This window comes from Leucoraja erinacea, chromosome 14 (assembly GCF_028641065.1).
Source record: "Leucoraja erinacea ecotype New England chromosome 14, Leri_hhj_1, whole genome shotgun sequence".
Taxonomy (NCBI): domain Eukaryota; kingdom Metazoa; phylum Chordata; class Chondrichthyes; order Rajiformes; family Rajidae; genus Leucoraja; species Leucoraja erinaceus.
In genome coordinates, this window is record NC_073390.1 from 54,542,572 (window position 1) to 54,594,304 (window position 51,733).

The following is a 51,733-nucleotide window of genomic DNA, read 5'->3' on the forward strand; positions in this document are numbered from 1 at the left end:
CTACAGCCAATATACACTGAACACACTCTTATAAAAAAAAATAATAATAATAATTAAACATTGCAAAAACCACCATGAAAGTTTATTATTTTCCTCTTGTCAATTGCATATTAAACCGAAGAATCTTGTGCTACTGATTCTAGAAATAGTTACTGCAGAATTAGATTATTTAAAGATCCCTTTAATATTGGTATCTTTGACGCCTCAACTTCAGGATAGATGTAATGCAAGTTTTGTCAGCGTGGGAGGAGTTAATAATCTACCCCTTGTCTGCAACGGCAGTAATATTGCTTATATGTTACACCTGGATACTTAAGTCTGCTTTCTGTGTTTCTGTATACGGTTTAGCCACCTCCATTCACACATGCATAGAGTTTTTAAGGATATATGTACAGCCGCCACTGTATCTGGAAACGGCTTCTGTTTTAATAAGAATGTCTATAGCATTGTTTTTTTAGTTGATGGCGACATACAGTAACTCAATGGAAAGCATTTACTTTATTGGCTGTTCTGCAAGTATGCCATTGTACTAAAAATTGGAAGCCATGCATTACTGAGTAATAAATTGCTTTGCAATCCATAATCACAATTGGGTTGTATATGAAAGCATGAGTTCACTTTAGGAAGATGCCAAATATATGAACAACTTAAGATAGCATGAGTCTAGTTAAAATCTTCATAAGCTGATACAGGTTAGCCATATGTATATTCAAATGATGCTGCAATTATAAATAATATGAAACTGTTGCACTGGAATCTTCAAGTAATTGTGAAATATTGCCCTCCAAAGATATTTCTGCAGGATATGAGCACAATTTTTGAACAACTAGAACTGATTTACAAATAGTAAATCTTTCTACACATGTCCTGTCTCATTAGAAAACATAGTTTAACATCAGAACGTCTGGCCCCAAGGATACAAATAAATTTTGATTAAACATCCAATGTGTCAGTGTTTTGATTTTCAAGTTTAAACCAGAATTATATAGAGGAAAATGCAATTGAGTCATTTTGAATGTTGTCAACAGTAATGTGTATCTAATATTTGCACTTTTCTCTTTTGAATCTCTTGCAAGTAACCAGTTTCTTTAGGCTGATTTTTAAAATAGTCTCTCTCTATCATTAGATGCTTTGGCCCAATGTGATGCAGCAACTCTCCAGATGACCCAAAAGTGTTCCTATTCAGATGCCAGAGACTGGAATCTAACCAAACCCAAAGTGTGTGCGTTTTTTTGTTAAAGACCAACATAACTGTTTGTTCCCTTGAAATTGGATTGGAAAATGCAAAATGCATGATACCTAATCAGCAAACATATCGTTCTCAGCTCCTCACAGTCTGCAGCATTCAGCTAAAAATGCAAATGTCAAGAGAAGATTTATATTATTAAACTTTACCTGGATATAGTTTATGATTAATACTGGATAAGTATGCTGACAAAAAACCCAATGGCATTTAACAACACCCAGGTGTCATTTCTTGTAGAAGTACCAAAGAAAACTGCTTTGAATCATAGACCTTCATCTAAATCTTTCTTCATTAATCCTACAGCAACCATAAAGTGTAATATCACGGTAAGTTATCTCCAGATGGTCTGTACTTAATTGTAATCATTATACGACTGCAGGTTAGAGACCCTTTTGTATTTGAAGCAAATATTTCTAACTTGCTGTAATAGAATATTTTTGAGGACATTATAGTTAAAGAATTAGATAAATATTCAGAAATCTCACTCACTGGTCTTCAAAAGCATGATTGATTTAAAGGACACTGAATTCTCCAATTTTAGGTAACTATCCTACAACCCCCATCTCCCTCCATTCACTGCACCCGAACTGCATATACTCCCTTTTGTCCCGCTATCCTGCCCCACCCACCCCTCCCCCTGTCCCCGTCCATCTCTATCCTTTCCTCTGGCCGTGCACTCCACACCTCTTCTGTCCTTGCAACCTTTTATCTCCTTTTCCTCTTTGGTCCTTGTCCACCTATCTGCCACGCAAACCTCCCTCGCCAGCATCAACCTATCACTTGGCCGGTCTTGTCCCACCCCCCCACTTCTCTTCCAACTTTCTTCTCACGACAATCAGCCTGAAGAAGGGGCTGGCAAGAACAGTTGCATATCCATGCCTTCCAGAGATTCTGCCTGACCCACTGAGTTCCTCCAGCTCTGTAGGGTCCTGACCTTAAAACATCCCCTTTGCATGTTCACTTTGTCCCGTTTTTTGTAAACCAGCATCGGCAGTTCCTTGTGTCTATCATTGCGTCTGCATATTCTCCCTGGGTATGTACAAGTTCTTTCACATATTCTGAAATTAGTTGGGAGGTTACTGGAAATAAGTTGGTGGTAAGAGACTAAAGATACATTCTCCATCCAACAGATCGATGTCATTTGGCAATCTTTCCCAATACGTGCAATTCCACCAAAAGTTGGGCTATTTACATAGAAAATAGGGTGCAGGAGTAGGCCATTAGGCCCTTTGAGCCTGCACCGCCACTCAATATGATCATGGCTGATCATATTGAATTACAACGTAACTAATCAGACCTATTGCATTTTCATCCAAATTATTTAATGAAAATAAGAAAATAATCCTCCACACTTGTCTCTCCTCATCTTCAGCCATGGCAATTTCCTTGTAAATATCTTTCCTGCAACTGTACATAGCACAAGCGGTGTGATTCAATAGATTTAATGTTACCATTTAGTGGGCCAAGGATGTATTCCTCATGAGCTTATGCAGTATTTTTATTATTTGTTCAAGGGATGTGGGCTTCATAGGCTGAGCCAGCACTTTGAGTTGCACTGAAACCCTAACAGTTGAGAAGCTGGCGATGAACCACCCTCTTGAATTATGTAATTCAACATGGCAGCTGCCATCCTGAATCCTAGCATGTGGATAACTGACCTCCAACAAGAACAATCTCGTGCTTTTGTACAATATATAACTCCAAATGATGAAATGCTTTATTCTTTATGGCTATTATCTTCATTTGTCAGCACAATCTAACAATTGTCCATCAGGGAAATTAAACTCAGGGGGTTTAGCTATTTAGTTATATTAGAGAACCAAAGCTGTAAAATTGTCAGGAGTTGAGTGGTCCTTGCAAAATTCAAACTCAGCATCAAGGAACTAGCAAAAAAATAAGACACATAATCCTGGAGTAACTCGATGAGTCCGGCAGCATTCCTGGTGAACAAGAATAGATTATGTTTCTGGCCGGGACCCTTCTCAAGTCAGGGAACTAGTTATTTGTGAATGTTATCAGATGGCAATATTGATGACACGTTCACTGTTCAAGATTAGAATGAGGGGCCTTATTGCCAGAACAAACTTGTCTTTTTTATTTTAGTGGATGCAACATACCAGGGCATCTTTCCATATTGTTCAACGTGAGATGCAGCCAATTTTAAAGTGCATGTCATTACCACCACAGCCTTTGTCATCTAAAGCCTTTGTTGTATCCTGTGCTGGTGGCCACTGCTTTATATCAAACGAGCTGAAGTCTTAACTTCTGTGGGGATGAAGAACTCAGGCAGAAGGTGAGATGGATCATACACACTGTGGTTCTGGCTGAGGAGAATTAAAAGTGCTTTAGCTTTGTCTTTTGGGCTTGGGGCCCTGAGCCTTGCTTTTGACAATGGTGGCACTGGCACAGCTGGTAGAGCTGTTTCCTCACATGTTTGATCCTGACCTTGGGTGCTCTCTGTGTGGCGTTTGCACGTTCTTCGTGTGACCGCGTGGGCTGCTCTAGATACTCCAGTGTCCTCCCACATCCCAAAGATGTGTGGGTTTGTTGGTTAATTGGCCTCTGTAAATTGCCTCTTGTGTGCAGCTGGTGGATGAGAAACAGAGCTAGTGTGAACAAGTGATCGATGTTTTGTGCGGACCGAAGGTCCTGTTTCCATGTTGTATGTCTGAAAACTAAATATCCTTGGAGCCTCCTCATTCTGTTAGCTGGTGAAGTATCTTCCCCAATACTCACAGCTAGAGGGGGTAGGAGTGTAGAGATTTAGTCTGATAGATTCATAGTGGAATCATTTAACTGGTGCATGTTAATTTTTGCCATTTGTTTTTGCCTAGATTTTATTTGGCCTGTGTTACAGTTTGGCAACTATTCTGCAGAGCATTAATCTTTCTAGCCCTGGTTTCACAGTTACTGTAAAACGGGCGCTGACCCAAAGTGTCACTTATCTATTCCCTCCATAGATGCTGCCTGACACGCTGAGTTGCTCTCAGACGGTCCAGATTCTTGATCCAGCACCTTGTGTTTGAGCTCAGGATTCCAGCAACTGCAGTTCCTCGTATCTTCATTTCACTGTTTCTGATTGCTTTTATTTGAAAGATTAGCTTGGTTCCCATCTCAACAATGCACGAAAAAAACTACTTAGATCTGTGCCAGGGAGTGGCTTTAAAAATAAAAACATTTCTGGGAATTTCGTCAAACAATGGATATGGAGCCAAGGCGTTCCCAGTTTCCAATTCTCAGTACAGAGCCCATATATTTCCTTTTTTTCCCTTCAAAACTGGGAACGCCTTCATTAGTATAGAAAGTGTAGGGGAATATACTTAAAAAGAAGTGACACATAAGGTCCCACTATCTGTTCATTATATGGACTATCACTGGTGGATAATAGAGATGGGCGGCACTGTGGTGCAACAGTAGAATTGCTGCCTCATAGTGCCAGAGACCCGGGCTCGATCTTGATTAAAGGTGCTGTCTATAAGGAGTTGAGGAAGAAGGGTCTCGATCCGATGTGTTGCCTATTTCCTTCGCTCCATAGATGCTGCCTCACCCGCTGAGTTTCTCCAACATTTTTGTCTACCTTTGTCAGCAAGGAATATAATACCTCCACAGGCTTCTGTTTTATAAAAGACTGGTTAGGCCACGGATGGAATATTGTGTACAGTTTGGGTTGCCGTACTAAAATAAAGTCTTGATGGTTCTGGAGAGGGTACAGAGGAGATTCATCAGGATGAAGCTTTTTAGTTTTGAGTAGAGACTGGATAGGCCAGGTTTAATTTATTTGGTGTGGAAAAGTGTTGTGGCAGTCTCAAGGGAAGAATACAAACATATGAGGGTAGGTCTCTATAGTAGAGGCATCTAAAAGTAAAGGGCATAAACTTGTTTTAAAGACACTTTTAGGAAAAATTAACCATAAGATGGTTAAGATTTAGGGTAAAAGATTATGAACAAAAAAATAATAACTTTAGTACACCAACATTATTATATAGTTTTTTTTTTTAAGTGGTGACTTGCCGGGAGAGTGCACATTAAAAAATCATGAGAAGAAAGTGAAACTCCAGATTCTTCCCAGCTGTTATTAAGCAACTGAAACATCCTATCACCAACTAGAGTGCGGTATTTAAGAAGGAACTGCAGATGCTGGAAAATCGAAGGTAGACTAGAGTGTGGTCCTGAGCTACCATCTACCTCATTGGAGACCCTCAGACTATCTTTAATCGGACTTTACTATACTTTATCTTGCACTATACTTTATTCCCTTTTATTTGATTGTAATCGTATAGAGTCTTTTCGGTGACTGGATAGCACGCACCAAAAACGCTTTTCACTGTACCTTGGTACATGTGACAATAAACTAAAGGTCACGGTGTGGAAGACTACCGATTCAATGCTAATATATAGGTTTAGTAGTTAGTCATTGATGGCTAGCATCAACATGGTGGGCTGAACGGCCTTATTTTCAGTGATTCAATGATTTCCTTATGAGGTAGAATGTTGGGCGAGTCCAGAACCAGGGACCACAGTCTTAGAATAAAGGGGAGGTCATTTAAGACTGAGGTGAGAAAAAACTTTTTCACCCAGAGAGTTGTGAATTTGTGGAATTCCCTGCCACAGAGGGCAGTGGAAGCCAAATCACTGGATGGATTTAAGAGAGAGTTCGATAGAGCTCTAGGGGCTAGTGAAGTCAAGGGATATGGGGAGAAGGCAGGCACGGGTTATTGATAGGGGACGATCAGCCATGATCACAATGAATTGTGGTGCTGGCTCGAAGGGCCGAATGGCCTCCTCCTGCACCTATTTTCTATGTTTCTATCTAGAAGGGGAGATATCAGAATAAGTGACCTCAAACCCACCGAAAAGATCGTCACATTTAATCCTGGCCTGTAGCTTTAAGGTTGTTTGTCAGTTTCCCCATGAAGCGAAGGTTGCTTTCACCTGCCTTCCAAAGATACAGCCCCTTCGCTTACTCACCTTAGAAAAACAGCTGAAAGCAAAGATCTTAGAGCAGAGCTGCTCTGTCTTTGGCTGAAAGGCTTTCCCCTTTCCACATAACACTGGCACACAATTCCTGAAACTTCCGGAAACCGAAGGGTCAGATCAGAAGCAGGAAACGCAGATAGCTGGCGACATTTTTGTTCTGTTTCATTTTCAAAGCTGAGCGAGAGAGAGAAGGAAGAGAAGAAGGAGGAAGGGAGGAAGGAGAGTGTTCATTATATTTCCTCAAAATGGTGAAGATCTCGCTCCCCGCGACTTTGGGGCAGAAGCCAGGAAAAGCTGAAGGCGAAGCGGACAAAACCGAAGTCCTTATCCCCGCGGCTGATGTGAGTCAATTTCAATGTTTGTCAATTACATGTTAGGCAGCCTCACCGCTGTAAACATGACCCTATGTCCGCGGTGTAGTGGTTCCAAAGCTCATCGTAAAAGTGGCAACAAACCAGGCGGCAGGGTCTTTAATATACCGGCCGCTAACTGTGGGAAATGTGCAAAACACTGCTTTGGGAAGGGGGTTGAATCTCATCCCGCCCAGTTCTGTCCTCTGGGTTTTCTCTCCATTTCTCTGACAAAAGGATGAATTTTAAGGGTCTACTGAGAAATAGTATCCTGAACTGATCTAATGTTAAGGCGAATACATTGTCTTTGTTATGAAGCTCATTGGCTGATGTTAAAGTCGATGTGCGTATCCTGAATTTCGATTTCTTAAATTCACAAGAATGACCAAACCAATGACGCTGTGGAGGGGATTCCAGCGTTGGGAAATTTCTACTGCTCAGTGGAAGCTTTGGGTTAAAACAAAATACTCTGTGCTATCATGAAAACAATTTTAAATATAAATCAAAATAAACTTTATTCATGGCTTTACGTTTGCAACAGGTTAAAATATATATAAATATTTTTTTTGTTAAAATATATATAAATATATTTTTTGACGCCAATTATTTACAATCCATTAAATCCCCTCCTCCTGGGAGTAGTTAATAGGTTTGTTGTTTCAGGAACTGGATATTTTTTCTTGGGTTAAATTATCTTGGGAAGAAATGACTCCATTGTTTATCATTCAGTAGGAGGTGCTGAAGGCTAAGTTTCAGACAGGAAGCTTTGTTGACAACACACGGGACCAAGGAAGGAGAAGTCACTATTTCAAAAGTCAATGCAGATGGAAAGGCAGTTTCATAAATGAACAGTGTTGTTCGCCCCCAGTGGACCTTAGCCTTTGTTAAATGTTATTTCTTAAATTATTGACTAATTAGACACTTATTCAGTTAACTTAAAAATAACAACAATTCATAATTCTCGTTTTTTTTTTCCTTTTCATCTGATTATAGCAAACTCTCCTCAATGGATAACACAAAGTTAAAAATCCCAACTGAAACAGAAAATATTCTCTACTGATCTAATTTATAAATCTACAATATCTTGCAGTTAACTGCCGTATAAAGCAACAAGCACAAAACATGTCTTGTTGTTTAATTAATGTTTTACAAATCTGTTGTTGGAAATATTAATTGATAATGATTATTGTCGACATAATTTCTGCATTTTATACAATGTTCCCCAAGCTTGATCAATAGTGCAGACCGCAATGTTGCCACTGTCTCAGTTTGGAGGTAGTCCTTTATAGTAGTCCTTCCCCATGTGACAATGCTCTATGTAATGGATCTAGTCGAGGTAGAATTGTATAAGAAATCATGCAAATCCTGACTAGTGTAGTAAGATTGAGGGGGGTAGGTGTGGGGGTGGAAGTGGCGGGCGGGGGGGGGACAGAGGATGGGGGGGGGGGGTAGTTGAGGCCAGTTCAGGAATGGTGGGGGCCCTGAATGGGTGGGGGTCTAGAACCAGGAGTCACAGTCTCATGATATGGGATAAGGACTAAAGATAGACACAAACTGCTGGAGTAACTCAGTGGGACAGGCAGCATCTCTGGATAGAAGGAATGGGGTGAAGTTTCGGGTTGAGACCGTTCTTCAGACTGAGTCGGGGGAGATGGAAACGAGAGATACGGAAGGGTAGATCAAAGTGGGCAAAGATGTAGAATAGATCATTGTTAGCTAGGGAAAGGTGACAACGAGGCAAACAATGTAACATTTAATCAGGTGGACAGTCAGACTGGTCGTAGAACTAGGAAGGGGGAGTGTGGAGAGAGAGAGAGAGGGAATGCAAGGGTTACTTGAAGTTGGAGGATTCAATATTCATACCACTGGGGTGTAAGCTGCCCAAACAAAGATGAGGTGCTGTTGCTCCAATTTGCACTGGGCCTCACCCTGACAGTGGAGGTGGCCCCCGGCAGGACGGTCAGTGTGGGGATGAGTTAAAGTGTTTAGCAACCGGGAGATCAGGTAGGTTTAGGCAGACTGAGCGGAGGGTGATATTCAACGAAATGATTGCCGAGCCTGCGCTTGGCCTCGCCTATGTATAAGAGGCCACACCTGGAACAGCGGATACAGTAGATGAGATTGGACAAGGTTCAAGTGAACCTCTGCCTCGCATGCAAGGACTGTCGGGGTCTTTGAATGAAGATAAGTGAGAAGATCTGTATGTGCTCAGCGGTGGTGAACACATGAAACTTGGTAGCGGCAAAGAGTGTCGGGGATCTCATGAACACTTTGAATAGATTAATGCAGGATTATTCACACTAAAGTATCATGGAGTATATGGGGAGAGAGCTGGGATAAGGCATTGATACAGTGGATCAGCTGTGAATTTATTGAATTACATAGAAACATAGAAATTAGGTGCAGGAGTAGGCCATTCGGCCCTTCGAGCCTGCACCGCCATTCAATATGATCATGGCTGATCATCCAACTCAGTATCCCGTACCTGCCTTCTCTCCATACCCCCTGATCCCCTTAGCCACAAGGGCCACATGCTCAAGGGTTGACTTGACAACTGCTGCATTAAATAAAAGTTTCTGTGATTTTTTGTTACTATTAATCCTTTATTGAAAGTGAATCCTGCAACACGCGATGCATCTCTCCATAACACAAAGTATGATTTGCTAAATTTACAATTTCATCAGAAACATTTGTGCACTGAATATTTTTCTCCTTCAAATTTGACCCTGACTTAAGATTGTATCATCTTTAGTCATAAGTCAGACACGTTTCTTTCAAAGCGAGCCTTTAAATTGCATCGCTAGAGAGTAGCCAATGTTGTTCCTTTGTTTAAGAAGGGAAATCCAGGAAATTATAAACTGATGATCCAATTTGTGATCCCAGCTACAAAGACAGATGTGTACAGCAATTAGTTCTTCCCCCACACACACAATTAAAGCATGGAATAATCTCAACCCAACTATAGTTACCCAACCAGATGCAACTACATTTAAAGTAGCTCTTTCTTCCCAATAACCCTTTCTGGCTTAAGCCCTCCCTCCACCACCTCCAGTTTAAATTCCATTTGGAATATTTTAGAGGACCAAGAAACCAAGAACCAAGGAACCAAGACGAGCCTCACATCAGTTGGTATTAAAACTATAGACAAGTATCCTTATGGATGGGATTTATTCATATTTGGAAGAGAATGGGCTGATTTGGGATATCACCATGACTTACTCCTGGTCTGCTCATGTCTTCCTAACTTGATTTTGTTTATTGTTGAGGAGGTGACGAAGGTGATTGATGAGAGTAGGGTAGTGGATATTGTCTACATGGAATTCAATGTGTCATTTGACAAGGTGGCTCTTGATAGACTGATCCAAAAGACAAAGATGCATGGGATCCACAGTGGGTTTTTAGTTTGGACTCAGAACTGGCTTTCACATAGAAGGAAGAGAGTAGCGGTGGAAGGCTGGGGGTCTATGGAGAGTGTTCTTCTGCAGCGATGATTGCTGGTACCTTTCTTGTTGGTGACAGGTGTTTTTACACAGCGAGTGGTGGGTGCCCATAACATGGTGCCAGGGTGGTGGAAGAAGATCCAACAATGGGGATAGGAGGCTTTTTGATAGATATTTTTAAGGCTGAGATACATAGATTCTTGACTAATAGGGGTGTCAGAGGCTATGGGGAGAAGGCAGGAGAATGGGGTTAGGAGGGAGAGACGGATCAGCCATGATTGAATGGTGGAGTAGACATGATGGGCCGAATGGCCTAATTCTGCTCCTATCACTTATGACATGAATATGCAGGGAGTGGACGGAGACAGAACATATATCGGCGGAAGTGATTCATTTAAACAGATACCTCGTTCAACATCATGTGCTGAAGAGCAAGTTCTTGTGCAGTGCTATTCTATAATCAAAGTTCAAAGCTGCTATAAAGAAGAACTGGTACAAAGCCTCAGAATAAATATACTACATACCTTTAGAAGATGAGGAGGAATTTTCTTAATCAGAGGGTGGTGAATATGTGGAACTCATTGCCACAGACGGCTATGGAGGCCAAGTCAATGGATTTTTTTTTAATGACGGAGATTGACAGATTGTTAATTAGTAAGGTTGGGTTGTGGGAGAAGACAGGAGAATGGGGTTTGGAGGGAGAGATAGATCAGCCATGATTGAATGGTGGAGTAGGCTTGATGGGCCAAATGGCCTAATACTGCTGGAACTTATGAAAAGCTTAGGTCTGTGGACTGAGCCTTTCAATAAGATGGGATATGTTATACATGATTAAAAAAAACTTGGACAATAACAACATTCAGGTTAATATAGAGACTCTAATGTAGTAAAATATACAAAGGTGCTTCACGGAGAGTTAACGAAAATTTGACAACTAACCGCAAGTGGTCAGAATTAGAGAAGTGCTGCGTTTGGATGGTTATAAAACAAGTGAGACTACGGAAATGAAAGAAGGCAGGACATAATCATTTCAAAACAAGGATGAAAATGTTAAACTCAAAGCATCGTTTAACTGGTAGCCAATATAGGCCAATGAGCATAGGAGCCATTTCCAATGAAAGAAAGTATATATCTCTCATTCCCCTATCCCCTGAGTCTCAGAAGGATCTCGACCTGAAATGCCACTTTCCTCCAGAGATGCTGCCTGACCGCTGTGTTACTCCAGCTTTTTGTGTCTATCATCAAAGTAAAGTATTTCTTTGCTTTCATAACTGATTGAGCTCCTGTAATTCTGCCCTTGGTAATTTGTCGACGGTTTCAAGGTTTCAGTTTTTCTTAACAATACCAGTAATTTATCTTTTATTGATTATACATGAACCCTGTTTGTTTTCATTTGTTACCTTTCATTTCTCCTGAATCACATTATATGTATCAACCTTGCCAGTGCATCGATATTATCCTGAAACCTTTCCTCACCAGCAACCACACGGGCATTTTATCCCCATTATCTGCAAATATAATATGACATATTTATGCGACACAGTGGCATAGCCATTTAGCCTCTGCCTTACAGCGCCAGAAACCCTGGTTCGATCCTGACTCCGGGTGCTGTCTGTACAGCGTTTGTACGTTCTCCCGTGATCGCGTGGGTTTTCTCCAAGATCTTCGGTTTCTTCAGTTACTCCAAAGACGTACAGGTTTCTAAGTTGATTGGCTTGATATAAATGTAAAATTTGTTGTGTGTGTGTGTGTGTGTGTGTGTGTGTGTGTGTGTGTGTGTGTGTGTGTGTGTGTGTGTGTGTGTGTGTGTGTGTGTGTGTGTGTGTGTGTGTGTGTGTGTGTGTGTGTGTGTGGTCGTGTTAGTGTGCAGGGATCGCTGGGCGGTGCAGACTCAGTGGGCCGAAGGGCCTGTTTTTGTGCTGTATCTCTAAACTAAATTCAGACCACTCCCTACATTTAAATCCAGATTACAATGTGCATCGTGAACAATAAGCACCAAACCTTGAATCCCACTACAGTCACTAAAATACTGACAGCCCAACACACCTCAGTGAGTTTGTCTCAAATCCAAAATGTTGTATTACCTTTGGCCCAATGGGTGAAAAAAAATAAATTAGAACTAGTTCTACAATGTAGAGCTGGAGGGAAGAGTCTCGACCCGAAACGTCACCTATTCCTTCGCTCTATAGATGCTGCCTCTCCTGCTGAGTTTCTCCAGCATTTTTGTCTACCTACAATGTAGAGTCATATTTTTTCTGGCTTTTGTTGTTCACCATGAAATGTTTTGTAGATTCTAAATGTTCATGTACAAAATGAATCAAGTCCCCCCCCCCCCCCCCCCCCCCCCCGGGAGTGTCCCACTATATACTAGAGCTATAAGAGCAGGCAGTTTTGTTGTTATAGTTCGTAGCTCAAGACCAATCTGACAGAAACATTTGTCATCCCACTTCTCCCAGTTTCCAAGTTTTGTGTTTGTTGTCAATTTGTAAAATTAAATATGATCTTGTTTTTATGTTTCCTGCTTCTAATTGTCTCGGTTCTTACTGAAGCTGCACGATAGTTGGCCCCAATTAATTACCAATTAAAGGCAGCACTAGTGTTCATGTCAGTTTTAATTCAGTTTAGTTTATTACTGGGACATTTACCTCTGTACTCGTTCGTAGGTACAGGGAAAAGTTTTTGTTGCTGTTCAGTCAGCTACTGGTTCTAGATGATCAGCTGCCTGCTCGACTACTGCAGAGTAAGTTCATGAGGTTAATTCCCGGGATGGCGGGACTGTCGTATGTTGAAAGAATGGAGTGTCTGGGCTTGTATACACTGGAATATAGAAGGATGAGAGGGAATCTTATTGAAACATATAAGATTATTAAAGGTTTGGACATGCTAGAGGCAGGAGTCAAGGGATATGGGGAGAAGGCAGGAAAGGGGTACTGATTGGGGATGATCAGCCATGATCAGAGTGAATGGTGGTGCTGGCTCAAAGGGCCGAATGGCCTCCTCCTGCACCTATTGTCTATTGTCTACTTCTACCGTCACTCTGTCCAGTTGGCCTCTACCATCACCCCCCCCCCACCCCCCACCCCCCCCCCCCCTCCTCTTGCTCAGAGTCACCGACATACTCCACCTTGGTAACAGGTGTCCTAAACTTTCTGAGACGCAACTTTCATCATTGTTCAACTTCTGTCAAGGAGAAGCTATACTTCACCCTCGTTAGACCTCATTTGGACTAGGCAGTTGCAGCATGGGACCCATACACAAATAAAAACATTTCATCCATCGAACGTGTCCAAAGACAGGCAGCTCGATTTGTTACTAACACCTACGAGAGAGAAGCGAGTGTCACCAAACTTCTGAATTCTCTGGGATGGAACCCTCTCCAAGACAGACGTGAAGCTCACCGTTTGACCTGTTTTTACAAAATGTTAAATGGTCAGCTCAACATAGACTACAAGACCTACACCAAACCCAAACCAATTAGGAGCAGACGAGGGCATTCGATCCAATTTGTGATCCAAGCTACAAAGACAGATGTGTACAGCAATTCGTTCTTCCCCCGCACAATTAAAGCATGGAATAATCTCCACCCAACTATAGTTACCCAACCAGATGCAACTAAATTTAAGTTAGCTCTTTCTTCCCAATAACCCTTTCTGGTTTAATCCCTCCCTTCACCGCCTCCAGTTTAAATTCCAGTTGGAATATTGTGAAGGACCAAGAAGCATTGGAAATGACAGCAGGTGAGGGGGGAGGGAGCCCCATGGTGACCGTGTCTAGTTTTAAAATGAAATGACACAAAGTGCTGGAGAAATTGAGAGGGAACGGCAGTCATAGTAAGAGTAACTATGTAACCCTGAGATTGTACTTCATTCATCTTCAGAAAGTGAAATCCACATCCCTTGGCTGGTGTGGGCTAAAGATGACTGTTCGCTTGCCAATGAGGGTGACTGTCAACTGTGTCCATATTTCAAGGGCAATCAGTGAAGGGCAGTAAACATCAGAGTTCCTAGGAACAAATGAAAGAATTAACCTTTGTACAAAGGAGATCAAACTATGAATAGCAACACGCCTGAGACCACTGCACAGATACAGATAACTCTGTTAGTGTAGTAACTCATGGAGGACCACAAGCAGCTTTAGAATTCAATGTAAGTTGCTCGGTGTCAGTTACAGGCCAGTGGTTACGTTCCATCCTGCATCAGACCAAAACACCTCACCACATCCAGGCATATCTTCAAATCTCCCGACTCCACCCTATGCTTTGGGTGGTTTATCACAGAGTTGATCCTGAATTCATCAGTCGCTGGTGTAGAAATGTATTCTGCAGGTGACCAAATAGTATTTGGCAATCTTTTGCTCAAGTAAGCAGGAAATGAGCTACGATGCTGAGAATTCCATTCCTTGCTCTGTATCTTTGCCTTTGCTCTATCTTTTGAGAGAAGGAATGGGTGACGACACAAAAAACTGGACCCACATTCCTTCTCTCCAGAGATGCTGCCTGTCCCGCTGAGATACAATTCAATTCAATTCAATTCAATTCAATTCAATTCAACTTTAATGTCATCGCACAAATACAAGTATCAGTACAACGAAATGCAGTTTTGCGTCAGTCTGTAGTAGGTGTACATAAAGAAATAAAAAAAGATACTCCAGCTTTTTGTGCCCATCATCGGTTTAGACAATAGACAATAGATGCAGCAATAGGCCATTTGGCCCATCGAGCCAGCACCGCCATTCAATGTGATCATGGCTGATCATCCCCAATCAGTTCCCCATTCCTGCCTTCTCCCCATATCCCCCGACTCTGCTATCTTTAAGAGCCCCATCTAGTTTAGAATTCAATGTAGGCAGCGCGGCTCTGGCCAGCAGCGGCCTCTGCAGCCTGTCCGCGTTTTTATTATTTTTTGTCTGTGTTTTTATGTAGTTTTTGTTATTTTATGTTGGGGTGTGTGTGTGGGGGGGCGGGGGTGGGAAACTTTTTGAATCTCTCCCTGCACTGGAGACCCGACCTTTTCTCGTCGGGTCTCAGGTGTCGTTGAGGCCGCAACGAGGAGCGGCCTCCAACAGGAAGAAGCCGGGGACTCTGGTGCCGACTCACCGTTGCCGTCGCGGAGCTGGCCGAGTCCGGAGCGGGTGGAGCGGTGGAGGAGCGCTGCTGCTGCTGCTGCTGCTGCTGCTGCTGCTGCTGCCGGAGAGTCGGAGGCTCTCTACAGGTCTGTGGACGACGGCGCCGGGAGCCCGCGGATCCCTGGAGGGAGACCGCTTTTCGGGGCTCCTGCGACGGCGACTTCTCCCGCCCGAGTTGCGGGGTTGAAGAGCTCCTGGAGCGGGGCCTACATCACTGCCCCGCGCGGCTGGAATGGCCGCGGACTCTGCGAGCGCACACCGGGGGCTCCAACACCAAGACCCGGTGTGCGACCTCGCACCACCCGGCGTGGCTTTAATGGCCGCGGGACAATCGCCATCGCCAGCCGGGGGCTATGACTTTGACTCTGACATGGGGGGGGGGGGGGAGAGTGCAGTGGAGAGATAAGTTTTTTTGGCCTTCCATCACAGCTATGTGATGGATGTTTATGTTAAATGTAATTATGTTGTGTCTGGGGTCTATTTGTGTGTAATGTATGGCTGCAGAAACGGCATTTCGTTTGGACCTCCAGGGGTCCAAATGACAATTAAATTGACTCTTGACTCTCTTGACTAGTTTAAACCAGCATCTGCAGTCCCTTCTTACACAAACTATAGACTCCGGTAAGAGCAGGGGAGGGGGTCTCTGTATATACGTGCATGAGAATTGGTGCAACAACGGGACAATCATAGACAAACATTGTTCCCCTGACCTCGAGTACATGTCTGTAAGATGCCGGCCTTTTTTTCTACCGAGAGAACTAACAGTCGTGATTGTCACGGCTGTGTATATTCCACCTGACGCCAATGTAAACAAGGCGCTCTCTCTCCTGCTGAACACCATTAACGAACAGCAGCGGGATCACCCCGAAGGTGTTCACATAATCGCAGGGGACTTTAATAAGGCCAACTTGAAGACTGTACTGCCGAAATTCTACCAGCATGTCAAGTGTTCTACTAGAGGGGTGAACACGCTGGATCATGTCTACACCAATATCAAGCACGCGTATAGAGCCATCCCCCTCCCCCAACTCGGCCAGTCAGACCATCTCTCCCTCCTGCTCTCTCCAGCCTACACCCCCCTCAGACGCAGTGCCAGGCCCACCATAAAATCTGTTACAACCTGGCCTGAAAATGCACTCTCCAATCTACAGGACTGCTTTACACAGACAAACTGGGACATATTCGAACACCAGGACCTGGAAACTCTCACAGAATCGGTGCTGGACTATATCAAGTTCTGCATCGGAAATGTGACTAGACAAAAACATACGGGTTTTCCCAAACCAGAAACCCTGGATGTCCAGCCAGGTCCGCACACTCCTCAGAGCCCGCGATGCTGCCTTCAGGTCAGGTGACAGAGCTCTGTACAGGGCTGCTCGAGCCGATCTGAAAAGTGGTATTAAAAAGGCCAAGGCGGACCATAAGAGGAGCATAGAGTCCCACTTGTCCAGCAATAATACACGGGAGGTATGGCGGGGCATACAAGACATTACCAACTACAGAGGCTGTGCCACAAAGTCAGAAGACCTGAGTGCGCCGCTGGCAGAAAAGCTAAATTGCTTCTTCTCCCGCTTTGAAACATCACAACAGCAGCACTCACCTGCTACAACCCTGTTTCCACCCTCACCTGGCTCCTGTACTACCCCACTCACTGTCGGGGAACACGATGTCAGACGGGTGCTCCTGGCAGTGAACCCCAAGAAGGCTACCGGCCCAGATGGAGTCCCTGGTAAGGTGCTCAAAGCGTGCGCCCACCAGCTCACTGCCATCTTCACCAGAATTTTCAACCTCTCCCTGGCCCAGGCAGTTATTCCGTCCTGCCTAAAATCAGCCACAATCGTCCCTGTGCCGAAGAAGTCTCCCATCACCAGCCTTAATGATTACCGTCCTGTGGCCCTCACTCCGGTAATCACGAAGTGCTTCGAGAGATTGGTCCTCCAGCACATCAAGGTCTATCTACCACCAGACCTCGACCCCCACCAATTCGCCTATCGCCAAAACAGATCCACAGAAGACGCCATCACCGTAGCTCTCCACTCTGTGCTGAGCCATCTGGAGCAGGGGCAGAGCTACGTCCGGATGCTCTTTGTGGATTTTAGTTCAGCCTTTAATACAATCATTCCGGACATTCTCATAGGTAAACTGGTCACTCTCGGCCTCCCCACTGTCACATGTGCCTGGATAAAGGATTTCCTCACCAACCGGCCCCAGACTGTGAGACTCGGCCCCCACCTCTCCTCCACTCGCAGGTTGAGTACCGGTTCCCCACAGGGCTGTGTGCTAAGCCCCCTCTTATACTGTCTCTACACCTACGACTGTAGTCCGGCCCACAACAACAACCGCATCGTCAAATTTGCTGACGACACTACTGTGGTCGGACTTATTTCGAAGGGAGACGAGGCAGCCTACAGAGAGGAAGTCCTGAAGTTGACAACCTGGTGCTCAGAAAACAATCTGGCTCTGAACACCAGGAAAACAAAAGAGCTCATTGTCGACTTCAGGAGGCACAGCACCGACTTAGCCCCCCTACACATCAACGGCGAGTGTGTGGAGAGGGTCTACACCTTCCGGTTTCTCGGCGTCCATATCGCTGCTGACATCTCCTGGACGGACAACACGACAGCGGTCATCAAGAAGGCTCAGCAGCGGCTGCACTTCCTGAGGGTCCTCAGGAAGCACAACCTCGACTCTAACCTGCTGCTGACCTTCTACCGCTCGTCCATCGAGAGCCTGCTGACATACTGCATTACAGCATGGTATGGCAGCTGCACCATGGCAGACAGGGAGAGGCTTCAGAGGGTAACTAGGACAGCGCAGAGGATCATTGGCTGCCCTCTCCCCTCCCTGATGGATATCTACACCTCCCGCTGCCTTAGCAGGGCAAAGAAGATCATCAAAGACAGCTCCCATCCTGCGTTTGGACTGTTCGACCTGCTGCCCTCTGGAAGGCGCTATAGGTGCATCAAATCCAGGACAAACAGACTCAGGAATAGTTGCTTTCCGAGAATTATATCTACTATAAATTCAAATTCACACATGCACTGACTACACCGCCCAACACGGACTTCCATCTGTATATATGTATATATGTATGTAGCGCCGCAGAATTTGTGCACCTATTCCCCCCCCCCCCCCCCCCCCATCTCCCTTCTGTTTTTTGTTTTTTTTCTGTTTCTTGTTTTTTTTGTGCTAAATTGTATGTATGCACTGAGTACGAGCAGCTTTCAGTTTCACTGTACATGTATAGTGACAATAAATGGCATATCTATCTATCTATATCTATATCTATATCTATATCTATCTATATCTATATCTAAATGTTCTGGTGAACCTTTTCCACAACCTCTCCTGAGCCTCCACATCCATCCAGTGGTGTGATGACCAGAACTGTGTACAATATTCCAAATGTGGACAACACACTGCCACGTAAATCCCTACCCTTTACACCGCTCTCCGACTGATGAACGCCAGTATTCCACATGCTTTCTTCTCCACCCTATCCATTTGTGTCGCCACTTTCAGCAAGTTAGCCCATGATCCTAATCTGAGGAAAGACATTCTTGCCATAGAGGGAGTACAGCGAAGGTTCACCAGACTGATTCCTGGGATGTCAGGACTTTCATATGAAGAAAGACTGGATAGACTCGGCTTGTACTCGCTAGAATTTAGAAGATTGAGGGGGGATCTTATAGAAACTTACAAAATTCTTAAGGGGTTGGACAGGCTAGATGCAGGAAGATTGTTCCCGATGTTGGGGAAGTCCAGAACAAGGGGTCACAGTTTAAGGATAAGGGGGAAGTCTTTTAGGACCGAGATGAGAAAAACATTTTTCACACACAGAGAGTGGTGAATCTGTGGAACTCTCTGCCACAGAAGGTAGTTGAGGCCACAGTTCATTGGCTATATTTAAGAGGGAGTTAGATGTGGCCCTTGTGGCTAAAGGGATCAGGGGTATGGAGAGAAGGCAGGTACAGGATACTGAGTTGGATGATCAGCCATGATCATATTGAATGGCGGTGCAGGCTCGAAGGGCCGAATGGCCTACTCCTGCACCTATTTTCTATGTTTCTATCCTCTATACATCGAAGATGGACACTAAAGGCTGGCGTAACTCAGCGGGTCAGGCAGCGTCTCTGGAGAAAAGGAATAGGTGATGTTTTGGGTTGAGACCCCTCTTCAGACTGAGACACTACCCCCCCTCTAATCAGCAATGTTCCTGCCATTTGCTGTCTAATATTCTCTTACACTTAACCCCACACAGTGCACCATCTGGATTAAAGTCCATCTGTCGTTCCTCTGCCCAAATTTCCAACTGGGCTATACCATGCTGCATCTTTTGATAATCTGTCTGACTATCCACAACAGCTCCAATCTTTCTGTCATCTGATCAGACCGTCTACATTTGTTATCCAGACTGTTCTGCTACCCGATCGAGGGTTACATCTCATGGGTGAAGCAATTGTATTGCTGCAGCCTTGAATCTACGGGTGCTGTCTGTACGGAGTTTGCACGTTTTCTCCCCGTGACCTGCGTGGGTTTTCTCCGAGATCTTCGGTTCCCTCCCACGCTCCAAAGACGTGCAGGCTTGTAGGTTAATTGGCTTGGTGTAAATGTAAATTGTCCCCAGTGTGTGTAGGATAGTGTTAATATGCGGGGATCGCCGGTCGGCCCGGTCCTGGTGGGCCAAAGGGCCTGTTACCGCGCTCTATCTCTTACCTCAGGCAAACGCCTCCGTTGCCATGCGGTGAGAACGGAGAGGTTGAGAAGGAGTTTCTTCCCAGAGGCAATTCGGACTGTAAACGCCTATCTCACCAGGGACTAACTCTACTGAACGTTTTTCCTTCCATTATTTATTATGTAAAAGAATATGTGTGTTATGATTGTGTTTATAATTTGTTTGGTTGTTTTGTTGTTTGTCTTTTGCACAAAAGTCCGCGAGCATTGCCACTTTCATTTCACTGCACATCTCGTATGTGTATGTGACAAATAAACTTGACTTGACTTGACTTGACCTAGACTAAACTAAAGACAGACTGAGAAAGCACTTAGTGAATGAGGCCGGAATTGAAATGTTAAGCTGCTTACTGTTACAGCACGTAAACATAAAGGCCAACAGTTACAATTAGAATCATGGTTTAATCAGTACAATTTGTCCTCGAGTGCAAAGTAAAGACTAGGCTTTGGTTCACCACAACAATGGGGGTCAGAGTGGTGGACATACGTAGCTAAACCTCTAATTACTTTTCTGTATTGTAATCTGGTGAATCTGCAAAGACACATTCTGCAGCTTCTGGTGTTCAAGAATGAACTGCAGATGCTGGAAGATCGAAGGTACACAAAATTGCTGGAGAAACTCAGCGGGTTTGGGAGAATTCAATGTTAATGCCATCGCCAGGCGGAATATGAGGTGCTGTTCCTCCGCAGCTTCTGATTTGAGTTGTGACTGAATCTGCCTTTTCTGCTGAAAGACAGTTGCTGATCCGGTACAAAGTTGAAGGAACTCTTGTAGCCCCAATGTAGGGGCAATTTCATTAGTAACATTCCATAGTTCTATTCACAAATATCAGCATTTTATTTTTCCTCCAAGTACCTAATCAATTCTATTTGTGAATTAGATGTAACCTTTACAGTATCATTTATGTTATTTAGTTTAAAGATGCAGTGTAGAAACAGGCCCTTCGGCCCACTGATTCTGTGCCAACCCACAGTCACCTCGTACACTAGTTCTACCCCTCACACGAAGGGCAATTTACGGATGACAATTAACATACAAACCTGCATGACTTTGGAATTGGGGAGAAAACCCACGTGGCCACAGGGAGAACGTGCAAACTCCACACAGACAGCAGCCTCAGTGAGGAATGAAGCCTGGTCTTCTGGTGCTGTAAGCCAGCAACTCTACCGCTGCACCACTGCCTACATTTGCTGCCATGTTTGTTGCATGGTGATCCATTAGGTTGCAGTTTAGCAAGTTAATTGTGTCTACCGGAGTTTGGACTCATCACAAATTATACTTTGTTCATAAATGCTTATTATCTAAGAAAATATCAAAATAAAGACCATGCTCAGTGTGAATGAAGAAATGAAAGAAATGAGCAATCCAAAACACAAATACTATGGGTGAATTTAATGTGGTTATAAGGTTATAAATCCCCAGGACCTGATAAAGTGCATCCTTGGATGTTCAATTAAGTGCCCATGAAGATAGCTTGTGTTGGAAGGACACAGAAAGCTGGAGTAACTCAGTGGGACAGGCAGCAGTTCTGGAGAGAAGGAATGGGTGACGTTTCGGGTTGAGACTGTTCTTCAGCTGGTTGGTGGAGTTGTACATGTGCCTCTGTCTTACCTGAAGCACTATTTAGGATCCTTGGACAGTCAAGGGGGGAGGTAAAGGGACAGGTGCTGCATGGGGAAAGTACCTGGGGAGGGGGTGGTTTGGATGGGAAAAGACGAGTTAACCAGGGAGCTGCGCAGGGAACGGTCTCTGCGGAGACCGGCGATGTACTGCTTGACATCTTCTGAAATTTGAGAGATTCTGAAATTGCCCCAGAGATTCCAAATGTAACGTTGCAATGTAAGCAGTGAGGAAGGGAATGCATGAAATGATGCCAGTCAGCCTGACATCAATAACCAACACGAAACCAACAACTTTCAAATTTTCCGCATTTAAGAGTTAACCATATAACCATATAACAATTACAGCACGGAAACAGGCCATCTCGGCCCTACAAGTCCGTGCCGAACAAAATTATTTTTTTCCCCCTTAGTCCCACCTGCCTGCACTCATACCATAACCCTCCATGCCCTTCTCATCCATATGCCTATCCAATTTATTTTTAAATGATACCAATGAACCTGCCTCCACCACTTCCACTGGAAGCTCATTCCACACCGCTACCACTCTCTGAGTAAAGAAGTTCCCCCTCATGTTACCCCTAAACTTCTGTCCCTTAATTCTGAAGTCATGTCCTCTTGTTTGAATCCTCCCTATTCTCAAAGGGAAAAGCTTGTCCACATCAACTCTGTCTATCCCTCTCATCATTTTAAAGACCTCTATCAAGTCCCCCCTCAACTTTCTGCGCTCCAGAGAATAAAGTTGCTCCACCTTTCAATTTTTTTCTGACAAAGTGGATGAGCTGATTATTAAGGAATTGGTAACACCACACTACACTTTGTAAATAGTAATATGATTGGGAACAGTTGGCATGGATTTGTGAAAGGGCAATCACTTTGCAACAAACATCTCTGCATCTTTTTTAGGAACTGTAGATGCTGGTTTACAAAAATAGGTGCAAATTGCTGGAGTACTCAGTGGGTCAGTGGGGGCATCTCTGGAGAGTAGGCTAGGCAATGCTTCAGGTGTGGTGAAGATTGATCCTGATCCAAGATGTCACTAACCCACTGTACGAGCTAATTCAAGAGTTCTCCCAAGTTTCCCCTGATTTGAACTCGGAGAATTACGGTAATGGCCGCTCGTAGGTACTCGGGGCTCTCGTGGACATTTTTCAACATGTTGAAAAATCTTCACGAGTCTTCCCGAGCTTACCGCGTTTCCCGAGTACCTGCCGTTAGCGTTACGAGCCGCTAAGAGACGTCCCCGATCTCCGACGTACCCGCTACGTACATTCTACGTACTTACCACGAGTTTGATTTATTTTTTTAACTCGGGGAGACCTCTTGGGTGAACTCGTACAGTGGGACAGGGTCATAATGCATGTTCTCCAGAGATGCTGCCTGACTCGCTGAGTTACTCCAGCTCTTTGTGTCTTTTTGCATTTATTTATGTAGGTTGTAATCTTTAATAGAGGCAAATGAGAACAGATAAGAATGTTATGTTGATGTGATGTATTTGAACTTCAAGAGAGTATTAAACAATATTAGAACACAGTTTTGTGGGTAATAAACTGTTCTGGATTGAGGACTGGGTATCAAACAGAAAACATAGAGTAAGAATAAATAGTGCTCTTTTGGTTTGATATTCTGTGAGCAGTAAGGATAGTTGGCTGCATCCCAGCAGCTCACAATCTGTATCGGTGACTTGGATTTAGGGATCATATCTAATAGATCCAAGTACATGGATGTAGAAAAGCTCAAGATGGATATTCTGAAGGTGGATTCATAGAAACATAGAAATTAGGTGCAGGAGTAGGCCATTCGGCCCTTCGAGCCTGCACCGCCATTCAATATGATCATGGCTGATCATCCAACTCAGTATCCCGTACCTGCCTTCTCTCCATACCCTCTGATCCCCTTAGCCACAAGGGCCACATCTAACTCACTCTTAAATATAGCCAATGAACTGGCCTCAACTACCCTCTGTGGCAGAGAGTTCCAGAGATTCACCACTCTATGTGTGAAAAAAGTTCTTCTCATCTCGGTTTTAAAGGATTTCTCCTTTATCCTTAAGCTGTGACCCCTTGTCCTGGACTTCCCCAACATCGAGAGCAATCTTCCTGCATCTAGCCTGTCCAACCCCTTAAGAATTTTGTAAGTTTCTATAAGATCCCCTCTCAATCTTCTAAATTCTAGCGAGTACAAGATACAAGATACAAGATACAAGATAAATTTAATTGTCACGTGTGCCAGATGGCACAGTGAAATGAATTCCCATACAGCCATACAATAAAAAATAAACAGGACTCAACACACTATAGAATTCAACACAAAACATCCCCACACAGCAGAACCAAAGTTTCCCACTGTGTGGGAAGGCACCAAAGTCAGTCTCTTCCTCCACTGTTCCCCGTAAGCCGAGTCTATCCAGTCTTTCTTCATAAGACAGTCCTGACATCCCAGGAATCAGTCTGGTGAACCTTCTCTGTACTCCCTCTATGGCAATAATGTCCTTCCTCAGATTTGGAGACCAAAACTGTACGCAATACTCCAGGTGTGGTCTCACCAAGACCCTGTACAACTGCAGTAGAACCTCCCTGCTCCTATACTCAAATCCTTTTGCTATGAATTCCAAATCAAAATGTCATCCATACATGTTCTCCAGAGATGCTGCCTGACTCGCTGAGTTACTCCAGCACTTTGTGTCTTTTTTACATACCAGCATCTGCAGTTCTTCTCTTCTGCTTCAAGAAGGATATTCTCAGACTGTGAATGGGCAGAATAATGGTGAATGGGGAAAACCCATCCACAGCTCAACCACATTGGTGATTTTGAACTGTTGAGAATTTGAAAGGCATTAGTGTTCAGAAGGACCCAGATGTCCTTGTCCACCAATTACTGAATATTATTGACTCAACGTGCTAGAGTAACTCAGTGGGTCAGGCAGCAGCTCTGGAGAATATGGTTCAGTGACGTTTTAAGTCAGGAAACCTTTATCAGTCCTGGCTTGAAACATCATATCTTCTTGTTTTCCACAGATGCTGCCTGACATGCTGAGTTAGTCCAGCACTTTGTGTCTTTTTTTTAATAAACCATCATCTGCAGTTTCTTGTGTGTCCACTGAGCATGGTTGTGCAGGTACTACAAGAAACTTTCACATAAGGGGTGGTGGGGTGTAGCTGCTGGAGGAGGTAGTTGAGGCAGGGACTATCCCAACAATTAAGAAAAGGTTAGATAGGTTCCAAAGACAGTTTATTGTCACATGTATCAATTAAGGTACAGTGAAATTCAGATTGCCATATTGCCATACCAATAAAGATCAACAAGACACCCAGATATTTTTTAACATAAACATCCACCACAGTGACTCCCCCACATTCCCCACTGTGATGGAAGGCAAAGAAAGTTCAATCTTCTTCACTTCTTTATTCTCCCTCGGTCGGGGGCCTCGAACCTTCCGTTGTCGGGGCGATCTCGACTCCCGCAACCGGCGATCAAGCTCCCGCATCGGGGGGGATCTAAGCTCCCCGCACCGTGCGATCAGACTCCCTAGTCAGGACTGGTCAAACCTCCTGCAGCTTGGAGCTTCCCGACATCGGTCTCTACCCGAGACTGCGAGCTCCTCGATGTCGAAATCCGCAGGCCGCGGTTGGAGTGTCGATCCCAGGCAAGAGTAAGTCCACGGCCCCGCGCTGGGGCTCAAAGTCAGTCTCGAGCGAAGCCGCCAGCTCCAAGATGTTAGGCCGCAGAGCGACCGGAGATACGATCCGGAAAACTATTATCTAAATGGTGGCCGACTAGGAAAAGGGGAGATGCAGCGAGACGTGGGTGTCATGGTACACCATTCATTGAAAGTAGGCATGCAGGTGCAGCAGGCAGTGAAGAAAGCGAATGGTATGTTAGCTTTCATAGCAAAAGGATTTGAGTATAGGAGCAGGGAGTTTCTACTGCAGTTGTACAGGGTCTTGGTGAGACCACACCTGGAGTATTGCGTACAGTTTTGGTCTCCAAATCTGAGGAAGGACATTATTGTCATAGAGGGAGTGCAGAGAAGGTTCACCAGACTGATTCCTGGGATGTCAGGACTGTCTTATGAAGAAAGACTGGATAGACTTGGTTTATACTCTCTAGAATTTAGGAGATTGAGAGGGGATCTTATAGAAACTTACAAAATTCTTAAGGGGTTGGACAGGCTAGATGCAGGAAGATTGCTCCCGATGTTGGGGAAGTCCAGGACAAGGGGTCATAGTTTAAGGATAAGGGGGAAATCCTTTAAAACCGAGATGAGAAGAACATTTTTCACACAGAGAGTGGTGAATCTCTGGAACTCTGCCACAGAGGGTAGTTGAGGCCAGTTCATTGGCTATATTTAAGAGGGAGTTAGATGTGGCCCTTGTGGCTAAGGGGATCAGGGGGTATGGAGAGAAGGCAGGTACAGGATACTGAGTTGGATGATCAGCATTGATCATATTGAATGGCGGTGCAGGCTCGAAGGGCCGAATGGCCTACTCCTGCACCTAATTTCTATGTTTCTATGTTTCTAAAACAATCGCATCTACGGCAAGGTAAGAGATTGAAAAAAAAGTTTCCCCCGACCCCCCACCCCCCCACCCCCCCCCCCTCCCCCTCACCCCCTCACCCCCCACCCCCCACCCCTCACCCCCCACCCCTCACCCCCCACCTCCCCACATAAAACAAACCAGAGAACATTATCACAAACTTTTAAAACACACTAACAATAACAAAAAAGTCTGTAGGCGAGGCTGCCATCGCTGACGGCGCCACCTGGTGGATAGAACAGGTTTCGAGGGATATGGACCCAACACAGCCAGGTGGAACTAGTGTAGACGGGACATGTTGGTTGGTGTGGGCAGGTTGGGTCAAAGAGCCTGTTTTCATGCTGTTGACTGACTCTAAGCAATTAGAAAGGGAAACAATGTGTAGCCTTTATTGTAAATGGATTTGAGTACAAGAGCAAAGAACTGAGTAAAGACTGAAGAAGGGTCTCGATCCGAAACGTCAACCATTCCTTCTTTCCAGAGATGCTGGCTGTCCCGCTGAGTTACTCCAGCATTTTGTGTTTACGTTCGATTTAAACCAGCATCTGCAGTTCTTTCTTACATATCAAGAGTAAAGGAGTCTTGTTTAAATGACATAGAACTCTGATGAGACTACATTTGAAATATTGAGAACAGATACATCTTCCCTGCCTAAGGGAAGATATATCATGAAAGCAGTGCACCAAATGTTTGCCAGATTGATTCTAGGAATTATATATTTGTTGGAAAGGGAGACATTTAGGCATTTGGGGCTATGCTTCCGTAAACAAGATGCTGGCAGATATCTGAATGCAGAAATGTGAAACAGAAATTCTAAACAAACACATTGTCTTGTGGAAATTGCCAGAGAATAATTGTGCAGCCGGAAACAGTATTTTGAGGTCTGAACAAGAAACGTCACCTATCCATGTTCTCCAGAGATGCTGCCTGACTCGTTGAATTACTCCAGTACTTTGTGTCCTTTGTATATTAACCAGCATCAGCAGTTTTTTGTTTTTACGGTATTTTGATTAGTACAAAAGTGTATGAAAATAGTCCACTGAGGCCACGTGCAAGAGCTGTAGATGCCTTACACAGCAGCGTTAGATGTACGGGTTCAATCTTGACCTTGGATACTGTCAGTGTTGAGTTTCCACATTCTACCTGTGACCAAGTGGGCTGCCTCTGGGTGCTCTGGTTTACTCCCGCAACCCAAAGGCATGCGGGTTTGTATGTTAATTGACCCTCTGTAAATTGTACCCTTCAGGCAGGGAGTGGATGCCAAAGTGGAATCTAGAGCACAGTGTGAATGGGTCAAAGGGCCTGTTTCCGTGCTGTATCTGTCAATCAACAAATGAATGAAGCTTAGAGAGTATTGCACCCAATACACCCAGTCCAGTCCTCACTTGGATTAGGACCGGGAAAATAAAGCAGACGTCAGTGCCATGATTTTGTGTGTGGGATTTATAATGCAGGGAACACTGAATCCTGCTTTTAATTACATTTTAATTTTAAATTTAATTTAAATAATTTAGGTCTTTATTCTCTGGAGCACAGAAGGTTAAGGGGGGTTACACAAAAAGCCTTGATAGAGGTCTTTAAAATTCTGAGAGGGATAGGACAGAGTTGATGTGGACAAGCTTTTCCCTTTGAGAATAGGGAAGATTCAAACAAGAGGACATGACTTCAGAATTAAGAGACAGAAGTTTAGGGGTAATATGAGGGGGAACTTCTTTACTCAGAGAGTGGTAGCGGTGTGGAATGAGCTTCCAGTGGAAGTGGTGGAGGCAGGTTCGTTGGTATCATTTAAAAATAAATTGGATAGGCATATGGATGAGAAGGGAATGGAGGGTTATGGTATGAGTGCAGGCAGGTGGGACTAAGGGAAAAAAAATGTTGTTCGGCACGGACTTGTAGGGCCGAGATGGCCTGTTTCCGTGCTGTAATTGTTATATGGTTAATTATTGACTCTTCCTCACCACTGGCTTTCCAAGAGTAATTGGGAATATGCCATGAATGTTGTCCTTGCCAGTGATAGTAAAGTCTAGAAAAGGTACAACTGAAAACATGTTAAACCCGAGGTGATAAAGCAGTAGCGGTGTGACTGCTTTTCTGCACGGAGCATTTGCTTACTGAAGGAAGGAACATATTCTCATGGGATCAATGGGATTACACAACACAGAATGCACATGCCAAATCATGACTCTGGTGATGAGATGTTTGCTGGTGAGTTAATCATACAGTCAGGTCTTCCCCGTTAATGTTGATTTTGCAAGTTTAGTTTAGACATACAGCGCAGAAACAGGCCCTTCGGTACACCGAGCCCTTGCCAACCAGTGATCCCAGCACACTAACACTACACTAAACACACACTAGGGCCAATTTACAATTTTACCCAAATCAATGAACCTACAAACATGTACGTGTTTGGAGTTTGGGAGGAGACCGGAGCACCTGGAGAAAACCCATGCAAGTCACGGGGAGAACGTCCAAACTCCACACAGACAGTATCAGCAGTCAGGATCGAACCCGGGTCTCTGGCGCTGCAATGGGTCTGTCCCACTTAGCCGATTTTTCAGGCGACTGTCAATTCGTAGCAGGTCGCTGAAAAAACGGCGACTGGAATGGCGACTGTCAGAGTGGATCACACACACGCACACACATGCACACACGCGCACACACGCACACACGCACACGCACACATACACACACACACACATGTTCACACACACGTATATATACACACACATAAATATACACACACATATATATAGACACACACATATAGACTCACACACATATATATACATAAACACACACACATGCACACACACACACACACACACGCACACACACACACCCACACACACACACTATACACATGCACACACAACACACACACACGCACCTACACACCACACCCACTCGCGCACACACACCCATACACCACACACACACACACACACACACACACACATCTGCAAACACACACACACACACACACACACACACACATTCACACACGCACGCACACACTGCACACACACACACACACACACACCCTCACACTCACGCCCACACTCTCACACACACATGCGCACACACACACACACACACACGCACACTCACGCACACACGCGCACACACACACACGCACACACACGCATACACACATCGCTTCCTTCACCAGCCAGTTATGCAGGCGGGTGACAGGGCACACACACACACAAGCGGGGGGAGCGATGTCTGAGTGAAATTCACACGGTGCAAAGCCAATGTGATACAGACACACACCACGATGAACAGGAAGGTTGGCGCTGTAATTAAGACGGTGAAAGCACAGTGTACGGGAAGATTCACTTAAGTCCTTTAAAAGAGGGAGGGTGAGAGGGGGGAGAAGAGGGAGACGAGGTGGGGGAGAAGGAGTGGAGACAACTTTTAAGAAGCCAGAGATACACGGCTGTGAAGCTCGGCAGACATTGACATTACCGGTCGGTTATCCTTGGTTTTGAAAACTACTGTTTAGGTTTTTTTTCCCCATTAAGCCGATGAAATTCCCCGGTCAGCACCGGCAATAACCTATGACCCCCTGGCGATCCAGTACCACTGCACCTACGTCACGAGAAGTCTCGCTACTCTCCATGGCGTCAAAATTCTGGTCGCTGTTGAAAAATTACCTGCGACCAGAATGAAGCCGCGATTTGCGGGAACTACTCACCACCATGCAGCCGACACCCGGGCAACGTCCGGCGAACATGTGGCGATCTTGTGGCGACCTCGTGGCCTAAAAAGTCACGTAAGTGGGACAGGCCATTAGGCAGCAACTCTGATTCTCCGCCACCATATCGCCCTCAAATTGTCACTCTGAAAAGGTTGTAAAATGAATTGCTTTGTCAGGGCCTCTGTGTAAAGTTTGCCTGTGCTGAGAGTGTGCCAGGTGCATTCTTCCTTTTACCGTAAATTCAAGCAAAATGCTGCACAGTGAAATGTAGAAACAAGGAACTGCAGATGCTGGTTAGCAACAAAATAAAAAGACACAAAGTGCTGGAGTAACTCAGCGGGTCAGGCAGCAACTCAGCTGCACAGTGAAGTGCATACAAGTGCACACTATATCACCCATAGATAAGGGCTGCAGGGACAAGTGAGCAAAACAAACATGGAACATTTCATTCAGCTGATCTGAGATCACATTAGGTTTGAATTAAATGGAAAGTTGAATGCTGCAGCTCAGTCTGAATCACATAGTTCCTGAGTACTTATTCCTTCACAATGACTATGTTTCTGATGAGTACATAATATACCATTTACAAATGAAAACCTAATGAACCCCATGCTGCGGTCTCAATGCCTCTGAATTTCAGTACACATTTCACAATGCAAAGAACATTTCTTTGCTAATTATAGTCTTTAAGAAACTCTGACATCATACAGCATATTTTCCATTGTGGTGGCAAAATTTCATTCCTGAGAGGACGATAGTTTAACCATATAACCAATAACAATTACAGCACGGAAACAGGCCATCTCGGCCCTACAAGTCCGTGCCGAACAACTTTTTTCCCCTTAGTCCCACCTGCCTGCACTCATACCATAACCCTCCATTCCCTTCTCATCCATATGCCTATCCAATTTATTTTTAAATGATACCAACGAACCTGCCTCCACCACTTCCACTGGAAGCTCATTCCACACCGCTACCACTCTCTGAGTAAAGACGTTCCCCCTCATGTTACCCCTAAACTTCTGGCCCTTAATTCTGAAGTCATGTCCTCTTGTTTGAATCTTCCCTATTCTCAAAGGGAAAAGCTTGTCCACATCAACTCTGTCTATCCCTCTCATCATTTTAAAGACCTCTATCAAGTCCCCCCTTAACCTTCTGCGCTCCAGAGAATAAAGACCTAACTTATTCAACCTTTCTCTGTAACTTAGTTGTTGAAACCCAGGCAACATTCTAGTTTCTAGAATTAGTTTTGACAATGATGGAGTTGAGTAAAGCCATGTCTGTCAGAGAAACCCTTTGGCAACAGTAATATTCAAGGCAATGTTGATGTAATGTTTCTGCATCCAAGATGATGCAATTATAGGTTGTCTGGATTACCTAGGTCATGTTGCCCAAGCTGTTACTTAATTGAATAAGCCAGCAGAAACCAAATAACCTTGCCATTTGTATACTTTTGTTCTGTCCTTGTTAGTTACCACAGTAAATGCACAGTTTTTGACTTGGAAGCTGTGATGTTTCATTTCTGAACAACGTCATTTTGAAACAAGTTTTTTTAATTTTAAATCTTCCTGCAGCAGTATTATTTTGAAAAATCAGCCCGAGATTACAATGTTTTATTTTCTATGTTATATAAATTGATTCCATGTAGCATGCATCTTATCCAAGAGCTTTACAGTAAGGAAGAAAGGAAGAGGGGGAGCCCGAGGGCTGAGGGAGAGCTGAGAAGGGGAGGAGACAGCAAGGGCTACCGGAAATTGGAGAATTCAATGTTTATGCCACTAGGGTGCAGACTGCCCAAGCGGAATATGAGGTGCTGTACCTCCAATTTCCGGTGGTGCTCACTCTGGCCATGGAGGAGGCCCAGGACAGAGAGGTCGGATTCGGAATGGGAGGGGGAGTTGAAGTGCTGAGCCACTGGGAGGTCAGGTTGGTTATTGTGGACTGAGCGGAGGCGTTCGGCGAAACGATCGCCAAGCCTATGCTTATAACCATATAACAATTACAGCACGGAAACAGGCCATCTTGGCCCTACAAGTCCGTGCCGAACAACTGTTTTTCCCCTTAGTCCCACCTGCCTGCACTCATACCATAGCCCTCCATTCCCTTCTCATCTATATGCCTATCCAATTTATTTTTAAATGATACCAACGAACCTGCCTCCACCACTGCCACTGGAAGCTCATTCCACACCGCCACCACTCTCTGCGTAAAGAAGTTCCCCCTCATGTTACCCCTAAACTTCTGTCCCTTAATTCTGAAGTCATGTCCTCTTGTTTGAATCTTTCCTATTCTCAAAGGGAAAAGCTTGTCCACATCAACTCTGTCTATCCCTCTCATCATTTTAAAGTCCTCTATCAAGTCCCCCCCTTAACCTTCTGCGCTCCAGAGAATAAAGACCTAACTTATTCAACCTATCGCTGTAACTTAGTCGTTGAGTTAGTTACTGATGTAGGTCAGCTGACATCTAGAGCATTGAATAGGCTTGCATGGTTAAGGCTTATCTTTATTATTGTCACATATAATGTACAGTGAAATGCTAAGTTGTATGCTATCCCAACAGATCAGGTGTACCATACGTAGATACAATCAGTTCAAACTCAAGTAAAATAGAGAAACAGAGTACAGAATACAGTTCTCAGCATTGTAGCAAAGTCCAATGTCCTCAATGGGGCAGAGGTGAATTGAACACTAGCCCGGTTTATGGAAGCCAGATAATGGAGGAGAAGAAGCAGTAACTGTGTCTGGTGGAGCACACCTTCAAACTTCTGTACCTTAGAAACATAGAAACATAGAAATTAGGTGCAGGAGTAGGCCATTCGGCCCTTCGAGCCTGCACCGCCATTCAATATGATCATGGCTGACCTTGTGAGCAGGGAGAATGAACATTCTGCTTTTTCACTCTGTCGTGGAGATTAAAACCTTTCAGTGACTGTGTGTGTGCCAATTTGAAAGACCAGACGCTGTGTTCAGTATAAATTACAGGCATTGAAGCCTCACTATCTTTGCCAAGGATTGTTGTGGATTTTTGACATTTTCTTCGTGGAATTGAAGTGTTTGTTTTCAGGAAGAGCAGCTGTGACTCTGAACCTTTGAGCATGCCCCATGTTGTTAATGTATTATCCAGCTCCAACTGATGACTAATTGTAGCTAAAATAAGACACATGGTGCTGGAAGAACCCAGCAGGTCAGGAGAACATGTATCGATGACGTTTTGGGTTGGGACCATTCTTCAGGCCGACTTTGTATTGAAGTGCTTAAGAAGGAACTGCAGATGCTGGAAAATCAAAGGTACACAAAAAAGCTGGAGAAACTCAGCGGGTGCAGCAGCATCTATGGAGCGAAGGAAATAGGCAACGTTTCGGGACGAAACGTTGCCTATTTCCTTCGCTCCATAGATGCTGCTGCACCCGCTGAGATTCTCCAGCTTTTTTGTGTACCTTGTATAGACGTGTAATTGCTGAGGGGATGTTTCAAATTGTGGCATGCAGTGCAGCAAATATGATGCAGGATAGTTAAATTTGTCAGATTGGACATTAATCTCACAGGAACAGGCTAAGCTAAAGAAAAATGGTTCAATTGAACAATGACTCGTCCATTGATTCTTCCTTCTCCCATACGGAGGCACGGTAGCACAGCAGTAGAGTTGCTGCCCTACAGTGAAAGATATCCTGGTTTGATCCTGACTCCAGGTGCTGTCTGTACGGAGTTTGTACATTCTCCCTGTGACTGCGTGGGTTTAATCGCTGGGTGCTCCAGTTTCCTCCCACATTCCAAACACAGGCAGGTTTATAGGTTGATTTCCTTCTGTAATTTGCCCCTAATGTAGAGGATAGAACAAGTGATCACTGGTCAGCATCAACTTTCATTTTACATCAGTAAGAAAAGGAAACTTTGTTTGTAGCACGGCTTGAATATGGTGTCACAATTACTCAATATTCTGGATGTGTTCTTGAGCCCATTTTTTTTTTGTTAAGATGTTTCCCACCAGTGATGGAAAAAAAATGGTTATCACCGTAACATGTTTATGTAGTTCAATGGCAAGATACATAAGAAACAGCGAGGATCAACAAAATAGAGAGAGTACAGAGGAGATTTACTAGAATGTTGCCTGGGTTTCAGCAACTAAGTTACAGAGAAAGGTTGAACAAGTTAGGGCTTTATTCTTTGGAGCGCAGAAGGTTAAGGGGGGACTTGATAGAGGTTTTTAAAATGATGAGAGGGATAGACAGAGTTGACGTGGAAAAGCTTTTCCCACTGAGAGTAGGGAAGATTCAAACAAGGGGACATGACTTGAGAATTAAGGGACTGAAGTTTAGGGGTAACATGAGGGGGAACTTCTTTACTCAGAGAGTGGTGGCTGTGTGGAATGAGCTTCCAGTGAAGGTGGTGGAGGCAGGTTCGTTTTTATCATTTAAAAATAAATTGGATAGTTATATGGACGGGAAGGGAATGGAAGGTTATGGTCTGAGCGCAGGTATATGGGACTAGGGGAGAATATGTGTTCAGCACGGACTAGAAGGGTCGAGATGGCCTGTTTCCGTGCTGTAATTGTTATATGGTTATTATATGGTTATATGATCTCAGACCCTTGCAATGGATGGATAAGATCTGATCCATGGGTCAACAGGAAATATATTTGCACTATTCTTTGGATTGAGGGGCATAGGAATGTAGCATTTAGTGCAGATCCTTCACTGCTATCGGGACCTGCGCATAGTCCTAACCTTCGATGCAGTTTGCGTGTAATTTCTAAGCATGCAATTTGTCCACTTGGATCTTTGTCCGGCGCTCTTGTCTCCTCTTATATGCCAAAGATTTGATGGTAGGTTAATGAGCTGTTCTTAGTTAGCACTCAGTGTAGGTAAGTGCCAAAAGAATCAAAGGGGAGTTGAAGAGGATGTAAGACTCAGGGCTACACGGGGAAACAAGAGGAAGTCGGACTGATGGTGTATTGCTCCATTGGGAGTCAATGGCCTCCTGTGCTGTAATAACAAAATAAATATGCAAACTAGAATTCACTTTTAGCATCCCGCTTAACACAATTCCTTTCTTGTTTAACTTAAGACTTTTTAAAGAGTTTGGTAGAAGTTTAACCCATTAAACATAGTCTTTAAATAAAGAGAATGTTCTCTGGCTGTGTCTGGCTTAACTTTCAGCTCTATGTAATATCGCACTTTTTTTCTTTAAATTAGTTTAGAGATACAGCGCAGAAAGTCAGGTGTATTCATACGCATGGCACACAATTTCCATGAGGTTCCCAGTTACTCAAGTGTGCAATTGATGAAAAAATAGTCCAAAAGGATTCACACAAGCAGCAAAACAGAAGTGAAAAAACAACTATCTTATTAATATTTTACATATTTGAAGAGAAAGTGGATTAAAATTTGAATTGAGGAATTAAGGTGAAGACTGGAGCATCACCTTTTGAGAGGTGTTACCATTCTTCCTCCGAATTATCTTGCGAGATCACAGAAATCGTCTATTTAAAGATAGCGGAGTCAGGGGATATGGTGAGAAGGCAGGAACGGGATGATCAGCCATGATCACAGTGAATAGCGGTGCTGGCTCGAAGGGCCAAATGGCCTCCTACTGCACCTATTGTCTATTGTCTAAATTGTGTCCCATTCAATGGTCAACGGTGCTTTATTGCTTCAGTTATTGGATTTGTTGATATAATTTTGAGCCCAAATGTTTATGAGGCAATAAGGAACTGTTGCCTCATCTGTGGATACTTGCTATACCTTTCTAGGTACAATCAGGCCTGTTCCCATTGTTCATCTACCAGATGATCGATGTAATGGAAGATGCTTCATGCGTGCCCACAATGCTACTTGGCATATATATCTGTGTCACTTGATGAAAGTTGTGCACTGGAGGCCCAGGCCTTACATACTTTTTCTTTTTTTCAGGACGTGCAGACAGTCCCTGCAGGAACCCGGACACCCACCCTGAGTTGCATTTTATGTGTTACTATTGCATTGGTGATTCTGCTTTCTACAGTGGTCCTGGGGATAATCTGTACATATAAGTACTACCATCTTGCTCAGGTACGGCATACATTTCATCCTTGTCTAAAATGTGATGATTCCTAAAGAATGCAAAGATGTTGCTTGATAACTTTAAACATGGAAAAGGCTTCTGAGTGAGTGAGTGAGTGAGTGGCATTGATTCGCAAGGGATGACAGGGCTGATTTTCATTTTCTATCCATCACTTTTATGCTAAAACTTTAGAGCATTGTTTTCTTCAAACACGTTCTGTGCATGTCACAATTTTTAAAATATGTTTGCTAAACATTAGTGATTTTGTGTGCGTACGCGACACTTATGTAAATTTGTCCCAGATCACCGTGTGCTAAGGACACATGCAGAGACGCATATAGATTGTTATTCACTGCCTTGCTACAATCATTTGGGACATGGTGAGATCATGTCTGGAATCTTCCTTCAGCCCACCGAGTCCATGTCGACCATTCCACGCTAATTCTATGTTATGTTAAAGCGAATGGCATGTTGGCCTTTATACCAAGAGGAGTTGAGTATAGGAGCAAAGAGGTCCTTCTGCAGTTGTACAGAGCCCTAGTGAGACCACACCTGGAGTATTGTGGCAGTTTTGGTCCCCTAATTTGAGGGAGGACATTCTTGCTATTGAGGGAGTGCAGCGTAGGTTTACAAGGTTAATTCCCGGGATGGCGGGACTGTCATATGCTGAGAGAATGGAGCGGCTGGGCTTGTACACTCTGGAGTTTAAAAGGATGAGAGGATATCTTATTGAAACATATAAGATTGTTAAGATCTTGGACACACTGGAGGCAGGAAACATGTTCCCGATGTTGGGGGAGTCCAGAACAAGGGGCCACAGTTTAAGAATAAGGAGTAAGCCATTTAGAACGGAGACGAGGAAACACTTTTTCTCACAGAGGGTGGTGAGTGTGGAATTCTCTGCCTCAGAGGGCGGTGGAGGCAGGTTCTCTGGATGCTTTCAAGAGAGAGCTAGATAGGGCTCTTAAAGATAGCAGAGTCAGGGGATATGGGGAGAAGGCAGGAACGGGGTACTGATTGGGGATGATCTTGCCATTGAATAGCGGTGCTGGCTCGAAGGGCCGAATGGCCTACTCCTGCACCCATTGTCTATTGTTATCCCACTTTTTCGTCCGCTCGCTATTTACACACGAGGGACAATTTACAGCGGCCCATTAACCTGAAACCACGCACATCTTTGGGATGTGGGAGGAGAGCGGAGTACCCAGAGGAAATCCATGGGGTGACTGGGAGAATGTACAAACTCCACACTGAGGTCAGGATGGCGCTGTAGGACAGTGGTTCTACCAGCTGCACCAACTGTGCCACCCTAGGTTCTTTAGATAGAATGCGGCAGGAATTCACCAGACTGGTTCACCAGGTGGCAAGTTGGTTATCTGCGGAGAGACGCACAGAGGACACAAAATGCTACAGTAACTCAGCAGATCAGACAACATCTCTGGAGAAAAAGGATGGATGATGTTTTTGGTTGGGACCCTCCTTCCGACATGAGACAGAGTATAGAAACATAGAAATTAGGTGCAGGAGTAGGCCATTCGGCCCTTCGAGCCTGCACCGCCATTCAATATGATCATGGCTGATCATCCAACTCAGTATCCCGTACCTGCCTTCTCTCCATACCCCCTGATCCCCTTAGCCACAAGGGCCACATCTAACTCCCTCTTAAATATAGCCAATGAACTGGCCTCAACTACCCTCTGTGGCAGAGAGTTCCAGAGATTCACCACTCTCTGTGTGAAAAAAGTTCTTCTCATCTCGGTTTTAAAGGATTTCCCCCTTATCCTTAAGCCCTTGTCCTGGACTTCCCTAACATCGGGAACAATCTTCCTGCATCTAGCCTGTCCAACCCCTTTCCGCTTTTCTTCTCTGGGAATTATAAGAATGAACGCTGGCCTCGTTTGAAACAACCAAAACTCCTGCACGGTTGAGACCTGTAGGATTATACCTGTAGGACAACTCGTGTTGGTCTCTGATATTAGACAATGTTACATCCACTCTATTTCACCACTGGTTGGCCCAACCTACTTTCACAGCCGGCCTGCATTTGCAGCAAAAATGCAGCAAATTTCCGCATGGTAAGATCTCATAATATACCAAACACTATAAGACCAAATGGCCTTTTAGTGCTAAGGATTTAGGCATAGGCCTGGCCAGTAGTTCTCTCATTAGATCGCCCACCCCACCTGAGTAAGCAGATCTCTGTGTCTCTATCACAGAGGCAGGGTGAATAGAATGGAGTCCTGGGAAGAAGTAGAATGAGAGGTCAACAGTTTGGGGACCAGCCGGCCTCCAGAATTCTGCTTCCTATATTTTTCTAATACATCAGAACAATTACGGGACATTAGTGGGATCTACTTTGCTGGATGTCCATAGTCTAATTGTTCTTTTCCATTGCATTAGTTTCTGTTGCCGTCTACTATCCAACCAGAAACACTTTCTGCAGAGATATCAGTCTTCCTTTTAAGACATTGAGCTATTTTGAGATTTAGGAAAAGGGGACGGGGAAATTGACAATGAAAGTAACGATACGAGAGAATAGATGGAGGTTGACATTAAAAATTAGGACGAGACCCAGATCTGCTAGGAATGGCCCCTTTATCTATCTGGCAATATATTTTGGAAAATCTGTGAAATGGCTGGATTGGTGGTATTTGGAAAGTTAGCGGAGATTAGTGGCTGATGCTATGAGTCGTGCATTTGTAGTTACCCATGCTAGCTTGTTAGCGTTGCGGTCTGCTGCATTCCGTTAGTCTTAAAGTGAACTCTTAAGTGAGAAGTTGTATTACTTGTTCCCAATAAACTCTATATAACCTGACACGGTGTGAGGCCACTGTTATTATAAGGACTACAAATCGACAGTTAGGAAAAAGCTTTTTGAGAAATTAATTCCCATTTGGCAGAACTGTAATAAGTTGGTGCTTTAAAATCTGCCTTTGAAAATCGTTCCTTAAATGGAGTGAATCTCAAGGGCAGAGTACAAAGTGTTGACTATCAGAATAGAATCCATTTAGCACTGCCTTCTGAGAATGAATTTCTCTGGACAAAATGCATTATATTCCCTTCCATGTTTCCATTTGGAAAGGATTCAGCAGAGGATGTTTGTATTATTCATGCTTGTTAACTACACTGAAGATTTCCGACACTTGTTTCTGTGCTTTGTATAGGCCCGGAGAGATTTGTTTACCTGTACGATCCTGTATGACGAATATGACATCTCTGAACACTACAGATGGAGGCTGCAACTGGAGGAGGATGTGGAAATCCGTCTGGATGATGATGTTGAACTGATCAATGTCCCTGTGCCTGAGTTTGAAGGTGGAGATGCTGCCAACATCATCCATGACTTCAACCAAGTGAGTATTGAATTAGGGGTGGGAGATTGCAACTTTCATGTGGTCCGCCCTGTGTCGACGAATGCAATCAACCTGGCGGGCACAATCAAGTAAGATCAAATAGAACAAGTTGTTCCACAACTTTAGGCTGTGCACGCCACACGCAAGGAGAAGACGTATTGAGCTAGAAACGTGGGCTTGGGACAAATCTAAAAGTAATTTGATTGTTATGAAGGGAAAAAAACAAAAGAACCATTGGTCGCTACCTTAGAAACATAGAAATTAGGTGCCGGAGTAGGCCATTCGGCCCTTCAAGCCTGTACCTTTCCTTGAACTTGAAACGCAGCCTCGGACTTCTTGCATCTACTTGCTGATGCAAGTAATCTATGCTTCATTGGAAGGGCACAGCTTCACTCAGTCATTTTAGATCCTTTTGGTCCTTTCTATAATATATGTCCTATATTTAGCCAAATGGGAGAGATTTTGAGCCAAGGGCAGTTGTGTTTCCAAACAAATAAGAGAACATATCAAGGAGTGGGAATGTTCTGCAATATGTGCTGGTTTCACACGTACAGGGATAGTTATGCATCAAATGGGTTTGAGACTACCCATGGAACGTCATTGGGAGCCTCAAGTCTCAGGAGGGCGGTGGAAAATTGCCGGAAGTTAGGAGGGAGATTTGGCTAAGCTTTCCACTTCTGTCTGAATTTGTTAAATCCAATCAAAAATTCATTTGGAAGCAGAAGAGAAAATAACTTTCAGTACAGGGTACATGGGCAGGACAAATTGTGGATAAATGTGAGGTTATCCAGTGGCAAAAACAGGAAAGTAGACTATTATCTAAATGGTGGCCGACTAGGAAAAGGGGAGATGCAGCGAGACCTGGGTGTCATGGTACACCAGTCATTGAAAGTAGGCAGGTGCAGCAGGCAGTGAAGAAAGCGAATGGTATGTTAGCATTCATAGTAAAAGGATTTGAGTATAGGAGCAGGGAGGTTCTACTGCAGTTGTACAGGGTCTTGGTGAGACCACACCTGGAGTATTACGTACAGTTGTGGTCTCCAAATCTGAGGAAGGTCATTATTGCCATAGAGGGAGTACAGAGAAGGTTCACCAGACTGATTCCTGGGATGTCAGGACTTTCATATGAAGAAAGACTGGATAGACTCGGCTTGTACTCGCTAGAATTTAGGAGATTGAGGGGGGATCTTATAGAAACTTACAAAATTCTTAAGGGGTTGGACAGGCTAGATGCAGGAAGATTGTTCCCGATGTTGGGGAAGTCCAGAACAAGGGGTCACAGCTTAAGGGGAGATCCTTTAAGACCGAGATGAGAAAAACATTTTTCACACAGAGAGTGGTGAATCTGTGGAACTCTCTGCCACAGAAGGTAGTTGAGGCCACAGTTCATTGGCTATATTTAAGAGGGAGTTAGATGTGGCCCTTGTGGCTAAGGGGATCAGGGGGTATGGAGAGAAGGCAGGTACAGGATACTGAGTTGGATGATCAGCCATGATCATATTGAATGGCGGTGCAGGCTCGAAGGGCCGAATGGCCTACTCTTGCACCTATTTTCTATGTATCTATGACAGGTTTCAAGGGAAATGGGCCAAACGCAGGCAGGTGGGACTAGTGTGGATGGGACATGCCAGTCGGTATACGTTGGGCCGAAAGCCTGTTTCCACACTGTATAACTCTGATGCTGTAAAACAATAATTGCCTTTTAATTGCAGAGTTTGACAGCCTACCATGACCTCGCTTTGGACAGATGTTACATCATTGAGCTCAACAGAACCATTATTTTGCCACCTCACAATCTCTGGGAGCTGCTAGCTAAAATGAAGGCAAGTTTATTTCTTTGCACTCTATGAGATCTATCAGGTACTTTGTTTGAACTCTGCAGCACAATGAGTCTGGGCCAATCACTAAGCACACAGTTTTATACCAATACTATCCCCATCTTTGCTCATTTCTCTACATCCCCACCTCCTGCCACTCCCCTACACAGCAGTGGTCAATGGCCAAGTAACCTAACAACCTAATGGAGCAGTGAGGAAGAGACAGCACTGTGGCGCAATGGTAGAGTTGCAGTCTCTACCACACCAGAGACACAGGTTCGATCCCGACTACAGGTCCTGTCGACACAGAGGTTGCACATTCCCCCTGTGACCATGTGGGTTTTCCTCCCACATTTCAACAGGTTTGTAGGTTTGTATAGACGTGCTGGCTTGTATAAATTGTCCCTAGTGTGTAGGATAGAACCGGTGGACTTCGGTGGGCCGAAGGGCCTGTTTCCATGCTGTATCTCCAAAACTGTGCTAGCCTTTATAAATTGTGCTTATATATTTAATTAAAATGTCCTTGCTTTGTTCCTTTGTTTTAATGACATCAACTGGCATGTTTATTTTAAATATTATTTAAATTCCACTTCATATTTTTACTGTTGACTGCCTCCATATGATTCCTCACTGGCTGTTAGTTAGTGAAACACATGATGTTCTACATGGTGACGAATGTCATAGCAGCATTTGGCCCACATGAAACCACGGGATAGTAGGAAACCTGAATGCATATTGAATTGCATCTTCCGACCTGTTCTATTTCTCCAGAGATGATGCTGACCTGCTGAATTACTCTAGCATTTTGTGTCTATGTTCGGTATAAACTAGCGTTTGCAGTTCCTTCCTACCCATATTGAATTGCTTAGTTTAGTGATCCAGCAAGGAAACAGGCCCTTTGGCCCATCAAGTTCATAGTGACCAGCGATTACCCATTCACACTAATGCTACTTTATCCCACTATCTCACCCTCTCCCCGCACATTAGGGCCAATTTTACAAAGGCCAGTTAACCCACAAACCCACAGTCTGTAGATTGTGGCAGGACACTGAGGCACGCGGAGAAAACCCATGGCGTTCACAGGGAGAAGGTGTAAACTGCACACAGACGGTGTGATGCATCTACCAGCTGCACCACCTACACAGTGGGTGGCAAACTCCATGGGCTGATGTCACAACGATGGCAAAATATGATGTTGAACAAATCTCAATCCCAAGACATTACTGCTGGGGATCCTCAGGGTAGTGCGCTAGTCCCCAGCATCTTTAATTATTTCATCAAACAACTTCACTACAGCATGAGGTCAGAGATGGAAATGTGGAATTTTCCAATTTCGGGTAATCCACAGCCCCAGTGTTACTCTCTCCCACCCCCTGCCCCCTCCCAGATTCCTTCTTCCTTTCCCATCTCTTCTCACTCCCTGTCTCCCAATCTAGTTATCACTCCCCAGATGGTTCCATTCCCCAGTCCCTGTCCCATTCCACCCTCGGACTGCCATGTACTTGCCATTTTCCCTTGGTCTCGATGCAGGGACTTGGCCTGGGAATTGTCGACAGACAAGCTATTTGGGCTTGAACTGACGGAGCGATAAGCATTCAAGTTAGACAGTTATCAGCCACAGCATCTCCAGGGAGACTCTAACCACTTATTCTGAGATTAAAAACATTACCATTGTTAAATCACCCATCAAAACCATCACGATAGTCACCACTGAACAAAACATAACTAGTCAGCCAAATAAACACTGCTGTTACACAGTAAGTCAGTGGCTGAATATTGTTAAAGAAACATTTAAAACACAACGCAAAGATCAGCTAAGTATTTAAGAGCACCAAATACAGCAATCACTGGGAGATTGCCAAACAATCAAAGATTCATCCACATTATATACAGAATTTTCCTTTGAAGTTTTGTTTATCGGTGGCACTTTAGTACTTTTCGATCTTCCAAATGGTCTTGTAACAAATATACATCATACACCTGTGAAAGACACAGCAGCGTAACACACAGCCCAGTTCCACACCATTACAGATTAGCAAATGTCCTGTTACCCTTTCAACCTTATTTTATTGTTTTACGATTGCCATTTGTCCTTTGGCAACAGAGACCAGAATCTAACTAAAGTAGACGGCAGTGGTTTTCAGTTACAACCTTCATTACAACACAGAATTATTATAACATATGAAGAGAACTTTAAGCATGTTTAAGCACTCTACCTATTGCTATCCCTTGCAGGTACACAAAAATGCTGGAGAAACTCAGCGGGTGCAGCAGTATCTATGGAGCGAAGGAAATAGGCAACGTTTCGGGCCAAATCCCTTTTTCATAGATGCTGCTGCACCCACTGAGTTTCTCCAGCATTTTTGTGTACCTTCGATTTCCAGCATCTGCAGTTCCTTCTTAAACACTATCCCTTGCAGTCTGTCTTCTTGATGCTTTGCAATTTATCTTTGACAATATTCTGAGCTGGGTTACCCACTAGCTTGTTCACCAAAGCCTTCTCATTATCAAACACCTAAAACCAACACTTTAAATATTCACTCTCTGCTCTGCTGCATGGAGAGTGTCAGTATCTGTGAAATACTGAAATACCACCTTTCACCACCTTTATTCACAATCCTTCAGACTTCTCCAGTACTACCTCCAAATCCTGCACACTCCTCCCACTCTGTGGATACCCTCGCAAGATACTAATCATGTTTTAATTGGGAATGATCTGAAACTCGCTACCTACAAGCACCATCTTCATCATGGGGACTGCATTGTACATAGTTCAGCACCACCTTCTCAAAGGCAAGCAGGGAAGGACAGAACAGTGGCACAACTGTAGTGTTGAGGCCTTACAGCACCATAGTCCAGGTTCGATCCTGACCACGGGTGCCATCTGTGCCGGATTTGTACCTTCTCCCTGTGACTGCGCGGGTTTTCTACAGGTGCCCTGGTTTCCTCCCATATTCCAAAGACGTACAGGTTTGCAGGTTAATTGGCTTTGGTAAAATTGAAAATAGACCCTGGTGTTTAGTATATGGGGATCTCTGGTCAGTATAGACTCAGTGGACTGAAAGGTCTGTTTCAATGCTGTTCTAGAGGCTAACAACTACTGCCATTGCTGAGGTTATAAATCTGCATTTTGTCATTCATAGGATGATAGACCATTAATTTATCACTCCCCTATCTTTACAAGACTCAAAATGAGTGCTAACTCCAGACTCCAGACTCCAGAACAAATTGTCCCAATGTTCAGGCACATGTTCTTATTGCTGGCTTAGAGTTAACAGTTCACATTCAGTTTTTGATCTCCACAGCTGGGCACCTATCTGCCTCAGACGTACATCATTCAGGAGGAGATGGAAGTTACAGAACAAATCGACAATGTACACCAGCTGGGATCCTTCATCCGCCACCTGTGCAGTGGAAAGCAGACTTACAAACTGAAACGCAAGAGTGTGCTGAGAAGTGAGTCCTACAGCTCCTTACATTGTTGGCACCCAGAGTACTTGATCATTTCAGCCCAATTACATTCACATGAGTCAGAGTGTTGATGTGACCTTTACCCACAGATTATACATTTGTTAGAAGGAGCCAATGCTAATACAATCGTCTTCATTTTCTCTTCAATATATCTCCAGTATTCTAGTGCTGCTGATACTGGCATTAAAAGCTGGCAAATAGTCCATTGATTCAACCTGCATCATGGTACTAGTCATTGCAGCCAGTCTTCAATGTATCGAACCAGCATTACTGAATGCCTTAGCATGCAGAGAAATGAACCAGACTGGAGGTTAGCTGAACACAATGGGTTTGTGGAGAACATACATTGAATGATGCTCGTACAGCACAGGAGGTCCTCCAGCCCATCAGCCAGTTATCCAATGCCCCAATTCATTAATCCAAGCATTACATTCGATCCAAGTGCTGGCACAAAGAAATCTGCCTGATTTCCTGTTGATTAGACCCGACTTTAATTGCAGGATGAAGTTCAAAACAATTATATTGATACTGCAGAAAATAATTGCTGAAAATCAACATGTATTTCTTACTGGAAATAATTTGACATCAGTAGATTAATTTTGTTTTGGATGGGAAGCAGCAGCTGCATCCTCGTGCTTTGAGAAACATTTATACACGCTACTATGGGTCCACCACTGATTTTCTGCCACTCCCTTTAATCTGGGAATAAACTTGCAAAAGCACACTTGTCACCCCCCTGGAAATGTGGCCCCCAGGCCAGGTGAAGTGTCTGATCTCGACATCACCAGAACCTCCGTGCCGATCAGCGGGTGGAATTTGGGGCTCTGGAACTCCGCATGTTCCAAGGCAGCAGATTAGTTTCCATAGCCAACTTCCGAGGCCGAGTGTGCTGGCCCGTGTCTTGGCTCCTCGACGGACTGGTCGCTTCCTTTCGGAGACCGGCATCTCCGTTTGTCTGGCAAATCGGCACAATTGTGTCTGCCTACAACACTATTCCTGGCAATGAGTTCCAAGCCTGCCACTTCCCTCTCCGTAAAAATCAACAAACTTGCCCAGCACATTTACATTCAACTTTCTCCCTTTCACCGTAATAGAAACATAGAAATTAGGTGCAGGAGTAGAGGCCATTCGGTCCTTCGAGCCTGCACCGCCATTCAATATGAACATGGCTGATCATCCAACTCAGTATCCCGTACCTGCCTTCTCTCCATACCCTCTGATCCCCTTAGCCACAAGGGCCACATCTAACTCCCTCTTAAATATAGCCAATGAACTGTGGCCTCAACTACCCTCTGTGGTAGAGAGTTCCAGAGATTCACCACTCTCTGTGTGAAAAATGTTTTTCTCGTCTCGGTTTTAAAGGATTTCCCCCTTATCCTTAAACTGTGACCCCTTGTCACTGGACTTCCCCAACATCGGGAGCAATCTTCCTGCATCTAGCCTGTCCAACCCCTTAATCTGCTATGGCCTCTAGTGTTGGCTATTTTATATAGAGTACTTTGATCGAGTCTCCCCTCAACTTCTCACTGCAGAGAAATCAATCCAAGTCTATCTACCTTCTCCCTGTAGCTGAAACCGTCTACTCTGGGCAGCATTCTGGTAAATCGTTACTGCACCCGCTCCAAACCTCCACAGCTTCCTGTAGTGGTGGAGACCAGAACCATATGCAATACTCCAAATGCAGCCTTACCAAAATCTTATAGGGCGTCATCATTTGAAATGGGGCGTACATTATATCAGCATTCCCTGACCTAATTAATCCCCTTAATCTAATCATCCTTCTCACAGCCATTAAATTTGTTATTGATTGAGGTGAGAGAATAACCAGTAAATGTAGAAAAAAATAAAACTGTGAAAGTGAACTGTTGAGAAACTGTTGAACCCTTCCCCTGTCAACATGTCTCCATATCTAGAATGCAACAATAATTTAATTTTGTTTTCCAGTCATTGACAAACGTGACGTCAAGAATTGCCACCGTATACGGCATTTTGCCAACATATTTGTCGTTGAGGCATCCATCTGTGAAAAGGAGTGAAGTTGTGAAGCCAACAGCTCACACTGAATATGTTTTTCAGACACCAGCTGCTTGAAGTTACTTGTCCACTTGCAATAAATGCTGTATTTGTTTGCTGCCTCTTGTTCATGTGTTGTGATGATTCAGTAATGCTGCTAATTGAGTCGTCACAGGAGCATTTTAACGTTGCATTAGTTGCTTTTTGCTGAAGAATAAATCGTAAAAAAGGACCGTCTTTCCTCCCTCTCTAATACTGCACGGCTACCACTATGGGCCGTGCGGTGGGAGTTTGCTATTCACAGTATCATTAAAATGTTTCAGTTTAAAATGAAGGAAATTTGTTCTTCACTAAATATGCCACTGTGTTATGCTCCTACATTTCCGCTTCTGAAATTTGGTTCAGATTTCAGAAGCAGAGAAATATATGAGCACTATTTTGTTCTATCTGAATCAATACTCAATTTTATCCATAAGTTCTAGGAGCAGAATTAGGCCATTCGGCCCATCAAGTCTACTCTGCCATTCAATCGTGGCTGATCTTTCGTTTCCTCAAGTCGAACAAAACAAGGATTATGCACAGACTACTATATTGTTTCTAACACAATTAAAATGATGATTAACTTCTACCCCCTCCCCATGTAACAAAACTGAAAGGAGGGAAGTGTACATCGCAGCCAAAAATAAGTGTTGTGTGCATTTAGATTGTACATGCAGCATGAGAGCAAATGACAAAACTGAGAGAATAAAATGTCTTGAATCAAACAAAAATCAGCTGGTTTCCCGACTCAATTTTCTTGCAGTTGGAGTGGACTTTTTTCTCTCATCAGTCACATTGTGCAAACAATTTTGCATTGTCACATATTTTCAGAGGTTGGGTCTGTTCAGCTCTACCGGTGGAGTCTATTTTGAACACTCTGGGAAACCACAAAGAGCACAGCACGTCTGCTCAATTCAGCAGAACAGGACTGACATTTACTGCTCCTTCCATAAGGTTCATCACATGCTCACTCCAGCACCAGCCGGAGGCAAGCTGTGACCTACATGTAAAAGGCTCCCAATGTTACAGTGTGTACAAAATAGCTTTGAATCATAACTCAAATGTCATTCATAGTTACTTAATGAACTGAACGCTGGGCTTCAGGGAGGATACAACTGCAAATAAACCATTACCACGTGGGAACAAGGAACTGCAGCTGCTGGTTTACCAAGGAAAGACACAGAGTGCTGGAGTAACACAGTGGGTCAGACATCATCCCTAGAGAACATGGATAGGTGATGTTTTTTGGGTCAGGACCTGAAAGGGTTGTGGGATGCACCATCACCCCTCTACAATGGGATACTGTGTCATTAAGAATCTGTTTCCATGGAGTTGGGGAAAAATGCAAGGACCACTTGATTAATGTGGAAGAGACACATTTGCCACATGCAAATAATCTCAATGCTTGCCAAAGAGAAGATTGCCTGTCTATACGGTCCCCTTCTTGAGTACAAAGACCAAGCATGTGCAGACATGCCTACTGGCCTTGGTATGGTGCAGGTGTTGAATGCTAGTGCCTGGTGATCTCATGGGCCTCCCAACATCACCTTGAAGCATGTTGATGCTGTTTTAAAATAGAGTGTGGCATTTTTTGGCTGTGTGGTTGTAAATGTAGGGGTGGCAACAGGATGGCTACTGGAGCCTCAGCTTTTTATACACTACAGAAATATCTTGGGTAAAGGGACTAAATAAGTATAGGAGCAGGGAGGTTCTACTGCAGTTGTACAGGGTCTTGGTGAGACCACACCTGGAGTATTGTGTACAGTTTTGGTCTCCAAATCTGAGGAAGGACATTATTGCCATAGAGGGAGTGCAGAGAAGGTTCACCAGACTGATGTCAGGACTGTCTTATGAAGAAAGACTGGATAGACTTGGTTTATACTCTCTAGAATTTAGGAGATTGAGAGGGGATCTTATAGAAACTTACAAAATTCTTAAGGGGTTGGACAGGCTAGATGCAGGAAGATTGTTCCCGATGTTAGGGAAGTCCAGGACAAGGGGTCACAGCTTAAGGATAAGGGGGAATCCTTTAAAATCGAGATGAGAAGAACTTTTTTCACACAGAGAGTGGTGAATCTCTGGAACTCTCTGCCACAGAGGGTAGTTGAGGTCAGTTCATTGGCTATATTTAAGAGGGAGTTAGATGTGGCCCTTGTGGCTAAGAGGATCAGGAGGTATGCAGAGAAGGCAGGTACGGGACACCGAGTTGGATGATCAGCCATGATCATATTGAATGGCGGTGCAGGCTCGAAGGGCCGAATGCCTACTCCTGCACCTAATTTCTATGTTTCTAAATATATGATTGCTAAATATGCAAATGACAAAGAGCCTGGAGGGAAATCAAATTGTGAAAATGACAAAATGTGGCAACAAAGAGGCAGAGATAGGTTAAATGAGTAGTCAAAGATCTGGCAAATGGAGTGTAATGCAGGTAAAGGTGAAATTATCCACAAGGAACATATTATCTTAATGGGGAAAGATCCCTCTTCAGGATCTAAAGAAATGTCCCGACATGAAACATCATCTATCCATGTTCCCCAGAGATGTTGCCTGACCTGCTGAGTTGCTTCAGCGCTTTGTGTGGGATTTTTTCTTATCAATCAATCGTTTGATTTGAGAAGTCACGCACGATGAAATGAAACTTGTGATGCAATATTATGACTATCGACCAGTGGCACTAACGTCGGTGGTGATGAAGTGCTTCGAGAGGTTGATCATGGAGCAAATCAACTCCTACCTCGACAATAACCTGGATCCACTGCAGTTCGCTTACCGCCACAACAGATCAACGGTGGATGCGATCTCGCTGGCCCTCCACTACGCTCTGGACCACTTGGACAACAAAAACTCATATGTCAGGCTGTTATTCATCGATTATAGCTCGGCATTTAATACAATCATCCCCTACAAGCTGGTTACCAAACTCTCAGATCTGGGTCTCTGCGCATCCCTCTGCAATTGGATCCTCGACTTCCTCAATCAGACCATAGACGGTATGTATTGGTGGAAATGTGTCAGCCTCGATAACAATTAGCATGGGAGCACCTCAAGGCTGCGTGCTCAGCCCCCTGCTGTACTCACTCTATACTCATGACTGCATAGCCGGTCATAGTGCGAACTCCATCATCAAGTTCGTTGACGACACCACTGTTGTGGGACGTATCACTGATGGGGATGAGTCAGAGTATAGAAGGGAGATCGAGCAACTGTCCATATGGTGCCAGCACAATAACCTGGCCCTCAACACCAGCAAAACCAAGGAACTAATTGTGGACTTTGGAAGGAGTAGGATGGGGACCCCACAGCCCCGTTTATGTCAATGGGTCGATGGTGGAAAGGGTCAAGAGCTTCAAATTCCTGGGCGTGCACATCTCTGAAGATCTCTCCTGGTTCCAGAACACTGTTGCAATTATAAAGAAAGCACATCAGTGCCTCTACTTCATAGAAACATAGAAAAACATAGAAATTAGGTGCAGGAGTAGGCCATTCGGCCCTTCGAGCCTGCACCGCCATTCAATATGATCATGGCTGATCATCCAACTCAGTATCCCGTACCTGCCTTCTCTCCATACCCCCTGATCCCCTTAGCTACAAGGGCCACATCTAACTCCCTCTTAAATATAGCCAATGAACTGGCCTCAACTACCCTCTGTGGCAGAGAGTTCCAGAGATTAACCACTCTCTGCGTGAAAAAAGTTCTTCTCATCTCGGTTTTAAAGGATTTCCCCTTTATCCTTAAGCTGTGACCCCTTGTCCTGGACTTCCCCAACATCGGGAACAATCTTCCTGCATCTAGCCTGTCCAACCCCTTGAGAATTTTGTAAGTTTCTATAAGATCCCCTCTCAATCTTCTAAATTCTAGAGAGTATAAACCAAGTCTATCCAGTCTTTCTTCATAAGACAGTCCTGACATCCCAGGAATCAGTCTGGTGAACCGTCTCTGCACTCCCTCTATGGCAATAATGTCCTTCCTCAGATTTGGAGACCAAAACTGTACGCAATACTCCAGGTGTGGTCTCACCAAGACCCTGTACAACTGCAGTAGAACCTCTCTGCTCCTATACTCAAATCCTTTTGCAATGAAAGCTAACATACCATTCGCTTTCTTTACTGCCTACTGCACCTGCATGCCTACCTTCAATGACTGGTGTACCATGACACCCAGGTCTCGCTGCATCTCCCCCTTTCCCAATCGGCCACCATTTAGATAATAGTCTGCTGTCCTGTTTTTGCCACCAAAATGGATAACCTCACATTTATCCACATTATACTGCATCTGCCAAACATTTGTCCACTCACCCAGCCTATCCAAGTCACCCTGCAGTCTCCTAGCATCCTCCTCACAGCTAACACTGCCCCCCAGCTTAGTGTCATCCGCAAACATGGAGATATTGCCTTCAATTCCCTCATCCAGATCATTAATATATATTGTAAATAGCTGGAGTCCCAGTACTGAGCCTTGGGGTACCCCACTAGTCACTGCCTGCCATTGTGAAAAGGACCCGTTTACTCCTACTCTTTGCTTCCTGTTTGCCAGCCAGTTCTCTATCCACATCAATACTGAACCCCCAATGCCTTGTGCTTTAAGTTTGTATACTAATCTCTTATGTGGGACCTTGTCGAAAGCCTTCTGGAAGTCCAGATACACCACATCCACTGGTTCTCCCCTATCCACGCTACTAGTTACATCCTCGAAAAATTCTATAAGATTCGTCAGACATGATTTACCTTTCGTAAATCCATGCTGACTTTGTCCAATGATTTCACCACTTTCCAAATGTGCTGCTATCCCATCTTTAATAACTGACTCTAGCAGTTTCCCCACTACCGATGTTAGACTAACTGGTCTGTAATTCCCCATTTTCTCTCTCCCTCCCTTCTTAAAAAGTGGGGTTACGTTTGCTACCCGCCAATCTTCAGGAACTACTCCAGAATCTAAAGAGTTTTGAAAGATTATTACTAATGCATCCACTATTTCTGGAGCTACTTCCTTAAGTACTCTGGGATGCAGCCTATCTGGCCCTGGGGATTTATCGGCCTTTAATCCATTCAATTTACCCAACACCACTTCCCAGCTAACCTGGATTTCACTCAATTCCTCCAACTCCTTTGACCCGCGGTCCCCTGCTATTTCTGGCAAATTATTTATGTCTTCCTTAGTGAAGACGGAACCAAAGTAGTTATTCAATTGGTCCGCCATATCCTTGTTCCCCATGATCAACTCACCTGTTTCTGACTGCAAGGGACCTACATTTGTTTTAACTAATCTCTT

The 51,733-nt window shown here is 44.2% G+C and overlaps 2 protein-coding genes across 2 annotated transcripts in view; both read left to right on the forward strand.

The window, feature by feature from the left end:
• Nucleotides 1-945, forward strand: part of cab39 (calcium binding protein 39) — a 72,970-nt gene extending 72,025 nt beyond the window's left edge. The window contains exon 9 of the mRNA XM_055646434.1: nt 1-945. This exon is cut by the window's left edge and continues 2,085 nt beyond it. The gene's annotated coding sequence lies outside the window, so the exon portion shown is untranslated.
• Nucleotides 946-6,237: 5,292 nt separating this feature from the next.
• Nucleotides 6,238-47,192, forward strand: LOC129703746 (integral membrane protein 2C-like). The gene is made up of 6 exons (XM_055646435.1): nt 6,238-6,564; nt 35,639-35,776; nt 38,933-39,121; nt 40,834-40,944; nt 44,244-44,394; nt 46,354-47,192. Exons 1-6 carry the CDS (start codon nt 6,469-6,471, stop codon nt 46,443-46,445), a joined length of 777 nt encoding a protein of 258 aa, XP_055502410.1. The 5' UTR covers nt 6,238-6,468; the 3' UTR covers nt 46,446-47,192.
• The last annotated feature ends 4,541 nt before the right edge of the window (nt 47,193-51,733 follow it).

Excerpts from the sequence above, each read along its gene's own strand:
- LOC129703746 (XM_055646435.1), top strand. The coding sequence starts at position 6,469 with ATGGTGAAGATCTCGCTCCCCGCGACTTTGGGGCAGAAGCCAGGAAAA. Across the intron at positions 6,565-35,638 it reads TCCTTATCCCCGCGGCTGAT|GACGTGCAGACAGTCCCTGC; the intron begins GTGAGTCAATTT and ends TCTTTTTTTCAG. Across the intron at positions 35,777-38,932 it reads AGTACTACCATCTTGCTCAG|GCCCGGAGAGATTTGTTTAC; the intron begins GTACGGCATACA and ends TGCTTTGTATAG.